This window comes from Phoxinus phoxinus (genome assembly GCF_949152265.1).
Source record: "Phoxinus phoxinus genome assembly, chromosome: 2".
NCBI lineage: Eukaryota > Metazoa > Chordata > Actinopteri > Cypriniformes > Leuciscidae > Phoxinus > Phoxinus phoxinus.
Window position 1 is genome coordinate 23,440,971 of NC_136877.1, and position 72,089 is coordinate 23,513,059.

The following is a 72,089-nucleotide window of genomic DNA, read 5'->3' on the forward strand; positions in this document are numbered from 1 at the left end:
GAACAGCAAGTTCAACAGCCAGAGAGCGTCCGAAACAAAACAAAAGAGCGCAGCCGTGGTTATGCTCGCACGGACCGCGATACAAAACAATAAAGCATCGCTCCGCGCTTATTTCGTTCATTCATTCATTCATTGGCAGGCCTGTGTTTTGCAGCGGCGTTTCCTGCTCACAGCTCAGCAACAATGTCAGGAGATCTCAGATCGCATCAGCCGCTGATCTCGGTCACCAGCAAGGGGACAGACGGCTGTCTGCTGCCTCACCTCGCTCGTTCCCCATCCTTTGCACTCACTGTAAAACAATGCACTAATGCTTGCGCGTCTCTCACCCTGTTCAATGAAGCTCGTAGTTCCTTATCGGATGTCCGGTATAGCTCCTCCCTCACGGACACTCGCCTCCAGCCTGCGAGCGACGCATAAAGACAAACCACTTCTCCATACAATTAACGGGGGATAAAATTAAGATAGAATATTAAATCCGCGAGCAGTTTGTTAAATCAGCGCGGTGTTGTTCCTATTCTGCAGATTGACAGCATGCAGCACCGCCTCGTAGAGAAACGAACGGCTTTAAATGAGCGCGAGCGCATTCACTATCACATCCAGCGCCTCTCCCTCCTGGGAGACTCTACACCTCTTGAGTCTCAGTACCTGTTGAACAGCTGCCCCGGGACGCATGACCGTGACACCAATAACGGCCAACTGCTCTGGATAATTTATTTTATGTGGTAACTGCTAAACTGCAGTAGCGTATATTTGCTTATGGGGGAGGGATCAATTTAAAGTTATTTTTTAAGTAATGTGCTTATATTTTCTGTCGCAACAATGACATGAAAATTGTCACTCATGTTGCAGCCTAATGATTTTTCTCTAATTTTAAGTTGGTCCTTTGCCGAGCCAAAGAACCAAAATGGGCAGGCATAGGCCTACATCAAATAGGCTATTGACACTATATGGTTATATTTTATCAAACATTTAGTCTAGATGAGGCTGAAAATGAGTTTGAATCTGTGATCAGTATCGATTGATTTAAGTGAATGTTGAATTTGATATGGCTTAATAGGCCTAATAAATATTTGACATGGTAGCCTACTTCTGTACTGTAGGGGAGAGTGGGGTAAAGTGAGACATCGGGTAATGTGAGACACCCTATTTTTTTACAGTCTATGGAGACACCCCCTGTATCTAGGCAACGGAAACACATTTGTGGTTATGTGACCATTATGTTTTCAAACCCCTCCCATTTCTCCTTGGCCATAAAGGAGTGGACCTCATGGTGCTGTGATAAGCATGTTTTTTTCACAAAAATATTTTTTTTGCTCGTAAAAGTAAATGTTCTTGCTGTCAACTTAATCAACTGTTGTGCCGAAGCAAATTGATTCAGGTAGAAAAACGTATATCATACATGTTGATGAACTACCAACATAAAACCATGTGATGATGCTAGCTGAAGATTAGCCTAAATTGCTATTTAAATGTGGCGGTGGGGTAAAGGGAGACAAATGCTGTGGGGTAAAGTGAAACATGAGGCAAAAGTTAAGTTTAGTCTTAAACATATTTTAATGTAATATTACATAACATATGTTTTATTTTTAATGTCATAAACATTGTAGAAAAGCCATCATGTCAAGGCAATACACCAGGAAGACAACCTGGGGCAAAACACCCCTCGAGGAGATGGAGAGTGCAGCCGCTGAAGTCAAGGAAGGAAAGAAGTTTATAAGAGCAGCTGCAATGGATAGAAACATTGACAAGTCAAGCCTCCTAAGATTCATAAAGAAAAAGGAGAAAGGCGAAGTAAAATCAGAAGCCTGGGGTGCAGTAGCTGAGGCAAAGAGGTGTAGCACCTTCTGCCTCTCACCTTGTCCGAGCGGAGCGTTTGTCCCCTCCTCGACAAAACCCCCAAGGTCAGTTTTAGGACCGAGGTCGCTCCGTCAGGCAGACGGATCTGCGCGTGCCTGAACCCGAGGCACTCTACCTGGGAGCCTGCCAGGCAGTAAAGACAGCATGGTAATCTCGTCCGTCTGCAACCTCACGGACACTGTCCGTTTTTGTTTGTGGAGGAGGACCTTCCTCCACCACTTTTTTTTCCAGGGGTGTCTCAAACCCCTGGAGTTGCTTCACCGTTTACCCAGACCTACCTTTCGATAAGCATATGTTTTACCTCGGGATCAACCGAGAGGGCTCATAGGGCGCGTGAGGAACCATCGAAGCCGTAACCGTACTTCCATATATGATATGCACTTTATGCCGTGTAATACGCACGCACTCCCCACCCCTAATCCTACCCAAGGGTGTTCAGTGCGTATAGCATGCACGCAAAAAAAAAATTTGGCGTATAAATGGTACAAGAAATAACATTCGTGGTATAAATACGCACTTTCATGAGATCGTGTGGATTTTTTCAAAGCAAAATATTATTGCCTATTAATTGAGAATCTATACGGATTATTTGTAAATAAATAGGCCTACATAATAATACTAATTTACCACACTGCTGGACTATAAATAGAGTAAATAATTATAAATAATTACGAGACAGCTAGAAAGTTAAAAGGTGATTAAAATTATGAAATGTTGTCACAACCTCTACACTCTTTTTCCCTAAAATTTAAAGGGCACCTATTATGGAATTTTGAAATTTACCTTTCATGTAGGGGTGAATTCAGGTAGAGTGGGACATCAGGTTGAGTGGGACACTTAAGCTTTTGAGTACTGTAAAGGGTTAATTTTGTAAGCCAATCACAACAATTGTTACTGTGTTGTAGCTGAATGTCTATTGGATATGAAATAAAGGTTGTAATTGGTGTGACATCACAGATGTGGTCTGGTTGTTATATTTCAAATTGCTTGACTCCTGAGACCTCACGGTAAGCCACCCGGCAAGTGTAAAGCTATTTTAGAATAATAAGGTTGATAATTCTATCACTTATGATGTAACAATAAAACTTTTGCTTTTACATATATTTATACTGTCTGTGTATTAGAGATAAATAACAATGAGTATCTAACTGTATAAAATATTTGTGAAAATTAGATTCACAGCACTGTCCCACTCAACCTGACAGTGTTAGGTTGAGTGGGACAGTGCATTTCAGGTTGAGTGGGACAGTTTTAGGGCTAATGCAAACACAGTGCAGCCATTTCATGAACAAGAAGATAACATTTTAAAGTTATAAGTAATAATAATGTGTCTGATTATAACATTTTTATAAAATTCATATTTTTCAATATACACAAGATGGCACCCATACAGAGAGGGGAGGGACAGAGAGAGAGAGGAGAAAAAAGTGACAGGGCAATACAGAAAAGGAAAAGACGGCAAAGTAGGAAAGGAAGAAAACTAAACCAGTGGATTGAAGAGAGAATGGCAGGGGCTATTGAAGAATATGAGCAGGAGGTGACTGAAGGACACAAACCAAAATTAAGGTTTTTAGCCAGGGCATGGAACATCCCAAAATCAACACTGCAAAGGCGAGTGAAAAGGCTGGTGAGTGGCTACCGCCATGCCTCAAGTAAGAGCCCCCTGCTCTCTGCTCAGACTGAGAGTGAATTGGCTTGCCTTGTTAAAATGTTGAATGGGGGTTCCCCCTGGAATGCAGTGATATAAGGTGTATTGCGTTCCAGTACGCCAAAATTAATGGCATCCCTGGTTTTTCTGCGGAAAAGCAAAAAGCCGGTCACTACTGGTTTGAGGGGTTCATGAAAAGGAATCCAAACCTGAGCGCCACACATTTTCAATGCATGTATTCTGTTTTTATTTACCTTTTACACAACATCCCAACTTCATTGGAATTGGGTTTGTATTTCTCATGTTCATTTTAACCATAAAATAGTGTCCCACTTTCCCTAACAAAGTGTCCCACTCAACCTGATTGCTTCCAGTTTGCTGAAGAGGGTGTCAGATGGTGTTTAAAGATGAACAGTTTGTTAATAAATACATAAATTGGGAAAATTTCACCATAGTGGCCTTCATTACAATCTATTTAAACAAAACAAATACAATTTTAATACATTCTAACTGATTTAGGTTGTTTAAAATGCAATTTACCAAAAAGTGTCCCACTTTACCTGACTTCACCCTAGTGTGTAATAGATCTAAGTGAACAAAAACATCCTGCAAAGTTTGAAATATGAAAGTGCACCCTATATAAAGTTATTGCCTTACAAAAGTAAGAGTCGACTCTGAGTCATTTTTATGAATCGTTAGAAGACCGAAGCTTTTTCTCTGACTAGATGACGTCAACTTGTCAAGTTATTTGAATACGATACGCCCACTTATTGCGCTCCAAGGCCAGGGACAACTAGAAAACATCAGGGCGACCAGACGCTGTGTTCTGATGCGGCTCATCTGCCCAAGGAGGAGCATTTGAAGACTAAGTGGCTACAATTCATACAACTATACCACAGAAGTGTAGTCCGAGCCTTGTGCTTTGTTCGCGCCATTTTGAAGACGATTGCTTTACCAACTTAAATGCAATCAAACTTGGATTCGCGAGCCGCCTGATATTGAAGGAAGGTTCAGTTCCAAGTGTATTTGCATCAGCTTCCTCCTCCGTATCACAACCTGTAAGTGTTATTAATAATTTTTGCTTTTATATTTTATGTAGCATGCTTAATAATTATTTAGTTTGTTGTGTAAGCACCGTTTAGCTTCTAGGTCTTCAATGACAATTGTATTGAGATATGTGAAGTGTTTGTTGTTGTTTTCGGAGTTGTCTAAAGAATAGAATAATACCTCGTAGTAACGTAACTACATTTTTTTTGTGTAAAAACGTTATGTTTATGCATCGGGCTAATGCAAACAAAGACTGATTGTGCTTTTACAATATGAACTCTGGGCTATGCTCGCTAACATAACATTAAATTCTTTATCTTATTTTTAGTTTTTTACTACAAACTATAAAGCAGTGGACTATAATCATTATTATAACACAATTGATAAAAGCAGCATTGTACTCCGTGTTAAAAATAAGTATTATCTCTGTAAACACTGCTGGGTCATCTGACCAATCAACGATTAGCGTCGCGCAGAGGAGGGGTTTGGAAAAACGAGTCGTTGAACGAATCATTTGGGAGTCGGTGAGCAAATCAGGTAAAAATAAATGCATATTATACGAAAACAAAAGTGTTTTTTGTCATTGCATACATGTAAAACTGTTGTTGGGGACTCCCAAAACAACATTAGGAACATTTTAAATGTCATAATAGGTGCCCTTTAAAATTAAAATGTTGAGAAAAAAAACGTTTTTTTTTCTTTCTTATTAACCGCATCCTTGTCACTGATTGTGCTCTGTTTGAGATGTCATTTGCTGAATTAATTATGCTATAATTTGTTTACAATTGTGAGAATAATGTGTGGGCAACCATGGTAACCATGGTTTGTTTCCCATTTGTGAGAGTATGCCTCAGATATGTAGCAGTTGAACTCCAGCAGCAGGAGTCCATTTACACACCAAACCCTGTTTGACTGCAACTTGACTACTGTTGCTATGGTTGCCATAGCCTTCAACATCAAGGCTGAATACTCCCATCTGCGGTGAAAGAAAACTTGTTTCTTTAGCATACAGACTTTAATTAAATGACTCCTTTGAAAGCATGTCTTCCTCTTCGTCATCATCCAGAAGCAACAGCAGAGCAACATCGAGGGAAGATTTAAAAGGCAAGTGGCCCAACTCCTCATTTAAAAGCGTTTAGAAAGGAAAATGAAGTGGCCTTATGAATTTTTATGCTTCACCATTATATTCAGCTAAACACACTCGCTTTGCTGCCTTCGGTATTTGATCCTGTTTTTATAAGGTCATCAGTTACAGAGTAGAGTATCCTTTGTTTAGAAACAGATCTGAAAGACTCTTTTATCATTGGAAATGGGACTGATAACCCTGTCACATGCCTGGTCTCTTATTAGATATATCAACATCTAAACCAACCAATGAGGACACAACAACTTTGCACGCAAAAGGGAAGAAATTTGAAATGGGGGGTACAGCCACCTCAGGTAAGAGAAGATGTTTCTTACCCCTAATACACCTTTAAGGGATACAATTTTAAAGAGAAAATTCTCTCATGTTTTACTCTAGCTCAAGAAGTGACGTGAAAGCACAGAGACACTTTTCACAACGCTCTTACATCACACTTCACAATGTGCTGCCGTTCACATTGTGCTGACAGTCGACCAGAAGCGATGGATTAAATTGGTGAAATTCTTGTTTTTATGAATTTATTATAAACGATTTATCCATGGACATTATTGTTATCATTTTTTTTTATCAAAGTAACCCTCCCACTTGCAACAACATGTCTTGTCTTGTCTGATGACGCATTTACTGGCATGAGGGCAGGAAAAACTGTCACTTACATGAGATCATAGCAATAGCAAACGACAACAATTCAATCAATTCCTGATGGACAAAATAAGTCCTTTTTTGAGAAGCCATTTCACTCGGATATATGTCACAATAGGGAGGCAAAGACTATCACAATTTTCGTTTCCTATCTGTAGACACAGTTATGCCGAAGACTGTCAAATGGGATCTCACTTAGGAGCCCCAATATTGATATATTGAGAATTGGCAAGTGAGGTCTTTCTTGCCCGTGAAAGGGTTCATTCAGTGGTGCTTTGCCATTCAAAAAAGATCATTTGCACAGTTAAAAGCAGCGATTCCCCCCAGGGAACTTTGGTGCAAAAGAGCAGTGTTGTGTTTCTGGATGTGGTCGTTTCCTTTCCTCATCTGATGGCCACGATATCTGTCTCACATATCTGGGTCATGAACAAAGTGAGATGGTGTTCGTGGATGGTACATGCTCTCACTGCGAAAGCATGACCATGTCGGCATTGCGGTCCCCTCTGCTGTTACCCAGCCTGCCGCCTCTGCTCAAGGCTCAACACTCTAGGTCCAGGAGACCTGAGGGTTACAGTGAGAGCCCTTCTGCCTGGCCGTGTGCTGTTAAGCTGCCGGATGATGGCACGGGTCCTTCTTGGGGGACCCAGCGTGTCATGATTGGCACTCCGGATGAGAATCAGATGGGACGCGGAGGACTTAAGTGGCCTACCACAGGCAGAGGTAGACACTTTCTCTCAAGCCAGAGCTCCCTCTACTAGGCAAGCTTATGCTTTGAAGTGAAGTCTGTTCACTGAGTGATGCTCGATTAGCTCTGTGCTTTCCTTGGAGAGGGGTTGCAAGAGAGGTTGGAGCGGAAGCTGTTCACCTCCACCTTGAAAGTGTATGTTGCTGCCATCACAGCACACATTGCTGTTGATGGTAGGTCACTGGGAAAGCACAATCTAAATCCTCCCAGAGTTTACATCTTGTAAAAAGGGGCATAATAGGTGCCTTTTAAAGCCTTTGTTTTATGCAAATGGTTATAATTATTTCAGAGTGTCTATTTACACTAAGTGTAAATAGCCCATTTTGTTTTGTCTTTTTACACTAGCTCTGCCCACCATTTTCTGTTTTAGCCAAACAAAATTACAAAAGGAACCCCTCTGGTAACAGAAACTGTGAAATGGATATATAGTAGATTTAGCTTTTAACATGAGTGACCATCTCATGCATTCTAAAAATTCAAGAGTAAGGAAATTAACCAATCTGACACATAAAAGAAGGGTAAAGGGATGGTTATACAATTACCAAAGCACAATTGTTATGTACAAAGGGCTGGATCATGGTCCTGTGACCTGTGAGCGAAATGAAAGGCTTAACTTAAATCCCTTAAATATTATCCATGAACCCTAGCTGGCACAGAATGTCAAAAGGTCCTATAGGTCAGGACACATAGTATGCAACGAGGAGCATGGGAGCCCTAGTGGTCAGCTTGCATTGGAGCAAAGTCCCAGCCTCTTTTGGCTTAGACTTTGGAGGCTCTTAATAGTCTGAGGCCCTGGTGCACTGACCCAATGGCCTGGTCCATAATCCAGCCCTGTGTGTACCAAATGAACAATCGTGTACAAAATATATCTTCATTTATTATGTGATTATAGTCAAACCACCATATGTGACAATCTGTCATTAATGCCAAACAGGCCATGTTTCCTCAGATGTAAGTCCCAGTGAGAACCACAGAGAGGACGGGGACCGTTCAAAGCCCAGCAGTACGACAGCAGTGAGATGCAGATATAAGACTCACACTCGAATGATAAAAGGGAAGTTGGACCAGATCAAAGCTGAGATGCAGAAGATCTCTAAAGTCCACCTGCATCAGCGCCCTGAGAGGTGAACAACAGTCAAATCTGTTCTCCAGACCTAGTTTAGAAGAGTCCCAGAGACACATTTTATTTGATTTAACCAGAAGAAAACCTGAGATTAAAAATCTCGAGTGTCCTGGCCAAGATAAGTGGCCCGAAAGTAAAACAAACATACAGTAAAACATCCAACAATTAAAACATAGTCTCAGTCCGTTTGAAGATGATTCCAGTCTGAGGTTGCGGCATATTTAAAAGCTGTTTTACAAAGTTCAGTTCTAACAGGAGGTACATAAGATTATAACAGGTTTGAGAACGTAATAATAAATAGATAAGAATACAACCGAGGTATCAAGGTAAGTGACCCTATATAGCTATCATTAAATACCAGTGCATTGTCATTTTTCAAATATTTAATGAAGACCATGCATCTCTGTGCCCTTTTAAGGGTATAAAAAAAGCCAAAGTCATAAATATGTCTATGATTTATTTGATGCTAAATATGCTGCATGTATGACAAGTGTCCTAAAATTCTTGTATTTTTACACTCCTGAAATGTCTTGTCTTCAACCTCAGGGATGGGCAATTCCAGCTCTTGAGATCCACTGTCCTGCCTCTCCATCTCTAATCAATCATATAATGTAATTTCTTATACAACATATCATTTTCTAAATAATCCTGAAGACTTTGGTCAAATTGTTCAGGTGTGTTTGATCAGGGTTAGAGCTAAACTCTGCAAGATGGATGGAGCAGGGTTGGATACCCACACTGTTAAATTAGCTATTTGAAACCCTGCAAGAAAAAGGGTTTGGGTTAGAGGCCAGGGGGGCCTACAACGATCTTTCCTAAGGGCCCCGGTCCTGGAATTGGATTTCTATTGAGGGGGACCCCTTCCCCTTGAAGAAATTTATAACCCGCTATGTTTTAAGTCACCTGAAATATACAAAAGTAGTACAGTCTCTGCTACACTCCAGTTAACGTTTTTACCAATGTTCCAAATTTGTTCCCCCTCTCAATGCTGAAACTAAAAACAGTCCATGAAAGTTTTGCAACTGTATAAAATGCCTGAATATTTAATTAGGCAAATGATGAGGTGGTTTATATTGTTGTCTAAACAACTTACTTTGGCACTTATACCCCCGGTTTCACAGACAAGGCTTAACCTTGACTAAAATTTAAGTTTGATCTGTTTTAACTGAAAGCAACTTGCACTGACTTAACCTAAAATATGTAAGTGCTTTTGTTTTGTCTCAAGATGCACACCAGTAATGTTTTATTTTCTAAGGCATATTTCTAAAAACAATACAAATTGTATGTGTACCAGGCCATAATGTTCTGACCTTGTTCTGGAACGGAGTTTCATAACTCAGGGTTTAAAAACGGTGACAACTCTCTTTTAAAATGTCCAAACTGTTGCCTTACCCAGTAGTGGTCTTAGTTGGGGTCGACAAAGACAATAACCCAAGGTCAAGTGCAGTGTAAAAAGCCCTACAGATACACCTTAAAAACCTACTAGAAACTACCTGTACTACATATGATACCACTAAGGCTGTTTTATTTAAGCATTTGCTTGAATTTGGAGCATTTACAATGACACACAATGCCGAAGGTCCCTGTTTAGCTTCAAGAGCTTTTACTAAATGGAAAATTTCCACAATAGTGGCAGTGCGTTTCACATGACAGCTTTATGATGTGCGAAACCGATAAGAACACACACAGAGAACAATATATGTCTTGCCTGTGGGTACTGCCAAAATAGTCAGCAGTATTTCTTTAGATCCTTATCTCGCAGTGCTGTGTACACTCCCAGCACCTTCATCTGACACCATACACAATCTCTAAATATCTTTTTCAGGAAAGCGTGTCATCCTTTTGTGTGGAACACTCTGGGTCCATACAGAGACACTACTGAGATTGACCATCTCCTCACAACGGTGAGTCTGCAACCCTTCTGGTAATACACAGTGGCCCTCATTTATCAATCTTGCGTCGAAACGGGCATATATGTTAGCGTAAGATTATGCTTACACTCCTCTCACCGCCTGATTTATGAAGCTGTGCGTACCTTTGAAATTCAGGTGTACGCAATACCTGCCCTTGATAAATGCCGCGGCTGAAAACGATCGTCATTAGATTAACACGCCCCTATATATTCACGTCTCCGCCTCCCCCACGCCCTCATTTTACGCCATGGACACACGGAAGACGGCAAAGAGGAGAAACTTCTCCGGTGGAAATCTAGTTTAAATCGCTGGTTGGTTGAGCAAATTACCTATCACAATGCATTATTTTACAGCACGTGTTTTGAAACTATTAGCGTTGAATTTCGCATGACTTCACATGTAATGGTAGCCTGGGTTTCCCCATACTGCCTTTGCGCAGCGTGATTTTTTTCACACTGAAAGGCAGTCTGGATACCATGGACCAGATTTCCGCCTCATCTAGGGAACCAATCACAGAACGGGGAGGGAGCAGCAAGACGATGATGACATCTATGCAACACAACTAAGCAGTTTGTTTATATCCATATATACCTTCGACCCTCATGTTTATTTTGCACAAACGGCAATAGTCGCTGAACGTCATTGTTTACACAAAAATATCTTACCCATCGTCTTCTTCCTTGTCTAATTTCTGTCGCTCTACATACGTCATCTGGTATAATGGAAACGATTGGCTATGAGCTACGTACAGGCGCATTTGATAGACATTCTTAGCACCCAATAAACGGCGCCGGGCATTCGTAAACCACGCCTCAAATACGAGAAAATGCACATGTGGTTCCCAGACCCAAGTCTCAACGAGAATTGGGTCTGGCGTTAGCCAGGCTAATGTAATGGGGTGTACAATAGTGATGATGATGTGAATAATTGCATGACAATTTGTAATATTCTTATTATTAGTATTATGATTTTGATTATTAATGACGCTTATTGTTATTAAGAAGAATGTCTTTGTTATTATTATTATTTGTATTATTATTATTTAAAAGAAGAAGAATGTCATTTTAATTATTTTGTCAGTCTGAATTATTTTTTGGTCATTGAAAGCCTTTCATTACTGAACCCAGTCCGTGCGCACCTGCCGGGCTTAACTTACAAAAATAAACACGGAAGTTTATCATTTCTATGTTGTTGTTTTTTTACATGGGTCATAATATATCATATCTTTACTTTGTCAGTGCGTTTTGTGGTGTTAGGAATTGTTTTTCTGCGCATTTCAGCACTAACTCAAAACGTGCGTACATGTACACCACCTCCTGAGCTGGCGTAGGATTCGAGCGTGCCGTACGCCAACGTCCATATTGATAAATCGCAATGTCACCGTGGTTTTGGGTGTACGCTGGAAATTTGGTGTACGCACTTTTCATAAATGAGGGCCAGTGAGAGTAATCAGATGGTGCATGTGGAACATCTTAATATCTGTTGTTGTTGCGAATAAAGTAATAAACTGGATAAATAAAGTATGGTCACTACAGGCTTTTCATACCATAAATCTTTAATCCGGCAAATTATATATGGCTAGACAAAAAGCCAAAATATTACTTAGTTTGGCAGAAGATTATCTTAATTGTCAAAAATAATTTCGTACTATTTTAATTGTCAAATAGTCATAGAAACTGTTTTTATATTATATATATATATATATATATATATATATATATATATATATATATATATATATATATATATATATATATATATATATATATATATATATATACACACACACACGTTTCAGAGGGAAAATATGTTATTAGTAAAATATAACATTCAAATGATTTTGTCATTTTTCTCCATAATAAAACATGAAAACAGATTTGCTTGAAATAAATCCCATTCTCTGCATGGATCATGTGGATGTATTAATGAGCACAACCTTGAAGCCAATCAGTAAAACTCCCAATAATATAAATATGATTTGAATGAACCACAATTTTGATTACTCCTGATTTTTCAGATAGCTGATCCAGACAGAAGAAATCGCTGTTCTTCAATAAAGACAGAACAGCCACGGATGTTCCTTTAATTGTTCCTGCATATGCCTAAAAAAGCCACCGTATACACATGTATCTGGCCACACATTCAATTTCCCTACAGCACTTCACCCTGACTTTCTTTTTTTTTTTTTCTTTTTTTTGAGTGTTGTTTATTGAATGTCTCCGAAGCCCTAGCCCCAATCAGATGTATGACATGGAGATTTCATCAAACACCAGATCCCCACAGCCCTCTATGCAATGGCAAGTGAAAAGAGAATAACTGCTACATTATTCATCATGCCCTTCATGTAAGTCTCCATCATTTAAACATTTGTGCACAACTGTAGCCCTTAGAAACTAATTTTTTGAATACCCAAATAGTATCTTCATACTGTGATCTAATGCTCTGTACAGACCTCATTGAATTTTCTCTAGAAGTTAGACATCACAATGGGCAGGAAGCGTCTGGGCATCCGAATGGTTCTGGTCAAAAGAAATAAAAGATGTGGCTGCTGACATGAAAGGTCTGAAGATTATCAAAGAGATGTAAGAAATAAATTGGCAGGCAGCTCATCTTAAAGAAGGATTATGGGGGAAGAAAAGCATAAATGTTTAATGGCTGCCTCTTTTCTTCTTGGAAGGCACTTGTTTGTCTCACTTTAGTTCTTGATAAGCACAAAGGAGTAAGTGGGTTGCAGTAATTATCTTTATTTCACTTCCTCTTGCTTTATTTCTCAAAGTATGTTATCTCAGAGAAGTACAGATCGACAAGCAAGGGACTTCAAGCTTGGTGCGTCAGCCTATTTTAGTAAGCTTCCAGATATTTTAGAGGACCAACACAAAATTCTTAAGCTCATGAAGGTTTGTGTATTTTCTTCCCTGATTCCACTTGCTTGAGCATAAAACTGGACTTTTTGAGGTGGAAATGAAAAAAAAAAAACAGATGTTTGAACTTAATTGGCATAGAAGCGCCAATGAGAGTCACTAAAATGTCACAAGTGTGTCCTTCAAGTATTTTACCTTTCTCTTTTGTGTTTCCCCACCTCACATGACGACTCAATTTCCCCTTGGGGATAAATAAAGTTTTATCTTATCTTATCTTATGTCATCTGCTAAATCTTCACTTTCACAGGGACCTGTGAAAAGCTGATCTCATAAAATACGACATCAGTGGGCTTTTTAGAAGCCGTCAGGGATTCATGTAACTTGAAGGGATTATAAAAAGGTACAGACTTGTATTTCCCAAAGAGGAGAGGAATCCATCCACGGCTTATCGCTACTCCGGCAGCCTTCGGTTACAGTTAAACCCGTATAAGTCAAGCCTCTCTTATACCCACTGCTGGTTTTAATTTGCTTTAAATTTCAATTAGCACATTTCTAAAGACTTAAACACATTCCAATTTGGTGGCTCAGTTGGAAATTCGTTCATAGGCAATCTATGTGCTAGAACCCCATTATGGCCCTGTGCATTTATCTTCCTGGTGTAGTAGAGTATGAGATGAATAAAGACAGGTGGCCCGAAATACTAAAAATGTACACATTGTGAACAATTTCACAGACTATACCTGCTCAGTACTATAGCTTCGATAATGCTGAGAACCTTTGTCAAGAAAAGATCAAATAAATGTGGCTACTCAAAGGTCATTTCTGATTGATTTGCTTTCTTTTCAGTACATGCATTCTCATAAAGCTGTTCCAGGTTGTTGCCTGTGATATCAAGTAACATTGGCTTGGCAAATGTCACAGGAACCACAGGAGTAGCCATGGGTAAAAATTAAAGGCTAAAAAAGAAGGAAAGTCATTTAGTTAATTGCATCTTGAGCAAGGTATGTCAAGTCACACAGAAAAGCACATTAGTTTTTGCCTGCTAAACTAATTCATCCACCGACCCATTTCCCAGGTATGAAAGAGCGAAATTAATGTTTCTTAGAGAACCGCTAAATGATAAAACGCACCCTGCATGTTACTTTTGACCCAGAGCCAGAATAGGACAATGGAGACTCAATCCAAGTGGGCAGCTGCCTTCTCTTAAATCACACAAATTATTTATTTCAGAATCTTACAAATTTCTCATTTGGTGGAGTTCGAGTTCGGGACAAAATGTGAATGTGTAACATTTTCCTAAAACTTTCGTATGCATAAAAACTGTTCTCCTTTTAATAAACTGCAGTTAAAGTCAAGCACAATGTATCAACTCCATCTACAGGGCACCAACAAATATCCTCTTATGGTTCAATGAGCAAGAAAATCTAAAAGCATCCTTTGAAAACATATGTACAATATGTGTGTAGGCTTTTTTTTTCTCTCAGGGGAGCATTAATAATATTAACAACAGGTGATGATCTAACTCGCTGGACGAACCTACCACTTTCCATTAGGCTAGGTCGAATTGCAATAGTTAAAATGTGTCCACTGTACAACCAACTGAAAAAAATGGTTTGCGTCATTGAATCAAACTAAGCTACCTGTAATTGTACTGGAAAAAAAGAATCCTAAGATAAGCTTACAAACAGTGAAAATAAGTAAATCTCAAGACAAATTTTCAACACTGTTAATTAGCCTCTCATCTACAATATATTTGCAAATCTACAAAATCCATGGCTAGAGTTTGAACAGGCAGAATGTAGAAAATTAATAAGAAATTACCATATCTGATCTTCCATCACAAAAAAAACAAACAAAAAAAAACAATCAAACAGCAAAACCTTTTTAAGAATATGAACACACCACATATAAACTTACCTATATAGAATTATCATAATTTTACTATCAACAAATCACCACTTAAAACTCTTTGACTGTCACCGTCCCACAGGTGGGACGTTTGCCATTTTATTTTTAAAACAATATTATCTTAGTAAAAACCTTAAGTAATATTGACAAACTATATATCATTTGAAAGCTTACAATCTCTAGTTTTCATATTTGGTGACTGATTTTCAAAATAAATTACAGAGGAGCTGTAATTTATCAATCTGCAACAATAATATTTTCATACTTCTAAGGTGTTCAGTCCTTTATTTTGAAATAGTGATGAACATGAAAAATCATGAAAAAAATGGTAGAAACCTCAGTTTGTTTTCATGCCAAGAGTTCAAAAGATAGCATTTGTTCAATTATTTTAGAAAAAAAGGTCTGAAAATGTTTTAGAAATAAAGAAAAACCATATATGGAAATGGAGGCGCCCTTATATGGGCAATCATGTCAACTAGTGAAAAAGTGTGGTACTGCGCCCAAACAAAATCTTACTGAAAGCTCATTTTTTGAGATATCAACCTAAAATTTAAAACACAACTTGTTCAGATTTTTGGCTTTGATTTTTGTGCAGTTTTAGAGTTACCCAGGTTTTGAAAAAATATATTTTATATAAAATATGAATAATTAATTTTTTTTAATTTTTTATTTTCATAAACTCAAACTTCTATAACTTTTTTTCTGTTACACTTTCTTAATTTATTTAACTTCTACAAAAATCTGCCAATTTTCTTCTTTAAAACAAGACCAATCCTACATTCATATTCCAAAGCATTCTTGAGTTACAAACATTTAAGTTCGGAAAGTGCATTTTCATGTATATTCAAAAAAAGGGGGGTGACACTTAATAAATCATGACAAATCATGATTCACCAAAATCACTAAATTTGAACTAAAATTGGTCTGGTCCCACTTTATATTAAGTGGCTTTAAGTACCATGTACTTACATTGAAATTAATAATTTGATACAATGGACTTATTGTGTACATACATGTTTTTACATTGTACTTATATTTTTAAATACCTGCATGTAATTACAGCTGTAATTAATGTATGTAATTACATTTGTGATTACACTGTTGACCATTCCCTTACACCTTAACCCACCCTTAAACTTAACCATCCCAGCACACCTGTCCCTAACCTTACCCGTATCACACCGCAATAGCAGCAAAAGTGTTTTACAATACAACATGAACACAATAAGTACATTGTACTTATTTTTCGATGTAAGTACATAGTACTTAAAGCCACTTAATATAAAGTGGGACCGATGATTTTTTTTAGGAACAACTGAAACTCTACACATGCAAAAATGCACTTTCTCTGTGGAAGAAGTTATATTTTTCATCTTAACACGACCCTTATTATATTATCAATTATATTATATAAAATTCTATAATAAAATGAATAAATAATCCAATTTAATGTCCTCTTAAATATATTTCATCATCATATAAAGAGAAGGAGTCAGAAAAGCTGCGTTATAGCAGTGAGGTTTCTCTGAATAATGCAGATACACAGTAGGCGCACAGCTGGCAGATATAGGTCTGTAATCTGGGTCTGTATAAAACTGGTTTTAAGAATGACTTAGCATTGTTTGAGGATCTGGTAAGAGCTATACAAAGTTTGCGTATTAATATGTTGAATGACAAAATAATACATAAATAATGCCCATTCTATATACATACCATTCAATATACCATTTTACAATTATTATAGGCTAATGTCATTTTATACTGTTCTGTACTTTGTTTCAGTTTATATATAAAGTTTGCACAAAATAATATTATACAGAACAGTTTGTCCATTTGCACAATAACATGAGATTTCAGTTTTTCACAAGTTCACCAGTTTTAGCTTTTATAAATCCTGAATTGTTTGTCACTTTTGATGTAGGGTGAAGTTAGGATTAAATTTAAATACATGCATTTTATAAATGTTGTAGGGCAGATTGCTTTTGCTAAGACCAAATAAAGACACATTCAGGTGACTGTTGTTCACATTCTTTATTAAAAAAAATACACAGGCAAAAAATGATAACATTACAGTTTCAAAAGAACAAATAAATAATTGTGAACGGAACACTAATATCAAAACAGGGCCCTTTGGACCTCTGTGCTTGAAAAGGAAAATCGCACTGAGGCCTTTAGACTGTACAATTCAGAAGCGTTTTCTTTTTCTTTTTTTCTCCTCTCTCCTTTGGCATGGAAGCATGTAACACGATGTGCTTGTTTGGAGTTTCGAATGCCAACCGTTCCCTTACACACAGTAAAGACCCTTTTTGATGCACTTTGGCGAGTCAAAGGTCATTTTTGATTCAATTGCTTTCCTTTTGATTCTTTTTCTTTCCGTAGTGTTTATACAAGTTTTAAAAAATAGAATTCCTCTAAAAAAATGTCAGTTTTCTACAGTATATATATATACAGCAAAGTCACATACAAAACTGCTTTACAGTACCATGTGACCGAATACATTACACAATATTGTGGGCACATTATACAGAATCTAAGATGCCAAAGCACTCGATATACTTGGCTTAAGATGTATGGTATATTTCTTGACTGAAGCTCCATTAAAGATGAGGTTGTTGAAATGGAAGGCACACTTGTGGCTGAGAGGCTGTTCTCATGATGATTACCAAATCTCACAACAATTATCTCACGAAGCCCTGCTAATTCAGATGCAGATTACTTGAAATGTATTGCGTATCTTTAGAAAAAAAATACATTCCAGATGTATTGCAATTGTTCTAGAAAGAAATGTGAAAAACAACAGCTACGACTCCAAATAAAGCTGATTGCTGGAATACAATGTGTACTGGGAGTCTGCCAATTCCTGCTCACAGACAGAGAAAAGAAAAGGGGCAATCCCAAATGGTAGCTTCTTGATCAATTTGGACTACGTCAGCAGTGATACAGCAAATTAAATGCAGCTGGAAAACAACATGAACTTTCTAGGAAGCTCAATCTCTCTTTGATGGCATTACTTAGAAAGCAAGTGTGCATTATGCGGATAAACAACAATACACATCCTCTAACAGAAACTTTCAACAGATGTTTATGAGGCAAAACACTGAATTAAAGTGAGAATGCAATTTCAATACTGGTAAATGTGTCCTATCCATTTTCATTATGATGCATATGGTAACATGATTTATATGCAGACCATGTTACTACTTCTGAGACACTTGCAGTTTGAATTGTAAATTAGTACATTAAGTTCAGAATATAACAATCGTGTATGTAAATTCCTATGATTTAATCCCTAAGAGTTAATTTCTCTGATACAATGGGCAGTGTGAAGCCTGCATGAATTATGGATGCCCTTTTAATCATGCTAATTTTGCATTTTAGTCTGTTGACATACAAACATTAAGTGTATGCAAATCATTCCCCGGAAAATATGCTGCATAATATAAAGTCAGACTGAAGGACCTTAAGATCAAAGCCAAGGTCAAAAGTGTAGGGGACAAAAAGTAGTACATTTGAGGTAGTGATGAAGCAAAATCTCAACTACTAGGGTTGTACAGTACACATGTGCTATGGTAGTATCACAATGCCCAAGCCTTAAAATACTGGCGGCGTTGCAGTATTTTCCAAACGTTGGTACTGTGGTGCACTGGAGCAGCACCCATGGCTCATATTCAGCATTGCATTGGCATGTTTATTACTGTGCTTAAGGTGCAACAACACATGACTCCAGAGTCCAGACGAAGCGCAACAGAATGAAACACGGAATTAAAAATCACTTGTAATATGACAGCGTGTTATAAAGCAAAAACACATTTAACGTCCTCAGCTATATCGGAATTTATATAACAATTCTGTGCTCATGGGAGTCACTCCAAATATTTTACATACTGGTAGTGCTTTGGTCACTGAGTGAATATTGAAGACGGTAGCGAAGATAGTCAGTGGAGGGACGGTGAGCTGTTATACTCATAAGAATTACGATGACAGCACTATACAAGGAAAACTTGAGGAAAAACTCAAAAGTTTTACTAAAAAACATTGATCTCTTTCTCCTCATCCTCATGCTCGGCACATCACCTTATAAATGAACACGTAAATGCTGGGTGCATCTCAGTCAGCTCAGTGGTCAGGGCACTGGTAAAGGAGTCGACCATTTGCAAAATCCTACCAGTGTGACTCAGTGTGATTTAGGTATCACTCCCTAAATGTCCCACAATGCACCGTGAAAACCAGGGAGCATTGATGCTCACTTTGTTCACTTAACGGAAGTTCTGAAGCATAAAACATAAATCACACGAGCCAACTCCCTACACTGACACACAATTAATGTTTTTTAAATTACAGACCATTATCTAATTATATTTCACCATAAACAGGTCACTAGACAGGTAACGAACTATCAAGCAAATATTTATAATTTATTTATGGCTGAAATGTTGCACATCATATGTAAAAGCAAAGTTGTCATGTTGCTGGAAATTGAATCATTGGTGTTCCGATGTGTAGGGAGTCGGGTTCCTTGCTGTCCTTACCAGTGCCCGAATTCATGTGCACGATATTCATGACCTAGGAACGGGGAGCTGATTGAGACGCACCCGCTGACTTCATGAACCTCCGTGTTAACTCCATGCCGTCTCTGTTATTGTTCTTTTGTGCATGCGGGTCAGTTCAGGACCGTAACCAGTTCACACTCGAATCTGATATTGGCCACAATGTGAACAGCGTTTTCGGGTTCATTTGAAATGCTCATATTAATTACTGATGATATAACTTTAAAGTAAACTTAAATTTAAGCTTTGTCTTTATAAAATCAACCTTGAGTTTCTGTGAAAAATACACCGCAATGCTGTTTAAAAAGGGAAAAAAATAAAACGTGTTCAAAACTATATTATACTGCAATAATATTAAAGTACTAATAAGAATAACCAATGTATTATATAACGACAACATTTTTATGTGAACTGTAAATAATTAATACAGCAGAACAGCCCCTGCAATAACAACAGATCCACTCAATATAAGCGTGGTACTACTTGGTATCGTGATACTATAGCTGGTATTGTGACAACCCAATAACCTAGTACTACATTTTTCTGGATAAATCTCCTTTTAAACCCATGACCAAGTTATGAATTGTGTTTTTTTTTTCCTGTTTAACCATTACACAGCAGAAGAAAAATGATGGGAAAAAAACCATCCTACAACTACAATAACCTACTCATTAAAAAATTTAAGGGTATTTAAGAGTGAGAAACGTCTTCAAGTGTTGGCATTTTAACTTTGCTATAGCATATGGATTTGAATATGTGTATTTCAATAATAACAATAATAATTATACATTGATCTATCTGTAGCTTTTTCTGCTGCATGTTTCAAATAGTTAATTTTTAAATGGGGCCAATTTTATACTTGTGCTGTGTCAATGAAAACATTTAAATTCATTATATAACGTTTATATACAAATTTAAGGTACATTCCGAATGACTTATTTCGCTCATTTCTGAGCGCAAGACCAATAGCACCAAAAAAGAGACCATAACTAGAAACAAATTTTCAAATTTGTATGAACATAACGGAGGGGAACATGCATATAAAATAAATTAGTTCGATAAATAGCAATGCAAATGACACACAGACAGCAAGAAAGAAATCAGTCTCTCTAAACTCAAAAGGTAAAGGTAAACGCACATAAGAAATAGATATAAATAATATTACAGTGAACAAGAGAAGCTGCCTCCTTTTCATAATGTGTGGACTCTACGGTGTATGTTCTGAACAGATGAGGTATACAATGACTTTGAAATTCATCATTTGCATAATTCACAACAAAAGTTACTCTTTCCGCTGCTGATCTAGTAAATTACATTTCATTTGTTACCTATTTGACTGCGCTTCGCTGAAATCACACGTCCGTGGTCAATAGCAGTAACGGAAACTAACTGTGACATCAATACGAAGGTAAATCGATAGAAAAAAGAAGAAGAAAGTTTTGAAAGTGTGCATGTTGCTTGTCCAAGCAGAAATGATACAAGAACGGTATTTATGAATACGTGTGCGTCACTGGCTGCTGCTGGTCTCTGTGGGCTGGTTTCCCTGCTGCTCCTTGCTCAGTATGATGCTGATCAGATCTCCCTCATGCTGCTTCATATGCTCCATCAGCTGCTCTTTACTGGTGGACTCAAAGCCACAGATACAGCAGCAAAAGAGCAGCACACAGTATTCCATACCTGCCCGCGTCTGCCCCGAACCGCTCCGCCACGCTACAGCCCCGCCAGCCTGCTCCCTGGTGGACGACGGCCTCATGGGGTTGCCTTCTTGTCCACCTGAAGCAGAAGCCACCTCAGGTGACTGTTTGTCTTTTCTGGTCAAGACAATACATGGACGCTCCATCCCAGTCTCATGTGTTGACTTCAGAGGCGTCGTAGGAGATCTTAATCCCAGGTGAAAACAAAGAAAATTAAATTGCGTGAGTAAGGCCATTACGTTTCTGTAAGACCATGTCATTTGTTTAGTTCTACCATGAGAATTTTAAGACAGAGGTTTTAAAACAGAGCTATCTGACTTAAACGTTAGAAGCAACTGAAGAGTTGGCAAGTTCAATTCATTTCTGTTAATTAGTTCAAATTGTCCATTTCAATAAAATGATTCATAACTCAGATTTAAAGATTAAAAGATTGTTCATGCCAGTGCTACTAAAATTTGTTAGAGGTTGCACTGGTGCAACTACAAAGTCGCCCAAAGGGTTAGTTCGCCCAAAATTAAAATGAATTACTTTCATTTCATTCATCTTTGTAACACAAATGAAGTTCTTTTTGATTAACTTTCTGAGAACTTTATGTCCCTCCACAGACCACTACACAACTGAAACTTGGACGCTTCAAAAAGTTCATAAAGAGACTGTAATATTAATCCATATAAATTGAGTGGTTTAGTTTAAGCTTTTATTGACATTTAAACATTGATCAGCAAACATAAACAGCTCAACCGAACCTGCTTGACGCGCGTGAACAAACCTCATTGGTTCTTGTGGAACCTCACTCGTGCTGCGTAACAAGAGTTAACCTCGTTGGTTCTCGCACGTCAAGCGAACATGCTCGAGCTTTCGTTCACAACAACTGATGTGAGAGATGATGAGTGTTTATGTGAATAAAAGCCTAAATTCTTTCTGTTCATCATATAAAGCGATTGTGTCTCTTCAGAAAATTTGAAATGCTGAATTCATATGGATTAGATTTACGATATCTTTATGAATTTTTGGAAGAGTTAAAGTGGTAGTTGCGTAGCTGTTAAAGGAGGGACAGAAAGCTCTCAGATTTCATCATAAAGATCTTCATTTGTGTTCTGAAGATGAACGAAAGTCTTTCGGGTTTGGAAAGACATGAGGGTGAGTAATTAATGACAATTGTAATTTTTGGTTGAAATAACTCTTTAAATTATGAGCTGCCAATTCTGTTGTGTATGAGAAACATAAAACGGCAAACGCACCAAATGCAGAACAAAACGGAGCTACTCATTGCAACCGCACATGGACCATTTATCAGCTCGGCCCAATATACAGCGCAGCACGATGGACCGATCTCGATCACGCGACCATTATTATACCGCGAAAACAGGAGAAACATTGTGATGTGAATGATTCAGCAAGAGTGCTTTTCGATCCACAAATCACCAACATTTACCATGGATTTACTGTAGTAACACTGACTGTAACCATTGTATTTTGGGAGAAATATTGTAATTCATATAGAATGTTATTATATTAATATAGTCATATAATGTATTAAATGCATAACAGGAATAATGGAATTAAATAAAATAAAAATATTTACCGGTAGTGTATAAATAAAAATGGTTAAATATAATTTTCCTTGTGTTTATTTACTGAAAAAAAATGTAGGAAAACATGCAACCCTTTAAACTTCAGCGCAAACATAAATATCAAGATATCAAATACTGTCAATAACTTGGAAAATATTGAGACATTTTTTTTGTTTTGTTTTTGTTTTAGCTACATCAAGCCTTAGGAGGCAGGTCTATAAAAAAATACAATAATATCACACAAATATATCACATAATTATTCATTTTTACCTATATAACCTCACCCTAGAGTCAAAACAAAACAAAACAAAAAAACAAACACATAAAACAATCTAGATTACTGTATAAAGGTCCTTCCTACCGGCTACTCTGAGAAATGGCTTCATTAATGGCCTTGTTGACTTGCTCATAATTGTAATTCTGATCTCCAGCATGTTTCCACATGTGAGATTTGAGAGATGGTGGGTGGCTGCACACGTAACCACACAGCGAGCACCTGTAACACAGAATAAAAATTACCACCCATCTCCACCTACTGTCAAGTTCTGTACACCAGCTCTTCCAAAGTGTTTGATTCTCTTACCTGTACTGCTCCAGCAGCTGCATGGCTTGGTGTTCCTGTGGATGTCTTTTCATGTGGCTCTTCAGGCTATTCATATTAGTTGTGGCAAAATCACAGCTGCAGCACCTAGAGGGGTCATGCGGCACAGGATAAACAGTTAGAGCGGCACAAGACTGCGGTTTAAAGAGAGACCTTCTGGAGCGCCTGTCAAGTGGGGTCAGCCGCTGTTTGTTTGCACAGTAATTAAATTTTTTCTAATCGGCTGTGTGTTTGAACATTTGAAGGCCTGCGTTTGAAGACCATTGAAAGTGCGTTTATAGAGAGGCTGCTTGCGGCAAATGCAATACATTGCAGGCCTTGAATGGATAATGTGGCTGTGTTTAAAGGACCCTTTCTCTCAGAAGTTCTTTTTGAAATGATCATGGGTGAACAGAACTGAAGCAAGACATGTCAGAACACACAAAGAGACCATAAAAGGGACCTTGAGGTGTTTATGTGAGCTTGCATGTGATCGGGTTTGTGTATGTGCGCTTGCATTGAAGCGAACAAGATCTTGAACATTTTCAGGATAAGGCCTTAACACAATGAGTGCAGGCAGCAAAGACTTATCCTGAGCACCACTGCACCCTTGTGGTGATAACTGGTAATGCTTTCATTTCCAGCCAAATTTATTTAAGCTACAAAACATCTCATGCTTTCTGATTTGTTCTCCTTGTGTAATGTATCATTTACAACAAAAATATTAAATTATAAACATTTAGGCTATCCTGATATTCAATGAGAACGTAAAAAAAAAAAAAACACACAAACCTGTATGGTTTATCAGAGTTGTGGATTCGCCGATGGTTGCGCACCCCAACATACGTGGAGCTAGTGTAGTCACACACATCGCATTTGAAAACGCTCTGCTCGCCAACTGAATCAGAGCAATAAAGAGAAATTGTAAAGAGAAATACACACACACACACACACACAAATGAATGTCTCTAAGTTCTAAGTTGTTAAATAACCACCAGAACCATGTTGATGGAAAAGGGGTAAATGATAATCACACATTATTTGTAATGTTACAGCTGGCATGAAATGAAAATTCAACCTATTTTGTAAATGCATGTTATATGTTATATATATATATATATTATTAAAATGTCATAAATCGAGCTACTAGTAAAAAAAATAGGGGCGTTTGCCAGAATTCTCCAATAATTTAGACCATTTAAGACCCGCCCCTCCACAATTGATTGCAAGTTTGCATTCATTTTTGAGTGAAACATCCACGTCTCAAAATCCATTCAATAACCAATAGATAGGACCAAGGCCCCCACCCTATTATTAAAAAAAAACTGTTACACTCAGATGTATGTTAGAATGCAAAAGAAAAAAACATATACTGATGTTTATAAAAACTAAGGACTTAATAAGGAGGAGAAAGTTTTCATTTATGTTTTATTTTTTGTGCAGTTGTGAACTCTTTTTGTTTTTGTTGTGTGGTGCTGAAGGTATATGCTCACACTCATCTGCCATCTTGGCTGTCTCTTCAACGATGGCTGAGCTTTCAGCGACGTGGGTCAGTGTGTTGCTGATGTCGTCTATCCCATGCCCATCTCGCTCGTGGTTCCTCAGCTGACTCTGAATGAGGTATTAATAAAACCATCATCAGTGCTTCATAAGGAGGAAGTTTATTAATAACGCATCAGTGGAAGAGAGAGCGGTGCACTCCAATATTAGAAACTCGTTACGCCAATCTACATGGAATAAAATTAATATTTGATCCCAATTCAGAACAGTTGAGACCAGCTTAAATATGTATTGCCTACCAGGAAATGCAAAGCTAATTCAATACAAGCTGAATTTCAAGAAGATTGTGTAACTCCATTTTAAGATATCAATTCAAAATAGAAACTAATAAACATAGTAAATGGGTATTTGTATTTGATCTACTGCTATAATCAAGGAATTTTGTAAAATAATTCCGCTTCTAAAGCATAATTATTCAAGCATTCAGTCCCGCGTCATTAAAAATGCATTTAGTTAAAGAATGTTTGATGTCCCATCATGTTGTTCCAAACCGTAAACTTCTTTTTTCTGTGAAACAACAACGACAAAACATTCCAATTTGAAATCTGGAAAGATTTGAAACAATCTTCAAATCCTCTTTTGTGTTGCACAGAACAAAGAAAGACACAGACAAACAGCATGAGAGTAAATGATTACAGAATCATTTGAATCAAATATTCGAATACTGACAAAAGGCCAATACTTTTCTTCGCTTCAACAGGCATATTAGAATAAAAGCCCTTTGTAAAAAAAAAAAAGAAAAAAGAAAAAAAGGTAATTCTTATTTCCACTAGACAGGTTTGCTTCTCTCCTCACCTTGTAGTAGAACCTCTCTGTACACTGCTTGCAGCTGTACATGCGGGGCTTGAAGTGGTGGATCATGTGACGCTCCAGGTCCTTGCTGTCACAAGCTATATGCTCACAGATGGGGCACTGGTAGGGCTCTCTCTGTCTATGCACACGTAGGTGCTGCTTGATGTAGCCCTTGTTTCCGCTGCTGTACAGGCACAGTCGACAGCGGTAGGGCCTCTCACTCCCAGCTATATATTCCACCAGACCGTCTGTAGAGGAAACTTCAGCGGGCACAGCAACAACCCCAGGGACTCCACCAGAATGTTGGCTTTGTGCGTTGTCCTGCAACTCCTTCAGAATGTCCTCATCTGAAGTGTTTTGGTCAGAACGCTCTTGCAGCCGTTCAATGACTGTCAAAAGAGACATGCTGATGCCAGCTTTGGAGGGTCCCTCGACCAGCACATCTCGAGAATCTTTTGAACTCTGGAGGCCAAGGTTAAGTAGAGCAGCTGGCTCTCCAATGGCACAGGTGAGCTCTCCTGAGGACACCTTAGGGTTGGCAGTGTCTGCAATCTCTATAATTTTCTGGCCTGTGTCAGGGCTTTGCGTACACAGTTCATGGATACCTTTCGCAGTGGTTTTGCTAAGCTCCGGGGCCCTCATGGGCATGGCCACCAGTACCTCGGCTGCTAAAGAATGCAGCCGAAGAGACTCCGAGTAAGTCCTTCTCCGAACCGGTGGCACGTTTTCATCTGAGGGAGATCCTGAAGACACGGTCTCCTCCTGTTGTCGATCTTCTTCATTCCAGGTGATCACAACCTCCTCCTTTTGTTTGTAGTATACGGGGTGGTGTTGGCTCTCTAACTCTGGCTCCTCAGAGGCAAGAAGGGTTTTGTCTCCTCCTACTTCTGGGCTGAGGAGCAGAGGTTTGCTCGACACCGGTTCCTCAGCACAGGGAAGGCGTTCCACAATGACGTTGACGTGGCCGGCACTGTTGCCACTGCAGCTGATAATCTTCTGCGCAGAGGACAGGAGGCTGTCGGAGCTTGTCTGTTGACTCTCAGTCTCCAACTCCAGCTCCATTTGTGCCTCTGGTGTCACCTGGACCTCCATCAAGGGCTCCTCTGGGTCTTTAATAGAAAAAATGTGGCTAATCACTGGCATTTTGCTCTCCACTGTTTTCAAAGCTGCCGTCTCCCCATGACACTTCACTTCTGGTGAGGCACACAGCTCTAGCTGGAGGCTAGAGGAGCCATGTGTCGTCTGAGGTTTTCCTCCAACTGCTGCGAGGACTACAATGGTATCCTCTTTACCTGCTGGAACTGGAGGAGGACAGGAGCTTTGTAAAGTATCAGGACAGTCTGTCTCGTCTTCAAATATCGGGTATGAGCAGTCAACCAGGCCAGCGTGTTTCCATGCATGGGTCTTCAAATTGCGCTGCTGTCTGCATTCATAGTTGCAGATAAGACAGCGGTACCTACCCTGCTCAAAGCTGTACCACTTCTTCGGCGTAGACGTCTTCTCTGATTCTAAGTTGCTTGCCTTCAAAACCGTCATCCCTTGGTGAACCCTCCTAGCCAATGCTTGCTCATCTAGGATGCGTCTAGCATGGTCGCCCTCCTCCAGGTGGAGTCTTACGTGTGCCACCAGCTCCTCTTGATGATTTGAAGTGAACTGGCATTCTGAGCACATGAGGATGAGCTCAGTGTGCTGCTCGTCATGCTGCAGCAGGTGCTCTTTCAACAGCTCCAATGTAGGTGAGATAAATCGGCACATACTGCACTGGTAACACGTAACTGTCCGAGAGCCTTGACTTGAAGGCTCCTGTGCGAACACATGCCCAGGCGTGCTGCTGGGTGCTGGGCGCTTTTCCCTTTGCTCTCTGGGTCTCTTACTAGGTGTGGCCCCATCAGTACAGTCCCTGCTGTCTGGAACAGGTACAGATGCACAGGTCATCAAGGGTCTCTTTTTACCAGAGACGGTGCATCTTCTGGGCCTCTTCTCCACAATCTTGCTGAGCTTCTCAATGACCTGAATAAGAGAGTCAGCAGCCTGCTTTTGCTGCTGCCGTTGCTGGTCCTCGCCACCATGAAGACGTCTGTCGGGAATGAAGACTGTATCCTGCTGGCCTCTAGAGTGAGGCACTAAGACAGCAACACCACTGCTGTCCTCCATTCCTGAAACATGTAAAAAAAAAAAAAAAAAAATTGTGAATGAAATGGCACAACTAAGCAAACAGCAACTTCCAGCTTTCTAAAAGTTCAGTTGGAGAATGGTTTTAAGCAGTAGTGGACAGTAACAAGGTATTTTTACGTTGTTACTGTACTTAGATAAAAGACAGATACTTGAAAAATGTTCTTGAGTACTTTTATTTTGGGAAACTTTTACTCCACTGCATTCCAAAGCATAATATCATAGTTTTTACTCCACTAGGCTACATTTCACGAATAATATGTCATTTTATTTACCGATTTCCAATTTGCTAACAAGCTGATTCTTTTCAATAAGCCTGTTAAATCAGTTCGCCAATAGCACTGATTCATTTTTGACAACAACTCACTGATTCAAATAATCCAGTCAGAGCGAGTTCACTTTTCCCTGAATTCACAAGTCTGACTCAAAATAAGCCAAGAACCTGAAATCGTCAGAACTTGAGTGGGTGTGATGGTGCGAAAAGTAAGTTACTCATGCCGAATTTTAGGATTTATTATTGTAAATTTAAATGAAAATCCTATTTATATCACAACTGTCAGATGTTTGTGAACTAAATCTTCTGTGAAAGCAAAAGCTGTTTAAGCCTATTGAATGAAATGCTTGAATGTGGACTCACATTTGTATAACCATCTGAACAGGGCAGGCTTTACATAAAAATTACATAATATAGGCTAACTTTTAAAAAATGCTAAATTAATGCTCTTGTGTCTTGTCTGATGTTGTAGCAGTTTCAAATTATATATATCCAGTATGCTTGCAGAATATTCTTAAAATATTAACACATTATGCCCTATGCGACGTCTGTTTTTATATTTTGTCAATACACATTATTTAACACATTTTGTTTTTATATATTATTTGTATTTGTTTGTACACTTTAATTATCAGCAATTCTCAGTATACTGTAGTTATCAGTGTATGACAAGTTTCGTGAATATAACATTTTCTGCAGATCAAAGTGTCTGCGTAAACGTCCTTATTGACTAGTGCTGGCTAATTGACAATTCATAATTTCTAATGATGTCATGTCAGACTGAGCAGTAGCCCATTTAAGCTCTATCTGTGTGTCTACTGTGTGGTATATCTGTACTTCATACTTTTTACTCCACTACATTTTATAAAAACATTTAGCCTAGTTCCATCCACGTTATTTAGCCGTGTTCAATTCGCTAACACGCTGATTCTTTTCCATTAACCTTTTAAATCAGTTCTTAAATCACACGCACTGAACGATTCATTTGTGACAACAACTCAATGATCCAGTCAAGCGGTTTCTGAAGTAAAAAAAAAAGAAAAAGAAAAAAGGTATTAATACTTTTACTGGAGTAATATTTTATTACGGTATACTTTTACCCCAGTTCTTGATTTGTGTACTTCTTCCACCACTGGTTTTAAAATGATTAGCTTTCTGGGTGTGCAGTGGAAGAGGCCCTCCTTACATATTTACAAGAATAGCCATTACTTCACATAGCCTACCTATAAATATCACCCACTATTTACTGCATAGTAAATCAGCCATTTCTTTTTTTTTTTCATGTCAGATTAATATGATTTTTGGACTACATGATTTCATCACACAAGAGTCTACCTGTCAATCTCAGTAATCAGCGGTCAATATTTCTGAATAACCAAAGTTGCCCAGGGATACACATTAGAATACTAGGCCTAACTGCTCATTCGTGAAACCTGTTACCTATATAGCTGTGCTTTTGTTCAGTTTCACTGCAGTGGGTTAGTGTTAGCAAATAAATTTATGTAAATCCAAATTTCATGTCCATGTTCTTTGTATGTTATTTGGTAAGTAGACCGTAATAAGCATGATTTCGTACAGTCAGCCAGTCGTTATCACTAAATGAATACTGATAGGTAGTGCTGATTTAAGATTCTGGCAGGTTCACTGCTGCACATAGCCTAATTGTATTTTTTTATTTGTATGACTAGATATAATGCCATATTTTACTGTCATGATAAAGATTATAACAAATGTTGTAGTCATAACTTGTCAAATACAAATTTACTTAAAAAAATAAAATTAGTAGGTAATCAAATTAATGTACAATACTAACAAACAATTTAAAACCTTTTAAAATGTAATCAAATGAAAATGTATTAAAACTATATAGACTAGAGTATAAAAACTTGAGTGATATTCCTTTAAAATAATGTTAATAACAATGTATTAGGCCTATTATTTTAAGAAGTACATTTTACTGTGCAATAGTAATATATTTATTTTATCATTTCAAGTTAGACCAAACTTTTGTTTTTGCAGGTTGTAATGAAGATCTTTGAGTTTCTGTGTTTTTAATCATTATTATTATAGTATTACAGTATAGTAATATAGTATAGCCTACTACTCCTTCTACTACTTGAAGTATAGGCCTACTACAGTGCAATAGTAATATATTTATGTTATAAACCAAACTTTATTTTGACAGGTTGTTGTGAAGTTTATCTGTGTAGTGGAGATAGTTTTTCTTTAATTAAATGGTTAAGTAAGGGTTAATGCCCGACGAGGTGTCCATTGTCAGGTTTTAATGGACGACGGCGAGGTGTGAACCGGCCGACGCGCAGCGGAGGATGGTTGCCTCCGCCAAAGTCCATTAAAACCTGACAATGGACACCTCGAAGGGCATTAACCCGCTTATACCATGGTCACTTGCCAACACATTTTTAAAACATTAGTTTATATTTTAATTAGTTTTACAATCGAAATATAAAGTTACAAGTTACAAACAATAACTTGGTTTCCTTGGTTACGCCTGACAGTTTATTTAGGTGTCCTCTATCACTTTTTAACGGACACCCTGCAGCCAATCAGAATCGAGTATTCACCCAGACCATGGTATAAATGGTTATAATGTGAACTCTCAGAGCAGATCTGGAGATGAAGTTCATATAGTGAGATGGCAGACGAAAGTGTGTAGTAGACGAAAAGTACGGTGCTCATTCACACAAGAGAACATGCAGACTTCAGATTCAATAGCAGTCTTTTTGAACTTTAATATTCACAGACACCAATCCATATTGTAATTTGATTCATTGTACAGCTCTACTTTTGATTTATCCATAGCCTACAACAGTTTTGTGACATTCCGCTTTATACAGTAATGTTCCGTGATTCAGTCCACATTTTCAACATTTCGGAAACCATAGGGCTATGGTATTTGCCACATTAAAGAAAGTTAGTTGAGTGTGGGTTATGTTTGTTTTATAAAATTAACCATCAGTAAAAGGGCTATGCAGTTAGTAGAGGTCCCCTCTTAATACACTCATGCTCTGTGTAGCCATTAATATATGCAGCAATTGTTTACAGCTATGCAACAGCATGACAGTATTTAAAAAATAATATTATTTGCAATAATGGCAGAATGTACAGCATACCTTAGGGATATTTTTATAATATCTGGGTGACTTCTTCACTTTCTTCAACTTGTAAGACATTTCCTCATAACACTTCTGCATTTTTGACCAACAGTTAAAGGGAAGTTATAGAAAATTACACTGAATCAAAACAAGTACACGTGGAGTATGAACATGTAAACACATGCAATAATGCAACTATTCTACAGTAACGTTAATTGAAAACAAGGAAAGCCTGATGTGGTTTTTCCTCTTCCAAATGAAGTTTTTTTTCCCCTTTCCTGTGCAATAAAAGTCGACAGGGTCCAAAACAACATTGGAACCAAATTACTTTCTCGGACTCATTTTTCACTATCTTTGTGTCTGTGCGAGTTAAACTTTAGAAAATAAGTGATACAGGAGCAACAAGAGGTTGAGAAAATGACGACATAATTATACTTTTTGGGTAAAGTGTCTCTTAAGATCATTTAGGCCTAACGTTATATGTTGTAAAAGTGAAATATTCAGATTGTACTATATTATGGGTTTGTTAAAGTAACAGCAAGTAACAATCAAAGGCCAAAACCGACAAGAAGAAAAAACGGGATGGTGAAAGGGTAAAAATAAACACATGCTGTGTGTCTCTGTGCAACAGTGTGTAAAGATTTGACGCGTTGACGGATGTTTAGAGACACAGACCTACTGACTGATACTCAACACGTGCAAAACAATATCAGTCAATCGGTGTGAGATAGTTAAGCTCAAGTTTAGCAGAGAGTGTGTGTGTGTATTTGAGAACATGGTGTCCGTGATAACCGTGGAGACGCAACGTAAGAAAGGGGCAGGACGTTTCTGACAACAGCAGCACACACATGCACATTTTACACTTCAACACGAGCTATAAAAACAACTGTGCCGTTTAATAAACAGCTCAGAGTCATGCGACTGTCCCAGCCATCCAAACGCTACTTACTGATGCGGCAGTTGTGTCTGATCTTTGGCCTCGGTGCCCGTGATGCGCTGTTTTTATTCCAGGGGTGTAAAAGTGCTTCACTCTGGACTCAAAATGGCGAGAATGGAGCGCCGATCACGTGACTCACTGCAGGTCATGTGACCATGGAAAGTGACATCAGGCAGAAACACCTGCCACCGCTTGAAGACCACATTGAGAAAGAATGTGCTACATCCTTTTTGTAATTATTTAATCTTTTACTTTATGTTCTGTATGTTTTGAAGTATATGAAGTGTGCTGAAGTACTAATTTAAGAATTTTAAGCATTGATCGCAATTTCTTCAACCGCAACGACACGAGATTAGTGATCTATTTGTTTTATAATTCAATGTAGATCTGCAGCTTTTGTAGATTTTGAAGTGAAAAGTATGCTTCCCTAATTGGAGATGGTGTTGATGCTTGTGCTTTAATTATTGTTATTTTAATGAAAGATTTTTTTATGATTTATGAATTAGATGTACATAAATATCTTCATTCGAATAATTATTCAATGTGGATAGCTACTGTGGTTTCTATTATTATGTCATCTCTTCAATTAAAAATACAGGCCTAAATATGATTTAAAATATAACATTTTGACTGAAATGTTATTTGTTATATGTCATAGTTTATGCACTTTTAAACTTCCCTCTTATTAATTGCTGTCTATTTTTAACATCAACCTTCTTTTTGGACCTTCTTTTAGTTAATACATTCTCTGTAAACACTGCAGGTGTCATGCAGCATCTCCTTCAGAGCTTGGGTGAGAGAGTGAGGTTACTTTCCCCATTACTGAAGCTAACTGTAAAAAATTCTCTGGCACTCATGACAAATATATTGTACAGCAAAGTCACAATCCTTTGCCATTGTGTAACTTTAATTTTAAAGATAATATTGCCATGTACTTAACTATTTAATCTAACATTTCTAATTTAATGAACATAGGCTACTTGAGCAGATTCATTCAACATGCAATCACAGTGTGTTATTAGCTATGCCATCTCTTCTATTAAAAATGCTCCACCAATGAAATTTGTTCCAAACAAAGCCACATAAAACCATTGCAATTTTGTGTTCTGAATGATTTAAGTTGTGTCCCAAATGTATAGCACTATACTATACACTATGTAGGCCTGTCCTAAATGGCACACTTCATATGCACTTACAGAATGCTTCTCAAACGGAAGCCTGAATCCTAGTGCGTCCTTCCTAGTCCAGTCCGTTGGAGGCTTGTAGGCTTCTCAGCAGTAGGCGCTAGAATGAGACGGTCTAGTAAGTGCGCATGGCTGCGTAATACGAATGTGTCCGTCCCCGCAGTCACGGCACAAAAATACTATTACAATTATAATTTGAAAAATACTTTATATTAAAAAGCTTTATATTAATTGACTTTCTGGTAATTAAGTACAGATAATGACAATCATCCGTGGTCCCCCAGTGATTTACATTATGCACAGTTTATGTGATTACGTAGTGAAATTGGATGAGCCCAGTGCCAATTCATTTTCTGAGAATAATTTTTTTGTGATTTGAAATGTGTACAAAGGATTGTGGGTGATTGGAGGACGTGAAGGGTACACTTGATGCATCCTTAAAAATAAGCCAAATGAAGGACGTGAAATGAAAGCTTATTCTTAGTATGTTGAGCAGTTAAAGAATGAGAAAGATTTATTTAATATACACAGTCTATATATCTTTGAATATTTCCCATTTATAAGTAACAATTTCAAAGGCAATTATATTGGTATTTACGTAAGATGACATCATGAGTCAAGTGTGTAGGTGTAAATAAAGCAGCCAATAGAAGTGTGGACCCATTTGTGCTTGGGCACCCATTGTTTACAAAAGCACATTTCATACTACACATACTATATAGAACATACTTTTTTAACAGGTTGTGCAAATACATCTACTGATGCTACTGGACACATCTTCAGTGATGTTCCTGGAATCATTGGGTGTTTTGGGTCTTTCAACATCAAACACCCTCATCCAGGCGACCCAGCTGTGGCTGATCAGACCCCAGCTTGTGTCCAGTTGGCAAATCTAGCTACCCTGCCCCCATGGATCTCCTCTCTTGAGCCATAGCCATCATGGGTCTTTCTCTGCCGCTTCAGTGGTATTGCAGGTGGCTCTTCTCCTCCTCACTCAATCGATGCCTAACAGACTGAAGGCTCTGGACAGGGATCGGGCTATAAAGCCCCTGCATCCTACCTTTATTGGGAGACACCTTGCTCTCCATCCGGCTTGTCAACACTCACTGACTAGTCCCTCGTACTTGGTGAGCTTCCTCTCAAAGGCCTCTTCCAAGCGGTCTTCCCAAGGGACTGTAAGCTCCAACAGAACCACTTGTTTGGTGGACTCAGACAAGAGAACGACATCTGGTCTTAAGGTGGTCGTCACAACGTGTTTGGGAAACTTGAGTTGCCGCTCGAAGTCCACCAAAAGCTTCCAGTCCCTCGCAGTGGCCAGGATACCTGCAGACGTTTTTGCGTCTGGTTTTGGCTGCTCTCCAGCTCTGACGAAGGCGATGGCTTGTTTGGAGGAGCGGGAGCGCTTGGTCCCTGTACCTTTCCTCTCCCAGTGCCTTTGAGCAGCAACTCAGAATGTGCTTTAGGGTTCCACGCTTGGAGCACAGTGGGCATGCTGGTGACTCCACTTTGCCCATGTGAAGGTTTGATGGACTGGGAAGCACATCGTATACTGTCTGGATGAGAAACTTGATTCGCTGTGGCTCTGCCTTCCACAGCTCCACCCATGTCACCTTCCTCTCGATCACGTTGTCCCATCATGTCCAGGCACCCTGTTGCTTCATTCCTACTGTCCTGCAGGTTCTCTCCTCCTCGACCACTGCTCTCACCTCCTCCTGAACTAGGCAGCGCTTTTCCTTCCCTTTGCTGGTGTCAATGTAGGGAGTTGAAAAGGAACCCAGTTCAGCCCTGCCTCTTGTTACCACCCCCACCAGCCTTTTGTGGTGTAATCTTGCCTCTGCTTGTCTGCGCAATACCGATAAAAAATGTATCTCTATGCAGTAGGCCTATAACATTACAATATTTCATGGATGCACGCAAGCCAAGACAATCAGTATATAGCCTACATGACAACACACACGCACACACGTAACAATATTTTATAATATGCTATAGTATTCGTAAAGCATCACTGACGTAGGAGTTGCATTGGCTAAAGTTGTTTGGATGCATGTTGTTTTATAACAAGAAGAGGCAAAGTTGTGCATTACAATGCAGACATGTGCAACAAAATGTAATTGTGTAACAAAATAATAGTTTTTATTTAAACAAATGTAATTTTACTCTGTTTATTATTATTTTTTACTTCACATTTGTGCAGTTTTTGGAGGATTAATGAAATATTTTAAATTTATATAAATACATAAAAAAAATGTTTTATACAAAAACAGCTTTTTAATGTAAAATTAACTTTAGAAAAGACACAAATTTCTAAATTTAATTTATGGGGATAACATGGACAATTTTTTGCTTTGAATTTTTTATTTTATTTTTTCAATAATGTTACATTATGATTACAATCAACCCTGAAAAAAGATGTTACAAAGAGAAAAGTTTAGTTTTTAGAGTTTATCATTTATCATTATTCATTTATTCTTTTTTTCATATAATTGTAGCTACAAATGTCTGTAACAGAAACAAACTGTAACAGAACAGATATGAACAGTTATATTACATATTGAAAACACTCAAGGGTTAAGTTAATAGACCAAAGATGCCTTGGCTCGAATACTTGTGGTTTTCGTCCTGGTTTCCAGAACTTTCTATTCATCATCATCATTATTCGTATGGTCTGATGCGCGTGAGTAGGCTGTGATTGTATGATAATTCTCATGTGTTGCTGCTGTATCAGTCTGTGGTTAGATCATTGCAGTCAATAAACGGGACGAATATATTAATCCTAATATACGGGACGTCCCGGCTAATACGTGACAGCTAGCAACACAACTTTTGCTAGCAGAATTAGCCGCGAAAGTTACCTCAGCACTGCTTCGTCTCTGAAGCATTCGGCTTCAATTAATTGATGTGCTTCTGGGGAGTCACTGGGTGGGAGAGGATCCTCTGTTTTGGTAGCGAGTGGGCCTTCATCTCTGAGTGCCACCTTTTTGGATGTGAAGTTTGTGAACCCAAAATGGGTGAGTGATACACTCTGGTTAAGCTTTCGCTTGCTAGCCATTTTTAGTATGTTTTCTCAACGTTCTTCTTCTATTTGGCGCATATGGCTAATTTGCATACGTGCACAGGACTGGCTTGCTCCGCTTGGCAAAAAATAGAACATATTTTTGATTGTGAATAAATGTTTTGAATTCTGAATACTGGACATGGTGAGCTTAAAAACATTTTAGTGACCATTAGTGACAATAAAAATGTTTTATTTTATTTTATTTTTGACAAAATTTGAGACCCCCTTCAAATTTTGCTTTTGAGTCTTTCAGGGGGTCGGACCCCCCCGTATTTCGCAGTATGCTCCTCAGCCTTCCACTTCCGACCAGTCCTCACTTCAATCCCAGCCGTTGCCAGCTTTGGATCACTTGATTCTCTGTATAGCAACACTTCCCTAGCTCTCGTTACCTTGAACTCCTCTTCCAAGGACTTGAGCGGCAGTTGCAGTTTGTTGCGGTGCCCGTAGAGTGCGATGCTACTTAGACTTTTTGGAAACCCCAGCCATCTTCTGAGGTGGCTGCTGACCTTCCTCTCTAAGGTTTCCACAGTCGAGATTGGCACTTCGTAGACGAGTAGTGTGGCCTCAGGATACTGGGAAAAATGGAAACCTCTGGTGCCACTCTGCCCGATGGAGGATCCTGATCTTCTTTCGTAGGATGCTCATCAGCTGTGCCAGGCCAATGCACTCCTCCTTTCCTGCCTGCCTGTACTGTCGCTTCAGGGTCTTCATCTCCTGTCTGATGTTATAGATTCTCACCTCACGTTGGTTATTTGATTATTTGGTTATCCTTCATTCACCTCTTCTCCGAACCGTTCGGATGCAATGTGGGGTGACTCCGGGCCTGGCTCCTCCTGCGTCTCACCAGGTTGAACACCTGTGCGTTGTGAGGTCCTGTCCCCACCAGACACATCCTCCCTTGGTGGATCTTTTGGCCTGGGGTGGGTTGGGGTGCTCATCCCCCCCCCCCCCCCCCCCGCTCTGGCACCCCTGGGGGTATGTTTCCATTAGGTTCATCGTAGCTTGTTGCGGGAGTCCCCCTCACAGAAGACACAGATCGGGTTGCCATCCCGTTCTGCCCCTGTCACCGACTCTCCGGTAGTCACCACGCTTTTCGTGGTTGTCAACCAGTCTTTCCTGGTTGTCACTGATTGAATCAGGTTAAAGGACACATCTTCAGTGATGTTCCTGGAATCATTGGGTGTTACGGTGTAAAAGCCGGCTATTCGGCCCAACTTCCGGTTTCCAAATAGCCGGTAAAGGTGTTCAAGTCTTTCCAGCGTCTCAAAAGTAATTTTGGTTAAATAAGACACATGTTCTCAGCAATTATCTCGTTTTAATCTGACTCCATGAATTAAAAAAGTTCAATGTGCAATAAGGTCATGTTTACACTTAAAATAGTTACAACATGGATGTAATGAGAATTTAAACCATTTGTACCCAGCATAAATGTAAAATGTTACCTGAGAGAGAGAGAGAAAGAAAGAGAGAGAGAGAAAGAGAGAGAGAGAGATAAAGAGAAAGAGAAAGGCAGAGAGCCTCTCTCAAGACCAGCTCAGCATCCCCAGAAAAGAGGCAGAAGAACATTTGCAATCCTGTTTTGTCATCTCCCCCAACCATGTGACTAACACTCAGGTTTGAGACATTCAAACTGACCAATCAGATGATCACAACTTCCTTTTGTCCCAAATCTCCGGCCTACAGGCCTATATCCCTCTTAGCACTGCTGTGCTGGAAATGTCTGAGAGAAAATCAAATGTCTTTGTTGAAAATAATCCAAGATTATTTCCAACCTTACAACGGGTCTTTCAACATCATACACTCTCATCCAGGCGACCCAGCTGTGGCTGATCAGACCCCAGCTTGTGTCCAGTTGGCAAATCTAGCTACCCTGCGCCCCATGGGTCTCCTCTCTTGAGCCATAGCCATCTTGTGGCTTTCTCCGCCGCTTAAGTGGTATTGCGGGTGGCTCTTCTCCTCCTCACTCCATCGATGCCTAACAGACTGGGCTATAAAGCCCCATTGGGAGACACCTTGCTCTCCATCCGGCTTGTCGACACTCGCTGACTAGTCCCTCATACTTGACGAGCTTCCTCTCAAAGGCCTCTTCCTCTTCTTCTTATTCAAATGTAGGACATAATATAACAGAATGCAATTTCAGATACAACAAGTATTTTGAACTAATGTTTTAATGACTCCTACTGTATATTGGGACAGTCACTTGTCAGCGTAACAATTTAACTTACAGAAAGAGTCACTGAACAGTCAAGACAAGTGGAGTGGTACAAACACTAAAAAGTTCCTGAAACTGCCATTTAGATTTGAGGAACTGAAAATAATTGTACGTTAAATAAAAAATAGAAATAAAATATGTTAAATAAACAGTTTAAGCAATTAGCATATTGTATAGATAAATACAAGTTTAAGTTATATAAGCAAAAAGGAAAGAAGGTTTAAAAAGAACTGCATGTGCACACTGCATATGATGAGATCAAGATGTACAGTTCCACAGCTCAGATCAGATATCTGTCATTTTTATTTGTGCCAAGGAAAAGGAATTCACCTGTTGGAAATAATAACAGGTGTTAAAACTGTAGTGGATTAAAGCCTGCAGGAGAAAAAGAATAATGATTCACGTTGTTAAGAAAATTACTTCATAATAGACTTTCTGGTGAATCAGAAGAAAAAGACTGCATGGAGGATTTTTACTGTTCACTGTTTGACAGATTAAATGACAGATTTGCTGTTTGTCATAATAGATAATATACTGTAGACTTGGAAAAAGATGTGATATTACTGTACGTAATCAGCTTGAATTTGAATTGAATCCAATGGATGTGACGTCTTCACAGACAGAATTCGAAGTCAAAAGTTGCTTTATCATTATGCTTGGAAGGAGATGAAATGAAATGCTGTGAGCCACAGTGCAGAACATTTAAAGGAATCATTAAAAAAATAAACTTTTAGCATTCTGTTTAAATAGGACAGTAGATCCGGACAAAAGATATAGATACAAACATCCATTTCATGTACACCAAAAGTACTGGACCCAATATATGGGTTTAGAAAAAGGGCAGCATAAAAAAGATAAAATCACATGCATTGGTTCACAGGTTCATTTCTCGGCTTTATAAGTTAACTGTGATCTTCAACGGGTGTGATGCACCAACATTCAGGCTGAGACCAGAGTGTTATTCTGCCTGTGAGCAGATCAGCAATTTTACAGAATTTGCCAGGAAGTTCAGGTAAACTTTGCAATTTACAGTTAACAGTTAGTGACTCACTTTAAAAGTAATTGTGTGAGCAAAATCCTAAAGAGTATGCGCCCTTTTAGGCAATCTAAAATAGCTTTTCATAATGCGTTGCTAAATGGATAAATACGCAGTGCATCACATCCAAAAAGAATTTAGTCTGCTTTCCAAACAGCAACCCCTTTGTTCTATTGCGTGTGTGTGTGTGTGTGTGTGTGTGTGTGTGTGTGTGTGTGTGTGTGTGTGTGTGTGTGTGTGTGTGTGATTAGGCTTCTGCCACATATCCCCTGTGCTACAAGTGAAATATGAATTAAATTATCTGCAAAAGAGAGAGAAAGCAAGAGAGTAATAACAACACATTTGTGGCATCATTTCAGGGCACACGGAATAAGATTTGGTCTCCAGACTCACCCGGTCCCGGTGATGCACGGTTCCAGAATGGACACAGCTGAGGTCAGTGAGGCGAGAGGAGGGGGCCACTAATGCACACTTTGGATTTATTGTTTTAATTAAGTGCTACGGCATTTCATCATAAACTGTTTATGGACATAAGTCCACCGGTGCAAGCTATTGTGCGAGGGGTGGAAGTGGGGGAGGAAAACAGCTTGTTTTTGTTTGAAAACCATTTCAGTCCTCTGTTCTCCGTAGCAGCTGTCAAAGTGTTTCATATCTTTGATACATTAAGTATGTTTTGACATGAATCATAGATGACTAACGCACTTATTGCCACAGGTCAGATGTGGCACTGCGCAGCCCCCCCACAATCCTCCAACCACAAATCCTTTCGAATGACTCCAGGTTGTTGTGTTTATTTGTCTGACTCCTCTGTATGTTTTCCAGATGACATGCGTGCTGGGGAGTAGATATTGACGGCAGCCTAAATGTGACAGTTGTGTTTGCTGGATGACGTGCGAGGAAATACAAGTTGCTCTTGCAGCTCCTGGCCAAATTCACCGTAGAGCTGTGATGGAGCAAAGAAATAACATTGATGTATGATTAAATGTTTTGAAATGGCGTGTAGGGGTGTAAGAGATATATGGAGCGACACAATCTATCCGGACCGAGCTACAGTAAATAAACACACAGGTCATTCGCTGTGCATTATGCATTTAAATGGAGCGGCATACGGGTTGCTATCAGGGCTTGAGCCTTCTTGTTTGAGTGTTGTGGGCAAATGTAACGCCCCGCCCCGGCACCGCAGCACTTGGTCAAATGGCACATCTGTCTTGTTCTTTGTGATTTCATTAGCTTTAATATCTGCACTTCCTATTACCCCAGCTGCCTCTCATTCAAAGGCACACAGGCTCGCTTCTCTAATGCAGAGTGACACGCGATATACTTTCACTCACACATTACGCGTTAGCCCGAAGCAAGGCCGCCTGCTCCTTTGGAAATGTTGGAATTAGGTTATTTCTATTGAAGTATTAAAGCAATTCTTCAGTTTAAGCTATTATTTCATAACTTTTTTCTCTCTATTCCTGTGTTTTTTTTTTCCAGGCTGAGAGTGTGATTGAGAGGGAAACAGCGATTAGGGTTCCCATAACCTCCTTATTATCCTCTCTGTCCAAACAGAGCTCTGAGACGGATGTACTGTGTGAGGATGACATTATTATAACACAACAACCGGTTTCATTTCTCTAATATCTCAACACCAGTCCGAAGGCTAGATATTTTGTGATGTGGTGTTGTACTTTTCATAATGTAGTGAAGGTGATGGACAGTTGATTCTCATTGGTGTACACTTATAAATGAAGAACCATGTACATTTTTTTTGCACATGGTAATATCATAATAATACCATGTTATTCTTTGAAGTGCATGGTATACCTTCTAAATCAATATCATAAAACCATAGGGTATGAATCATTCAGTACAATGATATGAGTTATGTCTATTGAGGTATATGCATTACCTTGAGAAATCTATCCGTCAACATTTCCATTCACCTTGAAGGCAGATGGGTTTTGTGTGGGACCAAGTAATTATTATATTTAAATAAATTGAAATCATGAAATGTAAAACTAAAATAAATTATTTTGAAGTAACAACAACCAAAATAAAATACTAAAAATATACAATATCTTTTGTTTGGTGCATGTTGTGACCATTGTCTAACATCAATATGAATGTTTTGTTAAATTATTAAAGTATATAATTAAGTTAAACTCTCAAGGGGTACTTCAAATTAATATTTTAGGTCAAAGGGATTTTGCTGACAAACTCTCTGCCACATCTGATGCCTTTACCATTGTTTCACCTCACTCACTGTTTAGTCCAGTACAGCAACGTTTTGAGTATAGGCTACTTGACACAATTTAAATGTGTCATGTGACACTTATCTGACTGAAAACTTCTGTCAGTTCAACATTATGTTTTTTAATCACACAAACCAAATAATCTGTTTTTACAGCATATAGAAATCTGTCATAACAGAGAAATGTTTTATTTTATATGACATCAATTTACCAAGTTACTGGATGTCTACTTAACACAAACAAAATTATGTCAGAACTTAATTTTACAGACATTTATTTCATTTAATTTTAATATCAACTGAACATAAAATGTTTATTCAGCTGGTCCCACTTTATATTAATTGGCTTTAAGTACTATGTACTTACATCGAAAAATAAGTACAATGCACTTATTGTGTTCATGTTTTATTGTAAAACACTTTTGCTGCTATTGCGGTGTGATACGGGTAAGGTTAGGGACAGGTGTGCTGGTCTGGTTAAGTTTAAGGGTGGGTTAAGGTGTAAGGGAAGGGTCAACTGTGTAACTACAAATGTAATTACATACATTAATTACAGCTGTAATTACATGCAGGTATTTAAAAAATATAAGTACAATGTAAAAACATGTATGTACACAATAAGTCAAATTATTAATTTCAATGTAAGTACATAATACTTAAAGCCACTTAATATAAAGTGGGACCCAAAAATTAACACATAACAAAAATATGCAGTTAGTATAAACATTTCACTTGTATGGAAAATATTTATTCTACCGAATAAATTCAGCATCTCAGAACACATATTAATTAATAGAAGTACTGCTATTTAATAGAAGTATATTTTTAGTTGTTATAAGAAAGCCCAGAAAGTGCATCCACACACTTTTATAATACAGATGAAAGTGCTAACTCTCATTATAGAGACTTTATTTGCTAATCTGTATATGAATGTGAGGGAAATGCTTAAGATTTTTTTTTCAGTTCAGTTGTGAAATTATGTGTGAATCTGTTATTCGTGTCCCCTGAGGAGAAAGTGATCCAAACTCTGTCTCATGGTATCACTCACTCCATCCCAACTGACAAAAACATCGCATCACTCAACCGCTGTTCATGTCATGTTCAAAACTACAACAACAGTAGTGCCCATCTCCTCCTCTGTCACCCTGCCACCATCATCACATCTCCACAAATCCACGCTTCTCGCTGAGGGCTGCTCTCTCTGCCACTCACCGTCACAGATTCAAACGAAAGAAATAACATTCTTTTAGTCGAGAAGTCAAAATCGTTTAAAAAAAAAGCAGAGTAGGAGTGATTTGAGCATCTCTAAATTAAAAAAAAGATCACTTCACTGACTGAAGCTGTAATTTTGAAAGTGTCCAGTGGGTGGCGATATAGGTCTACGAGTACATGATTTTCCTCTCTGTCCAGCCATGACAAACCTAGATAGGGATTCATTTATCTCCCCTTTGGTCCAAACACAAGAACACCTCTGTATTTAGCTGTGCGTTACTCGCACAATAACACACAGTATTTGTGTGCCACGAGAGGTCAAAAGAAGACAAAGCTATATTGTTTTCTCTTTTTTAGGGGTTCTCTTATTTTCTGTTTTTCCCGTGGTAAATTGATGTGATCCATCTGACCATGTAACTCCTGGAGCATACTCCCCGTGTGACCACTGAGGGCTAGAATTGCATTGTGAGTCTTTAGGCAATAAGGGACAATGTATGTCTTCCATTTTGCCTAGGAGAACAAACAAAACATCAAACCATACCCCCTCCCTTTCTCATTTTTTTCCCATACCTGCAGTCTAAAATATGTCCCAGTCAGTTGGGGAAATGTCGGTTTGCGTACTGGTCTTGGTTGAGAAAACATTTTCAGTTTGCCGCTGGTCCCTCTGACTCTATTATTCAGCCTGTAAGATTTCCTTCTCTATAGCGGCTATAACAAGTGTGTTTGGATTGTCTCTACTTTGCTTTCACTCTCTGTCTCTTATAGAATTATAATGATAGTGAATATGCATACATATAATACAAGTAAGTAACCCTAACATTTTAGGAGTTCCCATCATTCATTTTGTTTTCATTTTAATTAACTAAATTAGTGCCATCTGAAATTTTCCATCTGAAAAGTGCCATCTGAAATTTTCTTCAATGATAATTTTTATCAAGCTTGTATGTTTATGTTCAGTTATTTCACTTTAATGGCAATGAAAATTAACTATTAATTGTCATTAAAGTGAAATTACTGAACTTAAATATAGCCTATACGAGCTTGATAAAAATTCTCATTTTAGAAGAAAATTTCAGTTGGCACTTGGAGGATTTTGCATCTGAAATCTTCAAATATACTTTATCACAAGAAAAATAAAAAATAACCCATTAAACATGAAAGCATTATGCAATCATTTAAAGGGATGGTGAACATTTTGTCAGCCTCAAGTTGTTCCAAACCAGTAAGATGTCTTTCTTCTTCTACTGAACACAAAATAAGATATTTGAAAGAATGTCAGTAACCAAACAGTTGACATTAACTTCCATATAATATTTTTTTTCTCTATACTCTGGAAGTCAATGGGGCCAAATATCTTCTAACAAGTAATAGGGGTTCCCATCACTTTATTGATTTAATTTTAATAACATTTTATAAAATAAACAGCTCATAAACATACTTTATCACTAGAAAAAATATGAAATAACCCATTAAACAGGAAAGTATTATTCAAAAATTTAAATGGATAGTTCACCCAAAAATGAAAATTATGTCATAATTTACTCACCCTCAAGACGTTCCAAACATTGACTTCCATAGCATTTTTTTCTCTATACTATGGCAGTCAATGGGGCCCAAAAAAATTATTTTGTTATCAGCAGAAGAAATAAACTCATAGGTTTGGAACAACATTAGGGTGAATAAAGGATAACAGAATTTTCATTTTTGGTTGAACTATCCTTTTAAGACATTTCTCCTTATATAGAACCTTTTTGACATAAATGCTTCTTTGAAATTGAGTCAGGAACCATAGGATTCTGTATAGAAAGGTGAATCTTTTTTCCCCTAAGAGTGTAAATGTATTTTATATATCTTTGATTTTCAGTCAAATGACCTCTAAGACAAAGAATGACATAAAACATGGAAGAAAATGAATAAATTCTCAGCTTTTTATGTATTTATTTCCATCTGAAGTGCCTCATTCTCATAGTTACATAGCCATGTTACAGTTTGATTTGATTGTTCAGGCTTAAACGCCATATATTTCTTTAGGTGGTAAAATTAATTACTTATTGATCGGAACTGTGTAGGACGAAATTAAATAAATAAAGGAATGAATGAAGGAATAAATAGCGCTGAGTCTCTGCACAGGTGTCTGTAATAATACTTGCATTCATGGCATTATGCTTAGCACTTTCTGTTCCTCAGCAGTCATTAATATGGAGCTTAAGGGAGTGTGTAGCCAGCGGGTTTGCTGGCTGACCCAAGCCTGGGTTCAACTGAAAGCGTGTTAGTGACAAATTGTAACCATATGCCATACAGCCACAGGGCTCTGGCCACAGTTGGCCTCTAACGACCGATCTTGGACCAGGTTTTGGTGTAGGGCCTCCTGTAATCTTAATCAATATGGGAGAAAAGCACTTAAACTGACCAGGGATCTGCTGACATGAACACAAAGTGCTCATTGGTTTTTTTAGACCCCCAAAGGTCTTGGGCTTTTAGTGGAGGGATGTTTAGCCTAAGACATTTTGAATGGTTCTGTATCCTCTGTACAGTGTAAAAGCATTTTGAATCGACTTGAATTAACTGCCAGGTGTGACAAAGCTGAATATAAATGAACTCAATTATGTCTCACTTTAGCATGCAGTACTCACAAATAAGGACATTTGTAAAAAGCACAGCTTTTCTTATAATCAATGCTGGGGACTCTGGCCGGGACAATGCTGCAGAAAGTTGTGCGTTAATTGAGCATTTCTTGTGATCTCCTTAAATACATATCATTAACGCATCAAAACAAGTCTGGCAAGCTAATAAACATTTATTTATAGCAAATTATGGCCCATAATGTATCAAGCTAACAACATGCAGCAACTAAGATTTATACACAACATTCCTGACATTTATTACATTTACTTAAGCTATTCACAAAGCTGAGCACATTTTTTTGTACAAACCTGATCTTTATAGATTACACTTTATGATAAAATATGTTACATTAACAACATTCCGTGTGTTTTTGTTTTTGTGATTTATGGTCTCTATAAAATGTGTTTATTAGACTGGTGGATGTAATTAAATGGTGGAGTTTTAAGTGCAATATTCACCTAATGTAACGAAATAATGTGCGAAGATATTGGCTTGTAAAACGGGAATTATGACACAAGTCAAGGTGTCAGTGTTTTCTCTGTGATAAATCTGTCGGTTAAATAGACGCCTGGTTGTCCAAAAACGATGCGGCCTTTGCACTCCATAACAGATATGCAACCGTTAGATGCACTTTGTTGTTTATTATCAACATCAATAAGATTTGAAGATTTTAAAATGGTGTTTAAAAATGCTAATGTTCATATAGTCGTTTTGTGTCATTTTTTAGTCGGTTACTGTATGCTCGCCAAGACGCCAACTCATTTATTTAATCAAAAAGAAACGTTTATTTGATTAACATATTTGAATCTTTTGTAACATCATGCGTGTTTTTGTTGTCACCTTTGATAAATTGAATTGTGCCCTTGCTGAATATATATATATATATATATATATATATATATATATATATATATATATATATATATATATATATATATAATGTATATATATATACACTGTAAAAAATATTTTCATTATTTGTAATCACAACTTTTTATCTTTTGTTAAATCAAGTTAGATAATTCATGTAGTTCAGATAACATAATATTTTGAGTTTCTATTGATTAAACCAATCTCCTTCATTGCATGTACTAAATTTTTTTATGTACTTTTTTAATTTCAATGAATTAAAAATTTTAAGGCAACCAGGTAACTTTCTTTTTTAAATTAAACCAACAATATTTTTTTACAGTGTGTGTGTATATATATATATATATATATATATATATATATATATATATATATATACAGTCAAATACAGTCAAACCAAATATGTTCTTTGCTCTCTTGTATAGTGTCTGCTCTTCGAGTGGATCTTGTACTTCTATAGAGCCCTGCTGCTTTATTGACTTTAAACAGGCACTGCTGTTTTGGGTAAGGAGCCCAGCGTGTCTCAGGGCCCACACAAACAGATGTTTACTCTGTAAAATCTCAAAGCCAATCCTGTGGGTTGTCAAGGCCAGATATATTTATGGACAAGGGCAGCACGCAATCTCGAAGCCTTTGTCCACAAGTGAAGAAAATATGTTTTCAGTTGGTGCTTTCTGGCACCTACTGAAAGTAATGATTGATTATAGGCAGAGAGAGCCTTCTGTACTAATTTCATCATTGCTGACAAAATAAATAAATAAAAGAAAAAAAGGCCACATAAAATGTTGTTTTCCAGTGTCTATCTTGTTGGGTTATTTTCTCTATTTCTTTATTTTGTGAGAGTGTCAGGGAAAATTAATGTAATTAACTCACCCTGAGGCAGAGTGTTGCACTTGAAGTTTGTCACCCTGAAATTCTGTTATCTGGGAATGAAGGAGAAAAACACAATCTCCCTCTCTGCTGTTATTTTTTCCCTCTCATATTGAATTTTTGCTCAGTGCTTGAATGTCTTGAAGAGACACCGATGTTGCTGTCAGAGCTTCTGCTCTCATTTGGGCTGGAGAAGGCGAAGCGTGCGTCAGCTCGGCTGAAATCACCGCTAATACGTCTTAATGAGTAACGCTGACTGTCGCTCATGATTTGCCGTAAATATTTTCAGTGCTACTTCGTCCTTTGCTTAACGTCTCTCTGGCGGAAGGAATCAAACAAACCATAAGTATCATCGCCACATGAACCGAAGTTATTTTGGGTGTCCAGCGGAGAGGATATTCATCAGCGAACGCACTCTTGATGTTTGTCAAATGATCAGGAACTAGTCCTCCATATAACATCATAAAGCACAGACCTGTCCTGCATCAACCTCTGATGTGACACTAAAAGGCGTTGAACATACCGGTGTGTTGTCTGTAAATATTTAAACTTCACAAAGCATATTTTACTTTGAAAATCCCAGACGCACAACCATATGACAAATGATTGCACAATGCGCATAAGTGCAAATGGAGATGCAAAACCAGAATTAAACTCAGCAGGTAGATCTTTACGAGCAGGATTGAACACATTTAATTCAGGATTTTGCTCTATGTGTTGCCAGATAATGTCAGGAGGGAAATTGCACATTTTGAGGCAGCTGGATCTTTGTGGTGTACATGTAGCGGTGACCTTGTTTCTCTGCTTTTTGTGTTAAAGTCCATTAGCCAGAGTCACCACCACAAAACTGCCATTCACTGTAACCCTAAACCGTTAATGCACATGGAAAAGGAGTGCAACATGATTACATTAAGAGCTGGACTGGGCCAACATGACCTCTAACTGAACCAATGACCCCTCTGTCCAGGGTTTTCAGATGCTGTGATTACCTTAATTTGACATCACCTCTCTAAAATTACTAACATTATCAACAATACTAGCATTAATAGCACTGAGCCCTATACCGTAAAAAAAATGGTGACCAGCTATCGTTACTTTTAACAAGGGACAGTTCACCCAAAAATTGTAATCCTGACATCAGTTACTCAAACCTCATATCGTTCCAAACCTGCATGACTTTCTTCTGTGGAACATAAACGAAGATGTTATCTTTACTATAAGGTAACTAACATTGACAATGACCAATACATTTGTTGCAGTATTTTTTCATCTTTGCTAACGTTGGTCATTGTTATTTCATGTTAGCTCAGGTATCAGTTTTCTAAAATCACTTTTGATTTTAGTAAATGTTGAAAGTAACATGAACTAATAAATGCTTTGGAACATTATTTTCAGTCTTAGTTAATGTTTATGTTGTTAACTAATGTTGACAAATGCAACCTATTTTGTGAAATGTAAAAATAAAAATGCTCCCAAAGTTTGGGAGACCATGAGGCTGAGTAAATGACGACAGCATTTTAATTTTTGAGTGAACTATCCCTTTAAGAAACTATATACCTGATCCAAAATTAGGCTTTGTTAGTGTGATTTAACCTATTTAATTTGTTTCACTAATGTATAAGTAAAAAAAAAGTATGTAAACATGTAAAGTACATTTTTAGGTTAATATTTATTTTTTTCATGCACATTTTCCCCCATGCACTTATGAATAATTAGTGCATTCAATTTCATTCATTATAATTTAACAGGAATCATAAGGACAACATTCTTTTTTTTTTCCTTTGAAAAGAAATGAGCACTATTTCAGCATGATTTCATTGATCACTGTTAGTCTGACAAAGCGCTGATGAAAGCCGATACATCATAGACAGAGATGAATTCATGAAGGGCCTTAAAAGACTAAACCTCAGAGGCTTATTTGAGGCCAATCTTATTCTAACCTTTGACCCCTGAGGCTGCATACCTGACCACACATCCTGACCCTCACTCCTTACGGCCACTGTGGTGTATATACCACTTCAATTCAGCCAGTCTCTAGCGGGCTTTAAAATAGCACTGTGTGTAATTACACTATAGCAAAGGCAATATGTAGGGCACTGCCTAACTACAGGCTTTAAGTTTAATTAGCACTTAATTACCGACATTGCTTAACTGGTTATCCAGGAGGACTAGCAGGCATTAGCAGTGCAGAGATGAGAGGATATGGAGAAAATATGGTGACGCAAGGCTGCGGTCCTACCGTTAATGCTGGAGCTCTGGAGAAACAGTACGATTGTCTGTGCAGCATTTTAATGAATTTGTTATGTGTGGGTGAGCCGTACAGATTTATAGAAGAAGAAAAAAACATTTTGTGGAGGCATAACTATGAGGCATTATTCTAAGGTGTTGGTCAGTGCCTAACACCAGCATATGAGAAGTGTGTGTGAGTTATAGGATACTGGAGGCTGAATGATAGGAGTGTGTGGGTGTGAGCGGCAAAAGAAAGACAAAAGGGGCACAGGACTGAATGTCATCCTGAAAATAATATAAATTAATTGGCTGGAGAAAATCAGAGAGGAAAATCTGCCCTGCTAGTAATTAGGTTCCAGATTAGTAATGACTGGATTCGGAAAAAAAGGCAGTTTCCCCATTTATTTTTTTATCTTTTTGGTGAGACTTAATTTGTCATGAAAAATATATATATTTTTAAAGGGCACCTAAACCTTGGTTTTAATTGGGGTGAGTGGACAGGCTACAAAGCATTGTTGGATTTATGCTGCTTGTCTATATAAATTTTTCTAGAATGAGAATTTTCAGTGAACTTAACTAAAGGTAATTTGTTTAATAGTACAAAAAAATATATGAATTTAGTTTTTAATGGCATTGTTTAATTTTTATGCCTTGAAAGTATAATATGTTTCCTGATAGGCTAAATATGAAATGTACTCAAATATATATCTTGTGTTGATCTAAAAACATTGATTGGTGTTTAAATTTAGCGTCCAATTACATTTTTCTCTCAATACATTATGTTTGTATAGTGATGTTGATATTCCATCATATGGGCGTGCGTGTGTGTGTGTGTGTGTGTGTGTGTGTGTGTGTGTGTGTGTGTGTGTGTGTGTGTGTGTGTGTGTGTGTGTGTGTGTGTGTGTGTGTGTGTGTGTGTGTGTGTGTGTGTGTGTGTGTGGAAATGCCCAAAGAGAGAACACATTTTATAATAAATGTAGCCTATTTCAATTGTACTTTAAATTCATTCAAATGAAATCAAAGGGTACTTTACTGTAAGGGAATACACTGTAAAAGTACTATGTCTTAAAATAAGACATACAATGTATTAGTTTTAACATTGACTATTATTATCATTTAAATTATTTTACCTGAAAGTGAACATGAACATACACCCACTTTTACTGTACACCATCTTATGTTTATGTTTTTGTCAAATAGTCCCCATCCCCCCGCACCTTTTTTAAATGTTTAAAATTAAATGGGGTCGAGTTTAGGATGTTAATAGAAGATGGGACAAAAAAAAAAAAAAAAAAAAAGTAGCTAATTCCAGTAGCTACATTGTAAAATACTTTACGAGAGGTTTATGCATCGCTTTTGAGTCTACATAACTGACAAATGACTTGATAACATGTAATGCTGACTTTAACCCTAAAGAGTGCTGTTCCTGATCCATGCCCAGCAACTGTATTGGCTAAAAAGAAGAATGTGTTTGCGAGTGCGGGTATTTCTGCTTATAGTAATTTTTTGCAATGTCAATAAGGAGAATATGCTACAAAGACAATTAAATGTGTATAGTTGTTAACAGAGACTTCTCAAAAAGTATTCACGTCATATTTTCTTTATGTTTCAAAGGAAAAAAGCCACAGTAGGCTACCTCTTTCCAGTCAGTGTCGCAAAGTACCAACAGATGGCGCTCTCTGTCATCTCTCTCGGCCTCGTTCCTCCATCATGCAGCCTGAGAGCGTCTCACAGTCACAGCACGGTTGATTCGCAGAATGTAAGTCTTTGTTTCCAGTCCTTCCATTTCCTCCCGTCTCCCGCCAAAATCACACCAGATCAACTGCACATTTACGTGTCCACATACAAGTGACGCATTATAGGGCAAACGTCATGTGTTCAACTCACATTTGCATGAAGGATTTTAAAACGTATCTGCGGATATCCGCTGCTATGACTTTGTCAGCATAGTGTGTGCTCTAACTTTTTACATAGTCTCTCAAATATATAATTTCTCGATCACACCATTGATCAAATTCCAACAAAGAATAACACACCTCTCATTTTTGTATTCAAATGAAAGGCCTGTAAAACATTTCATAGCATTTGTCCCTCCGCTTAGAGTATTATTTGGACCCACACTTGCTAGGTTTTGTGATGACAGTTAATCAGAACCTATTAAAATCACCAGGGAATGCTAAATTTAACCAAAAGGAGGGAAAAGAAGAATTTGTTGTGAAGAAAATGTGATTTTTTTCCCCCATCGTCTTTCTCAGGCGCCCCCTTTTCTCTTTCTTTTTCTCCAGTCATTCAAACATTAGCATTTAGATGTGCTTAATTTGGCGTCCTTGCTCTAGTGAAAACAGAGACCTGTGAGGCAGGTGACACTTACATAACTTTAATCAGCCTCTTCATCAGAGGAAAGGGGGAGTGGGCGAGAGAGAAAGAGTGAGAGAGGGAAAAATGGCTTCAGTGGTATGAAAAACAGCTAGAAGAAAAGCGTCTGATGTAGCACTTGAAAGTAATGGTAAACATTTGACATCCTGCATCTTGGTTGTCAATAAAAGCCAGGCATGCCGTTTGATGTCTGCTGGCGGATCATAAATGGTAAAGTCGCGGCGTGCTCTCCATTGCCTTGTAGACCTCTGTTTGTCAATCATCTCGTACTACACCTTCACCTCAACAAGAATGCATTGCCTGCTAATAGCACTTTGTTGTGGCAGGCACACGGCACGCAGAGAGAAACTTTCTCTGATTAAGGCTTAGAGTTTACATCTGCAAATATATACATTCTTGAAATGTCTTGGCAGCTAGTGGCTAACTGCAGTTTTCTCCCACATGCTTTCAAATTGATGTGCTCGTTTATACTTGCTGTTGCCATTTTTCATAAATGTCATGTCATCATGCTATAGGCTTTATATTTTTTTTCTTTGAGTAAACTTAAGGAGTCATCAAGTTCTCTAAATTATCAGGTGAACTAAAAGCAGCATTTTCTTTAATTTACTGTGAAAGTGAAATGTTATTGCTTATAAGTTGTTTTCATAGCTCATGGAGACTTAATGTAGTTCTCAGTATCATCTTCATCTTATTTCTCCTAAAAATAGACACAAATAAGACCATTGAAGACACGCGTAGCCTATATAGAGCTGTAAAATGAGCATGGGTAGTAACACAGACAATTTTTGGTCTTTAAAGAGTTTAGGAAATTTTAGCTCATAGTGAAATCTCTGGCTTTTATGCTTATAAACTGACATTGTTGAGTGAAATCGAATAGACATTGTCTTATTGTTTGAGATTACTATAGTTAGACCTTTTTCTCAGAAGAAAAAAAATCTGAAAAGCAGGAGTCTCTATTTGTCCTCCGTTATACAAGCTTGTTGTCATTTTTTATGTTTATTTGTTTATTTTGATTAAAATGGTTAATCACCAGTTTGAGTGGCTCAAAGCTTGGGGACTTTTTTATATAACGCAATCTAAAGAAAAATAAATAAATACAATACAAATATTATGAGGCTGTTCACTGTCAAACTCGACCAACCATAGGAAAATGAATGCAAATAATTTAAGTAGCAGCTTTGGAGGTGTAAATAACATCTAAATAACTGACCCCCCAAAAAAGTGCATAATTGTATTGTTACTTTGGGGAAGTTAGTTCTACAATATTTCTACATGCAGCATTAAGATACAGCCTCGTCTGAAACAACTACGGTAATTTGTGGATGTGATACTACGTGTGATATCTCGCTTAAGTGTCTCAGGGAACAGGGTTTCCATATTCACAGATGCAGGAGAGAACAGATAAGCTGAGTGCATCCCCCACATTAATTGAGAATGATGGAGAAACGGGGAGAAGAATGAAGGGAGAAAGACAAGGAATGATAACCTGGACTTGCCTTCATGCATTCATTGAGAGAATTAGAGAGAGGGACAGAGAAGTGAAAGGAGCGGCAGGAATGTGGCGTCTCTGCTGAAATGCTGCTCATGTCGATAAGTCATTGACGGTGATTGACTGTCTTGTTTAGATTGCTTCTTTTCTACTGCTGGTGCAAAGATCGCTTCCTAATTCTTTTAGTAAAACACATAAGCAAACAATCATTTTGCCTCAGGCAGTTTCTTCAAGCTAGTGCTCCATGATGTGATCAATAATATAATATTATCTATCTATCTATCTATCTATCTATCTATCTATCTATCTATCTATCTATCTATCTATCTATCTATCTATCTATCTATCTATCTATCTATCTATCTATCTATCTATCATAAAATATTTAATATTTTATCAAATAAACAACTGGCAATACATCACACTGAACATCTCTATTCTCTGTTTCTCTAATTGTTTGAACCCATAATAAACACATCACACATCTCACACTCTCACAACCCAAAAAACACAGTTTAACAAAAGTACAGCTAAGTACAGGTCGACAGACCTGGACTTTGGCTGGTCCTGCACTTGATCCAGCGCCTCTGTATTGTCATTCAGTTTGTTTCTCCATTTTTGGGGCTCTCATTCTCTTTCTATCTTCTGCTGATCAGGGAAGATTGATGTCTCTGTTTGTGTCCCCGGCTCTTTCTTTATAACGGCCTTATGAGTCGGCTGGCCAGCCGATAGTGGAGGCCCATTTGAGTTATGTCCCCAGATGGCTGAAGCAGTCCGAGCCAATGGGTTTTCACCCACCCTTAGCCTCCGCCAAAAACAAAGAAATCAAGACAAAAATGTGGAGAAAATGGGCACGAAATGAAATATTGGCAGCAAGATGGCCGCCAGGCATCTTTACAGAGTGTTTTTCTCCTTCATGGAAGTGAAGGTAGAAGTGTTTGTTGTATCAAAACAGTGATCTTTTCTTTTGGAATAGTGGAGGCTATATTCCTGTAAATAAGTGTTCTCTTAAAGGGATAGTTCACACATAAATTAAATTTGTCATAATTTACTCACCCACGCTATTTAAAACCTGCATGGCTTTTTCTTCTGTGGAACACAAATTAAAGTTGTTCCAGCTGTTTTGTCCAATGTAACATAATATTATTTTAATATATTAGGTTTAACGTTTGCTGACATTAATGACTGGTTCACACCAATGACGATAAAGATTACTATAAAGTCCACACTACAACTTTAACGATAAGGATACAGGGGAACGATATCGTTGGAATCACTTTCAGAATGTTTTTTTTTTTTCAGCTGATTAAGGATTGAAAACATTGCCAGTCAATCAGAATCCATCCTGCTTTAAAGAGCTCGGGCATTTAAAGCAGCAGATGGCATACTCATAATAAACAGAACATAATTGTGCATTGGTGTGGATGCTAATATAGTTATCATTATAGTTATCTTTATGTTTATCATGTTTTTTCGTATGAACTGGCATTGAATGTTCGTTACACCATGTTTGATGTAGTCTGTATATGTTTGCATTTTCAATTATTCAATTCAGGAGTCAATGATGAACAGACTGAAATCTAAGCAAAGTAATCAAAGTTGAAAGTGCCAGTCGAGTCTCATGGATTAATTCTTAAAATGTGTTAAATCATAAAACATTCTTCAAAATATCTTCTTTGTGTTCCACAGAAGAAAGTCATGTTTGGAACGACACAAGGGTGGCCATGTACTAACCCGTTAACTTCTGAAATATGAGAAATATATATTTCTGAAATATAAGATGCTTGCATCTTTACTGTGACATATTGAGGCAGTGAGGAGTCGTACTTGGTTTTGGGTGGTAGAGAGCATACAAGCTATTTTGAGATTGCCAAATAATTATGGAAGTTTGTGTGACCTGTTTTTTAATAGGTGGCCTCTCCATAGGTTTCAAGAGAAGAATTTCTGCCCTCCTTTGTGCGTTTGTGTTTGCCTATAAGTGTGTATGTAAGCACAAAAGAGTGAGATGGCGTGCATCTCTGCCAGTTTCTGTTTGAGATGAATATGTGATGTACTTATGCACTCGCTGTGTGGTCATAATTTTTGTACGGTACGGTGCTGGATAATTGCGCGGTGGACTTTGCAGCCCATGCATGCCCATGCATCTATGTGAGTGTGTGTGCAGTGCTCTGTGTATCTCTGTCTCAGAAATGCCATTGTTTAGCCTCTGGAGGTTTCATTAAGGCCTTGGTGTTCTGAGGTAAAAAGTCATTCATCTCTCCTGTTGCAAAGTGCCAGCACTACTCTTTGTCCCTCTCTCTGTCTCTCTCTTTTACTCTCTGTTCTCATTCCCACTCCCTCTGTCCCTTCCCAGCATCCACCACTCTGAGATGGGAAATAAAAAGAGGGATCAGACAGACCACTATGGCCTGTTTGATGTGTGGCAGACTGACTTGTCTAATGAACCCAACGTCTTGCCTCCACGTTTTTCCAAACGCTCATTAATTAGCCCTGTCAAAACTCCCCCTGCCCTCTTTTTTTCAGGAGGGGGGATGGCTTCAAGAGCTTGAGTGGGATACCGTTAATTAAAAATATATCAGATAAAGACCCACGAGTGCTAATCGTGATGCATTAACCCTTGGTTACTGACAGCGAGAGTTGAACCAAGCCGTCCAAAGCTAGATGATCCCTTTTGTCCTAAAGTTCCAACGCATTGAAGTTTCCAAGGCCGGCAAAGAGAGAAAAAGCTTTGATTTAATTGCATATGTCCCATTATCCCAGCCCTAACGAGAAGACTTGACAGTGCTTTCAAATGTTTTCGTGAGTGGAGGCTGTGTGTTATGAAAAGAAGTGCAGATCTCCAGTGACAGAAGCAGGAGGAAAAGCGCAGTCAGCTCGTGAGCTCACCGGATCGGTGAGGCCGGTCCAGGTTGTTCTGTGCTGGGCATCTTGGTCTTATCCACTGCTCTTTTGTTCCGCTGATAGAAGGAATATTAATAACTTGCGACTGCTTGTTTGAGTTACAGTGTGCTGGTCGCTGTCAGTTGAAGGCTTGTGGAACACACTTTTCGCACGTAGTCAAGCTCCCTCTCTTGGCCTAGTCACCATCTCTTGTTCATATCAGTTTGACCGTTTAAATAATTTGGAGGTAATCATGTGCTTCCACAGAGTCTTAAGTTGGGGGTTGGGGTTAGCAAATGGGAAGCCGGGCAGGACCAGGACTTGTTCCAGCATGTTCTCAGGCTCTCTGGAGTGGAGAGAGCTGCGGAAGGAGACAAATGGGGACAGAGGGGCCAGAAGCCGGCCCAGGCCTTCCCATGCAGAACTCTAATTAATTTTGTGCTGTGTTTGAGAATGGATTGTGGTCATTGCTGTTTCTAATTTGTCATCCGTTTCATTCAGCCCCCTCCCTCGGCCCAGCTCTTAAGAGTAATGGTCATGCGTGTGCTGTACACATGTGTTAGCATGAATCAGACACACTCGTGTGTGTTGCTGCTAGATTGGGTCTTTTGCATGTATTTGTGCATTTAACATGAACCCTCCAAGCCGATATGCATGGCATTTAAATCTGCAAATGTCTCAGAGAAATCTAATTATATGCAGATTTCTTTTTGTGTTTTGACAAAAACTGACATAAATGTCATAAATGTTACATAAACATAAATGTTTAATGAAAACGGGTACAATAATGACATATAGAACGAGTTTAAATAACAAACGCTTTTTGTTATTTAAAAAAAAAGGACGGGGTGTCTTGCATTCCCTTTATTTCCATGCACACCTGCTGTTTTTTGTGCATGAATGAGGCTAATGTCACTTTAAGAAAGCTTGTCAGGCTCAGAATGAGTAAAATTAATGAATTTGATTATAGCTTTGTCTAATAGCTTGTGTATCAGCTTTTCCTGTTTTTAATCACTACTGCTAAAGCTTACAGCCCAGGGGCACGTTTTTAATTCTTCCTCTCTTCTCAAGCCCTACTAACAAAAGAGAAAGAAAAATAATAATTGTTTGGTTCAGATTTAATAACAAGCAATAAAAACCAACCAACCACATTTTACCATTTCGCTATTCAATCTCCTTGCCGTGCTAATATTAGACATTATTTTTTCCCTTATGTTCCTCTTTTTTTCTAGATTACAAGTGAGGATATTGAACATTTTCCACCGATAAATATTTCAGTTTGGTTATGAAAGGGAGAGAAGGTTGTCACATGAATATGGAATGATATTTCCTTCATGCTTCATTATCATCGGCCGCTTTTTGTAATGACAGCCAGGCGATATAATATTTACGGGAGGCTTTTTTCGGTGGCCATTTAGCCCCAGCATTAGTTCTGAAGGGCACCTGCTTCCTCTGCCTGCTTGTCATCTTCTAACTCAGACTGGAAAGTTACTTTGTAAAAGGCATTTTTTTTTATCCCTGTGTCCATGATTTTTTTTTTTTTTTTTTTTTTGGAAAGATGTAATGGAGTTGAGTAGCTCTTTTATCTAGGTTTGGTTTTCTCTATACAAAATTGCAATGAAGAAAGTGAACGTGTGTGTGTGAGAGAGGGACTATGAGAGTTTTGTAAAAGTTTACCCACCTTATCTACAACAGGTCTAAAAATGACTTGAAGCAACATTAGGAGCCAACACTTTCTAGTTGCCAAATCACTTAATCACTTGATAAAGAAAGTTGTTCAGAAATGTGCATAGTATAGCATGCTTAACCTTTAATAACAATCAGTGTGTTGTTATTTTTTGTAGTTTGTATTCATGCAATATCAATATTTCTCTGTTTTATAGGAATGTCTGCCTTTTGAAAAAAAGGTTCAATGTTGTGTTTTCATTATAGTAACTTCCAAACAAAGTATCTCTACAACAATTTCAACTTTTTTAATTCAGACCTTAATAGTCCCCGTTTACACCTGGTGTCAACTATTTCCCTATTGCCTGGCTCCGCCCTCCTACATACTTCCGCTCAATTTTCATTTTCCTTCAGTACTAGGTCTGGGATTGTGGTGTATTCTTGGGTTTTCTCCAGTCAATTTTTTACCGGTCCAACCAGTGAACAGAGGGAGTGGCTGAGAATGATGACGTTGAGGTTGTTCGCTAGTTTGAGTCGTCATACGTCACGACCAAATGTTAGCGATTGGTTATGGCAGATCCAGAGTGACTCTGGGCAGATCCAATAGTTTTAAACTTCAACAGAGTACCCGCCTTCAAGGAAGTTAACGCTTGTCAATGGAGAGAGACTCTCTGTACAAATGAAATGTTTCCCTGCCATTGACGGACATTGACGGACATTTACGGCTTTCCATGTTTTCACTGTTATACAGTAGGGGACGCTGCATCATCTGAAAGAGTCCTGAATCTCCTGATCAAAAGACATGTGAAGAAGCAGAAACAAGAGATAGCATATGTATCAGATGCAGATGTACAATAACGTGATCATCAATATTTAAACGGCATAAATCAAAACTGCCTAATGTTACTGAATGAAATGTCGACTCAAGACGAGCTATAGGACTGTGGAAGCGTTGATGGACTTGATCTGTCCCATCTTTGTTTTGATCATCGTATTGAATCTGATCCTGATATAGTCTTTGGCAAAAACACGATTTTTCTCAGCTTTTTTCTTCTTCTTTTTTTTTATTAAACGTACCTAACCCACATTCAAGTGTTGATAAAAAAGAATGCATGAAGCATTCTTTTTTTTTTTTTTTTTTTTAAGCAGAGGTTCTATTCTTTATTTTGAAATATCGCATGTTCAGATATTCATACAACACAATAATCTGGGGTTCATGAAAATCAAAAACGCTAGTGGTGGCTGGCAACTTTTTTTTTTAAAGTTAAGAAGGGGGAGAGAGAGTTAAGAAGCATTTTCATTGATCGGATTACAGGTGGACAACGCTAAAATGCATACAAATGGGGTCTAAAACGTTTTGAGCTTGTCCACTTTCGGCCACTTCCTGAGGTGGTCAAAAACGCATTCGACCGGATTGCTTTCGTAGTGTAAATGCTCATGTGATCGAATACATTCGAACAGCCACAAAAGACCGCATGCTCTTCACCTACTGACCTAATGAGTAAACATTATGGGAAGTGTGCAAGCCAGAGGGGATTTCAACTTTGTTGATTGAAGACCCAAGTTTGGTTTGAAGACGAATAACATACCAAGCACAATGTTCCCTTACAATTCCGGATTTCTAACACACACTCGCAGCGTCTGGCATGGTCTTGCGGCTGTCAGAGCAAAAACTAAAGCTGCTGCTCTCCTTATGTTTTACATTGTCTCCTTTTGAGTTCACAGTAAATTGCGGAAGGCTGCAAGCTTATTTTCTCTAGATTAAAAGATCTGAAAAAAAGTCCATACATTTGTCCACCCATATACCCTCCCCTTGAAGAAATCATGGCACAAGTAGTCGAAAGTGGACAAAAGAGACGGATTAAAACACCAGGTGTAAACGGGTATGTGTCTGCCTCGTCTACTTGTGATCCGATCGACCGTAACGCATCTTAATACCAGGTGTGAATAGGGCCTATGCTGAACAGTTGCTGAACCTTTGCTGTAGAATATTTGAATAGTTTTTTTAGCATGCCATTTATTGCAAACTATGTTGTCATATATAAATGTATATTTAATTACATGTTGTCATATTAACAACAAGTAAATAGACTGATCCAGTTTCATGACCCTAAAGTACGTTACATAGACAAGTACATAATGGAGTCTATTGTAACTTAAGTAATGCCTGTGAACGATTCACTAAATGAGTGAGTCTGATTCAAAACGTCATAAGCGAGTTTGAGGTTTCTTAAATCTGATGAAAACTTAAAAAACTTAAAAAATGAACCTGTTCATAAGTTTTAAAAATGGTTTCCTGACAGCCACTAGCAACTATTGTCACCATTTTTTTTTTTTTTTTTTGTCACATTTGTAACCATTTTAGTAGCAGTCTGAAGCACTGCAATACTCTACTATTTGACTGTTGGGAATTCATACTCTAAGTATGAACTTCTGCAGACTAGGGGACTTTCGAGTATCATGACACATCATATACATGATCAAAGCCGTTTGTTCCAATGTTTATGAAATGTATGAAGTGCAGTTAGATTTGGCCATCTGACATTAACATTACGAGACTTGCATTAAAGCAAGACCCTGGAATAAACTTGAAGATGGATTCCCTGAGTTTTGGACCTTCTTTTAGGTCAGCTTTGTGTGCTCAAATCATTACTTGCAACCTTTCTACCTTATTCCACTCTTTTATGGACAGACACGCTTTGAAGCATCATATTTTTGCAGGAGCACTTTCTGAAACATTGTTGAGCTTTATTTATCCTCACCGCCTCCCACCTGGCTCTCTCCATCGCAATATTTGCTGCTCTCAACCTGGGACATGAGCCTAGCTCAACCCCTCAGGGTCAGCGTGTTTCTGGCTGTGTGTGAGTGAGAAAGAGACTGAGAGGATGTGGGAAGATGGGCGAGTGTGTAGGTAAAAATGTCAAAGGTGTCTCCATGAAAAAGAAGGGCTAGAGTGGAAGTAGATGGGTGCTTGTGTAAGGTGGTGTGTGTGTGTGTGCGTGTGTGTGGGTCTCACAGTAAGTGCACATACATCACTCACGCTCTCCATCCCACAAAAATGCCATCTGACATCTCTCTGTCTGATTATGTGGGCACTTTACGGGCATAAATATTAATGCCACTCCATTTTATTCAGGATGTTGGCCTTTCACTGTGATAGGACACAGTCAGCTGTTTAAAATGGTATTTGTGTGTGAGGGTGTGTTTGTGCGAGAGGTTAGGAGAGGGCTGAAATGTCATCATGTGTGGTAGACAATTCAGTGCAGTCTCTGAGACAGACAATTCTTTGAAAAGGAACACCATATGGATAGAACAAAACTACCTACAGGCCTTAGCCATGAAACAAAGAGATTAGGGATGATCTGAGGCTTTAGATACATTGACTTTGCCATCAAGAGTGCAGTGAGATGTGCAATGGGCCAGTGAAGCATTGCAGAGAGAGGTGAAAATAACTCTGTGTTCCAATCATCTGTTAGTGCTCTGCAAAGTGGACTTTACAAATCTATTCGGCCATTACAAAAAATATTGAGGTGGATATGTACCCAACTGTCATTAAATCTTTTGGGGGGGGGGGGGAAAGTGAGGATCCGACTTATTTATTGAGATTTTATGTTTCTTTTTTTACTTTGTTTTAGGGGAAATACAATTAAGCTGTCCATGACCATACAGAAAAATACTTGTTTTACTCAGACACTAAAATGCAATGGCCCATGTTGTCCTTTTATTAAATTGTAATGAGATGCTTTGGAAATTTCCCCTTGCCATCTCCCCACAGGAAGCCAGGAAATAGATTTTTTTCTGTGCTTTTGTGTTACTTTGTGCAGCAACAGATTGAGGTTGTCTAAATTCAGGACTGCAAGTAACACACAAATGTGAATCGATACAGGAAATATACAAATAAAGAAACAAACAAGAAAAAACAATGGAGTGTCTTAAAAACCCTCTTTTGTGCAGAAATACTTCCTTCCGTCATGTTTTCTAATCTCAAATTGACAGTTTAACAGTTGCGATCCAAAAACGACACTTTAGAACTAATGAAGGAACAAAGTCGCTTCATTCAAGATTATTGTATTATGTTATCTCAGGGCTTGACGCTTACTTTTTTCCCCAAGAAGCACCTGTGCTACTAAGTTGATAAATTTAGGAGCGTGTTTAGAAACTTTAGGGGTGCAATGAAAAATTTACAAGCAAAATCAATGAATTTAGTAAAATACAAATCCGACACTAGGTTTTCAACTATTTCTGTACATAACACAATGTACTAACTGAACATATTTTTGCCATACTTGTCAGTGTTGTTGTATTGAATACTTTTTATGATCTTGCATTTAAGAAAACTGATCCGCATTGATTTATTTTTTTTATTTTTATTTTTATTTTTTTGCACAAAATACATTTTACGGTTCGCACTAGAGATGTGACTGTGATAATATTCTCCCACCGGTTAATCGACTTGTGACAACACCGGTAATATCGGTTTCATCTGAGTGGTTGAGCGATTACAGAAAGCGATCAAAGAACGTTCCCTTTCCAAATCACCCAAGCTGTCAATCACACATCGCAAAATTATCTGGACACTTGCCAAAACTCGTTATGAAATCAATGGCACTGTTACACTGCACAACGAAGCTCTTGCTGTATTTACATCGTGTTTGCATTGTTATTTGGTGAAAGCATTTGTGAGAGTGCAGAAATTACGTTGCAATGATAAGATCTTTTAATTCACTCGTTCAACAGACTGTCATCTGCTCAGTGCTCATCACTGGAACCTTTAATGTGATGGAATAGATTTAAATATAATGCTTTAAACGATACTTTTCACGATTCGTTAATCTCCATAGCTGTAAAAATAAAAACTTAGTAAAAGTTTTAGAGAGAGTTCCACATGTAAAACTAGTTATATCATATGCAATCATGTCAGCCAATCACAGCAACAGGCGTTTACACTGAAGTCTCACAGCAGACACGCCCCTTGAAACAGAGCGTTCAAATTAGAGGCTAAAATCAGGCTTGGAAAAAATGCTTTTTATTTCTAAATTATGAAGAAAAAAAAATCAGAATGATCTTGCTGACTCTCAAGAGGAAATAATCAAACTGATACTCTCCACTATGTTGTGTGATTGGCTGTTAGCTGCAGATGTCACACTCTTAGGTGCGTACACTCCAAAGTTTATTATTAAATCTGGATCAAACCCTGAGTTGACAGAGAACATTTATTATGATTGTTCTAAACCCAATGAACCCGATCAAAATCAGGTTGGATTTGTGAACTCTAAACCTATGCTGAAACTCCGAATTTGTTCAACTAGATTGTGTGAATAGGCCTCTGGAGTAAGGTTAGTATTTGTTTCAGTGATGTGTAGGCAATCAGCACTGGGATTGACATGAGCAATTACATCTATGTGGAGTAAGTTTGCACTTAACTGGATTGATTAACAAAATCTCTCTTCCGCATATCCCGAATATTTTTTATCATATTCACTGAAACTGACTATGCTCCGACAGAACAACATAAATCAGCCGGTTTTAGAAAAAAAAACAGCGCTTCTACCTCTACCTGGAACCTGTTATTTGTTTTACAAAAATCTACCGCTCCTGGTTCTTCTGGTCCAGTTAGCGCAGGGCTGTGTGAGATCTGACTGTCAATCACAGTTCGTGCACACGCCACAGATCCCCCCTCCCGCATGTTACAATATCACATGCACACGCCTGAAGTACGCAGGTGTGTTGGATTGTACGAAGCGTGATGGCGGAGAGGAAATCTACTAACAAGCTTCCAATTCCTCGGTTAACAACCAGAGCTAGGAGGTCCAAAACAACCAAGGAAAAGAAAACATGGTAGGTACTCCATGGTGTTGATCGATGCTGAAGAGAGGGGCGCGTTCACAGAAAATCTGGTGCACACTCTCTGACGAGCACAAACTCGATGGGAGGGTGCTCGGTGGTAGTGGGGGAGGGGCATGAGAGTTGTAAACATTCAAAACTTTGGCTAAGGCCCCCGTAATCTACCAGACCTGCCGAATGCAGCTTTGAAAACATACAGTTGGGGATTGTAAAACATTTCTCGTCAGAACAAAATCTGTAGTTTTTTACCTTGCCTCTTGTGGAAGAGGGAGTCCATTCATGGCATGGGCTTCGTTGGCATGACAAAAAACTTTTCAGTTGGATCCTGAGGTATCAATCTGGCATTACATAATTAATACCAAAGTGCACATAATCATGTGGCAAATATAGGGCACTCAAACCAAGTAGCTGACTTTGACTTGGCGGTCTGGAAAACCATTAAAAAAGTAATGGAATGGACACATTTTTGTGCTTAAAAAAGTATCACCTGAAGCAACCATGGGTAAGCTTTTACCTTTGAACTGACATGAAAGGAACACAGAAAATGACAAATGCTTAAATAACTGTATTTTTAAAGGAAGACCACCTCTGTGACAGAAGTGTTTTGACCACCCCTGACCCAGCCTCTCCCCTGTGGCAGTCTTGCAGACTTCTCTACAGGTCATCCTCTCCTCTGAAGACCATCTGTGAAGTATCTCCCTCCATTCATTACAACTGTCCAGGGAGGCTTGTGTTTTTTTGGGCTGCTTCTCCTTGTCTTGTTCCCTCACCCGCTTGTTTGCATGGGACCATGGGACACAATATAACACCGGTCTAAGACTCTCTTTTCACAGAGTCGCTCTCATACGTCTTCACCTACCACATGCCGGCATCTCGCAGAGATGGAACGACCCTGACACCATTGCAGACATACGTTACCGAAAACCAGATCGATTTATCCCCGTTTTCCTGGCGTACCAAAGCATGGGATTTGTTTTGTAAGTCATAAAGGAATATAGGAGAGGGCATCTAAGAGACCGAGACACAACAGAATTGAGTATACTTCTCCGGAATGCCCTGGGTTATCAGACTCATTAATCTACATGTCATGGGCAGTGGATGAATAATTGTATGTGGAATTTATCTGCCAACATGATGCGGAGTTGCTCATCGTCTTCCCCCTGTGCCAGCATCCCACGCTTTGTGCTTGGCCCTTTAATTATTGTATGCTTTGTCTTTGCCGTCTCTGGTCTTCAGGGGAAACGAGGGCTAAAATATTTTATTCCTGCGTAGAAGGACACTTTATCCTTAGTGTGACACTGATGCTTTCCTAAAACAAGGAGTCCTGATCGCCCTATCTCAAACAAATAAACAACGGAAACTTAAGAATTTATTATTGGTTTATTCCTATTTTGATTTATACCATGGTTCTGAATAATTACTTTATTTACACATTTGTGACATTTACATGATACTCCTAGGTACTTCAAAAAATATTAAGATGCTGCCATGGTATTATGTTTAAAAAACATGATATTATCATGATACTTTATGGTAGACTGGGTAAAAACAGCCTGATCTGCCGGCGATTTGATTTCGGCCTGCAGATCAGGCTGGAAACCTGTACATTTATTTCTCCTGCTTCATTTCCAAATTTGCAGGAACCAATAACAAACTGGCTTATCCACCTGGCGCGCTATTGGCGGGTTTAACCCAATGACGATAGAGAAGCGCACACTCTATTTCAATTTCTATTTCAATTCTACTCCAATTTCGTTTTACCTCTCGACGATGCTCAATGGATTCTTTAGTTTAGCAAACAAAACGCTTGAGTGGGTGTAAATACCTCTCACTTTCATGTTTTTTTTTTTTGCACAACCTGCAAAAATCGCTTGATGCCATTGCTGCTTCTGCAAACCGCTGATCAATGCTACATACCAACACGTTTGTTGACACGTTTCCTGCCTGGAGTTTTCGCATCACTGATTGGTTGAAGGACTATACACTTGCGTACAGAGTCATTTGAACTATGTCCGGTGATCACGCCTCTTGTGCAGTAGAAATACAGAGCAGACTCCCCAGACCAATGTTCAATCTTAAAAGAACTTATGGTACTATATTGTTAGTTTTTTGTAGTGGCATATCAATGACTTTGATTTGAATACATGTTGAATGTGTTGTGGGTGTTATGAAATTACAAGTGAGAAACAGTTCTGAATCCTCCTCGCTGGAAAATAGAGAGCTGTAGTGCCAATGACTTTCAGACGCATCATGCAAACATCTCCCCCAACATTTGTAAACGCCTCCTCCTCTTTGATAGTTCCTCTTTGTTACCTGATGCATGGTTTTAGAAGATGAAAAGAGATGAGGCAACATCAAAACACAAACAACAAAGTTGTTGACAATGAAAAGGGAGGGGGTAGACATAACAAACATTGCTTAGGTCTTTTGTGCCTTGCGCAACCAAAAGGGAGAATGAGAGAGAGAGTGAGAGAGAGAGAGAGTCTAAGAGAGAGTGAGAATCAGTCAAGGTATGTTTCTTGTTTTCTCAGAAGTGAGAAGAACAAAGAGAGAGAAAGTCTTTTGAGATGAACCTCTCTGTTGCACAGAGGAGTGGGCCATACTTGGAGAAAACAACTCATTTGCCATATGTACCAGCAGCTGATGTCAATTAAAAAAAAAGAAATTGAGTGAGAAATACAGCTTACTTCTTTAATGTACCACAGAAAGACTCATCTGTTTTTTTTTACACATTCTTGTTGGAAGAAAGACAAATAACAGCTGATTCATCTTATTTTGCCTTTAATTCTTGCTACACTTATTCATTGCACCCCCAATGTCACCTGTGTCAGTTTCCAATACCCATAATGCTCAGCGCTGCATTTATTCCTTAGCGCTGTTGAAAACGTGAGAAGTGGGAGCAATGGCAACCAGGTCAACCTTCAGATGCCCCTCTCCATCTCAGCCTCTCTCCCCCAGACAAAGAGAAAGAGGCAGTGGGCTGATGTATTTTAAAAAGATTCCCTGACCTGTGGGTGCATGGCTGAGGCTATACTTAATGGACAAGCTATAGTTTTAGAATGTGCTTTGTGTAGCAGATTTTTACCAATGCGCTATTACATTTAAAGGACACCCACATATTCACCTGTGCTTATGAAGGCGACAGAGGGCATCTGTGTAAGTCCAAGGTTTTGGCCAAGGTGTTCTGGGTAATTCCAGTTCACCTTGGTGATCCTTTGAGTGAAATGCAATGAAGTTTTGAAGGTCAGAAAATGCAGGTGGTACCGGGGTATAATGTGTCTGTCTGTTTGTGTGTTGTGTTCCACAATGAGGGTGAAGTAGAGAAGTTAGGTTTTATGAATTGATGTATTTACGTAGAATTGTTTTCAAACCTGTCACACTAGAAAAGCATGCCTCGGCCATATATTGTCTCAATCATTTGTTTATTGTCTTCGCATTACATTTGCCAAAAAGTTTCTGCTTTTTATTCAGCTAAAGTGATAGCTGAATGCCTTTGTCTAATGGGATTGCTTCGAAAGTCATAAGATAAAAAATTTTATGAGTCTGTTTTGGACTTTGTGTGAAAGAGTGCCCTCTAGCTTTGAGTATGAATTAAACGGCTGCGTCTCTTGACGCACTATACACTTATGCACTATGTACTTATGTACTCAGCCGTGTAGTGTATGCATTTTATAAGGTTATTTTGTGATTCAATAATATAGGATTCATTTTGTGATTAATTTCTTTGTTTAATGATGTGTATCACCCGGGTGAACACACACCTTGCACTATTTATACTACAGAAACGGCATAGAATAGTGGATTAGTGAATTTGTGAATTGGGATGTGCCTTATATTATATGAGTGTAATATAATAATTGTATTACATTTTGGGTGAACTATTCCTTTGAAGTGGTTGACGGGATGAAGACACACAGACGACTTTAGATTGATACAAACCAACAAAGCCTCCCAGTGTGGACTGTGATATTAGTACCCAACTGGCCAAATTTAACTACAGGTGTCAGATTACGCTATCAACATTGGCAATTGAGGGGAAACCTGATCTGGAGTCGGTTCAAAAAGGTGTTGAAAGCCATCAAACTACCAGCAGGAAGTTTGTGATTTACTGCTGGAGTCGTAGTTGAATTTAGGTTTAAAATGTCTAATGTTCATTTTAAAACGGCCACGGTGGCTAACTGCAATTTTTATCTCTGCTAACACTGAGTATGTGTATGGAAATATTTCAGAAATCCCATTACTCAAAAGATGCTAGTTGTGCCTTATTACTTTTCTCATGGTGTGTAGCCTTTTGACAAACAATTTGGCACCTATAGTTTAAAGCTTTTATTTAAAACAATGTAAAAATGTAATTTGAAGCCAAGCTTGTGGAATGAAATTGGAGATGAAAACAAAGCAAACAATCCTTCAAAATATGGATGCAGAGCATTTGGGGATTGAGCACTATTACTGTCTTTTAACATCAAATCTCCACCATTAAATTGCAGATCTTCTCTCTGTGCACCTCAGTATGCAAGAGAGCCAGGGGGCCGTTTAGGGCCTGGGCGGGGTGAGGGCAGATCCCTTCCAAGCCCCCGGGTGTGTCGCCGCTGTTTATGATGTGCTCGTAATTAAGCGTGTGCTGGGCTGGCATTGAAGTGGACACAGAGGAACTGTAAGGGCTGCAGGAAGATAAATGAGGCCAGCAGATGTAATATCTCTGTACTTATGGGACTGCCCCACTGTTGAAGACTGTCAGTAGTGATTATTAATGTATGATATCCCCACCACTGTAATGAGCACGTAAAAGCAAAGAGCATGAACACACACGTACATTCATATACTCCACACACACACATACGTGCATATGTTGTTTATGGGCTCGAGCAGGCTCATGTGGACATAAAGCTTTGAACACAGTTCCTATTTTGTCAGAATAAACGCCGCTGCCACAATGACACACAGATGAACGCCAGTCAATGATACACAGGATATCACAAAGAGAGTATTTTTGGTCTGTTTAAAACAGTCAGATAATATATAATAGTATTTTAGTAACTTGTGCCAAAAATATTTGGAAAGATGTGACTGAAAACAACATTCTGCAATTAATGGGATTTTGGTAATATTGCGATTAAACTTTACCTCATTACGCAATTTTAGCTCCCAAACGCAGTAACCATATTCGCATTAAACTATGTTTTAATTGCAATAATCGCATTATTGGTGCACATGCACAAACGTTGTCAATGTCATAGATCAGTTTAGTTCTACAATGCACGGAATGAGCAAACCAGACCTCCTCATTAGATTGAGTTTGTGTTAAAGGAATACATATTACATGCGTGGAGTAGACGAATACAGACCAAATGTGCTGCAACTTTAAAACAAGTGAATGCCCTAGGCCATATCGTGTTTTGATTCATTCTGCAGCCTTATAAGACAACGATATAAAGTAGAATATACATTCTGCTCATAGACTTTTTGGTTATTTAAGTGTCTCAAACGAATGTCACTGCACATTGTAGCTCCCTGCTATCACGGCCAGACTTTAAAAACCTGCTCACATTGACTCCTGAAAGTTTTCTGAAGCCAGCCAATCAGATGGAAGCTTGTGATTTTTGCCAGGTGCTTGCCATTGTTGAGGAGTATGTATCAAGACTGTTGGCCATCTGTGTGTGTTGTCAGCCTCTAATGTTGAAGTGCTTGTATGAATTGATATGAAATACACGATTGTTTATGTGCACACGCTCTCTCTCGCTCACACACCCACAGAATGGCTCGCAGTCAGAGTCGCAGAGGTGTGTATCTCAGTGGCAGTGTCTGTACTGAGCTCCTGCTGGATACTGACATCAGGTCTCAGGAGACCCGTGTGGATCTAGACTCGCTGGAATCAGCCTCGACTGTATTAAAGGGGAATTACATGACACGGTCGCTACACGAGTGCTTTATCTACTGGCTCCTGCTTCTCTACTACACACATAGAAACACACCTCCAGGCACCCTATGGGTCACACTCACTCAAATGTCACTCTGCCAGTGCTGTCCAAATAGCAGCGATAAAATGAAGCGGATTAGAGAAAGAGAAGGACAGATGAGTGGCAGAGAGCAAGAGAGAGAGAAACTGCAGCAGTGGCTGTTTAAAAATGCATTTTGATAAGTCTTATTAAAGCACAGGGCTATGTTGGACTGCTCACAGAGAACTCAGTTTGAACATGCAGATGGATTAATTGATAAATATTTAGTCCATGCAAGCTTCTGCTTCAGTCACTCATCACAGAGGAGAAGAGGTGAAAGGTTTGGAATCGCTCCCATTTTTATTCCCCCCCCCCCACACACACACACACACAAGGCAGAGTGTTTACTGTTTCACCCTACAGTCACCAACAGATGGTGATGCTATGGGCAATCGCACAGCTTTACGAGGGAAGAGAGAAAGAAAATGCCTCTCCTCTATCATCAATAGACAGTTAGTCTGACACCTCAGCCTCCACTGCATCTCTCTCTGATCAGTATATCTGCCTTCATATTTGTGACAAACCACAGCCTTAAAACACAACAGGACAACACACTGAGATAAAGAGGACTTTTTGATTTCACAGTTCACTCACAGAGGAGAATAACATTCAAAAGAAATGCTTCTGTCTCCTCCTTTGCCCTCTGCTGAAATGCCGCAAGGTTCAGTGGTGCTGGAATATGGATAGAAGAGATAAATGCGTTGTCTGGGCTGTGTATGACAAAGTCTAAAATGTCAGATTCACATTATTAGAGATGCAGACGATGGATAAAGCAAGTTAATAATTTGGTCCCTTTTTGGGGAAGCTATTTTAAAACTGTAGCTTGACATGATTAGCTAGTAGCGTGGCAAGCTACAGTTTAGCCGCTTAGTAGCACGAGTGTTGTGTAGCTATCTTTTTTTAAACTATTTAACTAGCTAGCTAATTATTTAACTATAGTTACACTACGCTCAAGCAACTGCTGCTTTAAAAATATGTAGTGTTTAAGTTTGGAAATGTTTAATATTACAAAAGATTTCAGTTTCAAATAAATGCTGTACTTTTAAACCTTTTCTATTCATTAAAACATATTGTAAAAAAGTGCATCACTGTTTCTGCTAAATTATAAAGCAGCACAACTGTTTTCAAAATAATAATAAGAAATATTTATTGAGAACCAAATCAGCATATCAGAATGATTTCTGAAGGAATATGTGACACTGAAGACTGGAGTAATGATACTAAAAAACACCGCTTTGACATCACAGCAATACATTACATTTTACATTTATATTAAAATGGAAAACAGTTGTATTACAATGTAATATTTAACATTTATGACTGTTTTACTTAATTTTTTATCAAACAAAATGGAACTTCAGTGAGCATGTCAAATGCATAAAAAATATTTTATGTATTTGAAAATATTTTAATATTTTACTCTTTAACCCTTAAAGGAACACTCCACTTTTTTTGAAAATAGGCTCATTTTCTTACTCCTCTAGAGTTAAACAGTTGAGTTTTACCGTTTTCGAATCCAAAATGCCTAGAAAATCTTGTCATTTTCTGTCAGTCTTAGTACACGATGCAACTACAGAAAAGTCGAGTTTTAAATAGGAAAAATATCGAAACTCTTGGTCATTTTTTTGAGAGAGATGCTAACGGTCTAATCAGATTCAATTATCTATGCTATGCTAAGCTATGCTAAAAGTGCTACCGCCAGACCTGGAGATCGGCTGAATAGATTCGAAAACGATAAAACTCAGCTGTTTAAATCTAGGGGAGTTGGAAAATGAGCCTATTTCCAAAAAAAAGTGGAGAGCTTTTTAAAATGAGAGATTAACCTCCTTTGTATTCCTAAATCAATTTATTAAAAACAGTATAACAAGAAAAAAAAATATTATAAAAGAATGCCTGTATGTTTTCCCCATTCATTAATATTTAGAAATAAGTTTTTACGTGCATTTACGCACTAAACCCCTTGTGTATTACATGTCGTAAAGTGCATATCATATATGCATGCAAAAACTACCAGGCAGAGACTTCTTTATAGAATCAGGGAATCATTTATTTTTGAATCCATTACATTACAATTCTGAACGAAACGATTCATTACAATAAATGAATCTTTCCAACAGAGTTCAGCCGAGTGCATTTTTTCTGCTTTGGTCAAAGGATTTTTATTCTTTTAATTTT

The 72,089-nt window shown here is 38.4% G+C and overlaps 2 protein-coding genes and 1 long non-coding RNA gene across 7 annotated transcripts in view; 1 reads left to right on the forward strand and 2 right to left on the reverse strand.

Moving 5' to 3' along the window:
* dpy19l3 (dpy-19 like C-mannosyltransferase 3) overlaps nucleotides 1-719 on the reverse strand; it is a 43,766-nt gene extending 43,047 nt beyond the window's left edge. The window contains exon 1 of one of the 5 annotated variants that reach the window (XM_079596372.1): nucleotides 646-719. The gene's annotated coding sequence lies outside the window, so the exon portion shown is untranslated. The other 4 variants (XM_079596369.1, XM_079596370.1, XM_079596373.1 and 1 more) reach the window with 4 other exon arrangements.
* Nucleotides 720-16,906: 16,187 nt separating this feature from the next.
* On the reverse strand, nucleotides 16,907-32,330 carry znf507 (zinc finger protein 507). Its single transcript, XM_079600571.1, has 7 exons — nucleotides 32,145-32,330; nucleotides 25,640-27,792; nucleotides 24,778-24,895; nucleotides 24,077-24,182; nucleotides 23,288-23,392; nucleotides 23,066-23,200; nucleotides 16,907-21,315 (listed from the first exon to the last, which is right to left on the reverse strand). Exons 2-7 carry the CDS (start codon nucleotides 27,788-27,790, stop codon nucleotides 20,943-20,945), a joined length of 2,988 nt encoding a protein of 995 aa, XP_079456697.1. The 5' UTR covers nucleotides 27,791-27,792; nucleotides 32,145-32,330; the 3' UTR covers nucleotides 16,907-20,942.
* Nucleotides 32,324-41,416, forward strand: LOC306992105. Its single transcript, XR_013796220.1, has 3 exons — nucleotides 32,324-32,364; nucleotides 39,982-40,057; nucleotides 41,102-41,416. It is a non-coding gene; the product is annotated as an uncharacterized lncRNA (long non-coding RNA).
* Nucleotides 41,417-72,089: the final 30,673 nt, after the last annotated feature.

What these genes read in the sequence shown, in the direction of transcription:
- znf507 (XM_079600571.1), bottom strand. Translation starts at nt 27,790, where the DNA reads ATGGAGGACAGCAGTGGTGTTGCTGTCTTAGTGCCTCACTCTAGAGGC. An exon ending in AACTCTGATAAACCATACAG is followed by an intron (nt 23,393 to 24,076) that starts GTTTGTGTGTTT and finishes TGACCCCTCTAG; the next exon opens with GTGCTGCAGCTGTGATTTTG. An exon ending in CAGCTGCTGGAGCAGTACAG is followed by an intron (nt 23,201 to 23,287) that starts GTAAGAGAATCA and finishes TCTGTGTTACAG; the next exon opens with GTGCTCGCTGTGTGGTTACG.